The 71,054-nt window shown below is 47.2% G+C and overlaps 3 protein-coding genes and 2 long non-coding RNA genes across 8 annotated transcripts in view; 3 read left to right on the forward strand and 2 right to left on the reverse strand.

Annotated features, from left to right (window-relative positions):
* Positions 1-1,455: 1,455 nt before the first annotated feature.
* cdc42ep4b (CDC42 effector protein (Rho GTPase binding) 4b) lies at positions 1,456-16,315 on the forward strand. Of its 3 annotated transcripts, none has more exons than XM_067245533.1 (2): positions 1,456-1,627; positions 15,000-16,315. In XM_067245533.1, the coding sequence occupies exon 2, from the start codon at positions 15,231-15,233 to the stop codon at positions 16,221-16,223; it is 993 nt and encodes a 330-aa protein (XP_067101634.1). In that variant the 5' UTR covers positions 1,456-1,627; positions 15,000-15,230; the 3' UTR covers positions 16,224-16,315. The 3 variants fall into 3 exon arrangements, with proteins under 3 accessions (XP_067101634.1, XP_067101635.1, XP_067101636.1); XM_067245534.1 differs by lacking the exon at positions 1,456-1,627 and adding an exon at positions 1,875-2,060; XM_067245535.1 differs by lacking the exon at positions 1,456-1,627 and adding an exon at positions 2,593-2,626.
* A 6,215-nt stretch (positions 16,316-22,530) lies between these two features.
* Positions 22,531-25,610, reverse strand: LOC136950678 (uncharacterized). Its single transcript, XR_010877502.1, has 3 exons — positions 24,546-25,610; positions 24,240-24,293; positions 22,531-24,098 (listed from the first exon to the last, which is right to left on the reverse strand). It is a non-coding gene; the product is annotated as an uncharacterized lncRNA (long non-coding RNA).
* A 23-nt stretch (positions 25,611-25,633) lies between these two features.
* LOC136950679 (uncharacterized) lies at positions 25,634-26,923 on the reverse strand. Its single transcript, XR_010877503.1, has 3 exons — positions 26,597-26,923; positions 26,160-26,320; positions 25,634-25,716 (listed from the first exon to the last, which is right to left on the reverse strand). It is a non-coding gene; the product is annotated as an uncharacterized lncRNA (long non-coding RNA).
* A 24,566-nt stretch (positions 26,924-51,489) lies between these two features.
* On the forward strand, positions 51,490-55,567 carry tekt3 (tektin 3). The gene is made up of 7 exons (XM_067245519.1): positions 51,490-52,062; positions 52,932-53,015; positions 53,118-53,188; positions 53,284-53,427; positions 53,598-53,820; positions 55,012-55,166; positions 55,351-55,567. The coding sequence occupies exons 1-7, from the start codon at positions 51,490-51,492 to the stop codon at positions 55,565-55,567; spliced, it is 1,467 nt and encodes a 488-aa protein (XP_067101620.1).
* A 7,999-nt stretch (positions 55,568-63,566) lies between these two features.
* pmp22b (peripheral myelin protein 22b) overlaps positions 63,567-71,054 on the forward strand; it is a 7,771-nt gene continuing 283 nt past the window's right edge. The window contains exons 1-5 of one of the 2 annotated variants that reach the window (XM_067245099.1): positions 63,567-63,678; positions 64,458-64,548; positions 64,734-64,827; positions 68,424-68,564; positions 69,222-71,054. The exon at positions 69,222-71,054 is cut by the window's right edge and continues 283 nt beyond it. In XM_067245099.1, the coding sequence (XP_067101200.1) occupies positions 64,471-64,548; positions 64,734-64,827; positions 68,424-68,564; positions 69,222-69,382 (474 nt within the window). In that variant the 5' untranslated portion in view covers positions 63,567-63,678; positions 64,458-64,470 and the 3' untranslated portion in view covers positions 69,383-71,054. The remainder of the gene's footprint in view (positions 63,679-64,457; positions 64,549-64,733; positions 64,828-68,423; positions 68,565-69,221) is intronic. The other variant, XM_067245100.1, reaches the window with a different exon arrangement.

Here is a 71,054-nt window from a genome sequence, read left to right on the forward strand (position 1 = left end):
GGGGGGGGGTAATTGGGCCGTTAGAGCACGTACAGTCCCCTGGTGAGCCAGTCAGGTGGGCGGACTACAGACTGACGGGCGTCAACGAGGCCCCTGAGAGGAGGCAGGGTTCACACCTGAGCACCATGTGACTGGACGTGTGAGGAGACTGTCTGCCATGAACGAGGTCACATCTGAGGCTTCACATTGCAGTCATTACTAATATGCCACACAATGCTATTTGATGACCTTTTTATCACAACTTGGGCTTTTGGGTGTCAAATTCTTGCGTAAATACAATACTTCGGCCTAGAACAATATTAAGCATTCAGAAAATGAGGAACATTCCTTCGGATTTTACGGTGTTTCTGGTCCATAGGCAAACCACACACTCCTGGTTCGTCTCTACTAATCTGAGTTTGGGGAAAAAGGAGATGGGAGACCTAAAAGTGCATCATATAACTTACCATAATATATATATTATAGGATAATGCTAGAATAGATAAATCATGGCCATATGAAGACTCTGTGTGTGTCTCTTATGTATAGTCTATGGGCCACTATACATAAGATATACATTAAGTCATTTAGCAGACGCTCTTATCCAGAGCGACTTACAGTAAGTACAGGGACATTCCCCCGAGGCAAGTAGGGTGAAGTGCCTTGCCCAAGGACACAACGTCATTTTTCACGGCTGGGAATCGAACTGGCAACTTTCAGATTACTAGCCCGATTCCCTAACCGCTCATCCACCAGACTCCCTGATATACAACATATACAATACAAGTGCTGTCATGTCTGGGCCCATTCATAAAACTGTTATTGGATACAATCCTTAATGCAACTGTAAATCTAAAGAGGACCACTGAAGGATCTAAATCAAATATGATTGAATCCAGGTTGTTGAAAGAAGGAATATATTTATTTTAGGATATAAACTGACGACTGAACCTGCATAGTTGACTGACAGGAATTACATATTATCAAGTGGAAAAGAATAGAAGATTGATATACATAATGATTCTTGTGATGGACTATAATTCAGTCACAGTGGTAACTTTCCAGGCCTTGGGAAGCCCTACCTACTAGGACATGCTGTTATATATCGAGTGTATAATGTCATGGGTGTGTTCTGTGCGATCAAACGTATACTTTAGTAGACTGTGAAAATCGAAGGTGCTCTGATGCTTCAATTGCTCTGGGCATAAAATGGAGACGACCTGATTACACCAAGGCAGACATGAAAATCAAGGAAACCAATATGTATCTTTTTTTGTCTGCACTGCATTTGAGATAAATGTATAACAGGATTTGATTTGGCAAGGGATTTGTGCTTCCCACATGGAAAGGTGTCGCTCAACTGAGTCAACTCGCTCAACTTGTGTACTGGCCCTTTAAGACGCGCCAGGGGGTGGTGATCTAGGAGACAAGGGAGCGGAGAGGACGAGCTGCCTGGTCACAGTTGTGTGAGCCACCGCGCTTTCAACTTGACGTACGTATGTGACATCAACGGATCAAGAACCGACCCGCGTGGACATTCGTTACCTTTTCGGATAAATTAGAGTTGTTTTTTTGTATACTGTACATGTCGCTTGTTGGCTACAGTAATTAGAATTCACGGTCCGCACAGGATTACTACTTAACCAAGGTAACGCTCTCTTTATTTCTAAGCGAAGCTTGGGGAGAAGTGATGTCAGTTTATTTCCAACACAGGGTATTTCGTATTTATGTTCGTCTGCATATGTTTGCCTTGAATTTTGAATTGGCAAATTTCCAATTTCCTACTGAGCAAGAAAAGCTGGTCATGGTACAAGGTTGCGTATTCCAGTGAAAAGTAGCATCTGCATATCATTTGAATGTCAAATACTCTTGGGGACAATCACAGCGCCTTTCAGACCAGTTGGCTCACTTGGTTGTACCGTGTGTGAGCGCTCCAGTGCATTGTGCTGTTCAGGAGTTCCCCGTGACCTGGCCTCTGATTGGAGTTATCTGATGAAGACTTGGGACTTCTCAGAGTCCCCAAAAGAAAACTATTCACAAGACCAACATAATCAGAACTTGATCTTCGCCTCGGTAAATCCGTAAGTTGTTTGTCACTTTAAATGACTCGAGGGTTAATGTATGTAGTTCGTAGGCTATCATATTTGTTACTTCTATTGTTGCCACTACATTCAGTGAAGCTGAAAGTATGTGACTAGTAGGAGCAGCATTGCTTTTGTTGCAAATCTGCCTTCAGACCATATAGCTGTGGATTCCAGGCCGTTTTTAGTGTTTAAAATCTCGTGTGGCCAGTTCTCTCTCACAAGGACTTTACCTTCTCTGACCTCTCCCTGTGGTGTTTTGATGTTACGATTAATTACTCCATTAAATACCCCATTCTTATTCATCACAGCTCAACAGTAAAACGTTTGCTTTATTCTTAACAGCATAACTGTAGCCTAAGGTCCAGACCAGCTTTTTTTATTGTTGTTTGTGAAGGTTCTAAATGATTCAATTTTTTTTTTCCTTGACCTATCACATAGCCACAGAATGAGATCAGTGGGCCACATGGCCAGTTGAGTCCTACTGGGATAAATCTGAGTGAGCCAGATGGACTACAGCATCGGAGTGACAGTGTTACATAAGAATACTACCACAAGATGGGAAAGTAAGCAAAGATTAAAGGCATTCAGCATGATTGACTATTTACCGAAAGCTAAACACATAAGACACTTAGTTGCAATAACATTTAGTTTCTAATAGAAAGCAATGCTTTTACTTTCTGTCTCTCTCTCTCACACTCTCTCTCTCACTCACTCTCACATTTCATTTCCTATGAGCCTCAGTCTGTTTGCAAACCTGGCTCCCCCTCTCGCAACGGTGTCACTGTACCAGATCTGTTGAATGATGTTCATTGGTCCATAAAAAAAATAACAATAACCGGATGGAATAATATGGCTCTTGCTCTGAGATCTCCACAGAGCAGGAGTGCACCCAGCAGCTTTATTCCATATTAAAAAACATTGGCCACCATTCGCAGCATATTTCTCTTCCCATGGTGAATCAAACAATCAAGCCTGCCTTGTTGTTACACCATTATTCTGAACCTAAGTGTGTCGACATATTGAAAAAAACGAGCTGGGCTTTGTCTCAGCTTGCAGACAGCCCTGGACCTTTGCCCTCTGGCACTACAGGGCTCTGCCTTGGTAAGGAGCTGTGTGATTGGTTGCGTCTCGATGTCCAATAGTAAACCCTTAAGGTCAGCACATGGCATTTTCTAGACAAATAATTTACCCCGGGACCACCTGGTCTCCCTGGAGAACAGAGACACTGCTGCTAGTGCTTTTGGGCAGACGCAGGTAGGTAGACAGGTAGGTAGGTAGACATAAAAACAGACAGTCGGTCAGATTGTCTGACCGACCAGGTAGGCCCCTCCTGAACCACTCTGAGTAGACCAGATGGATCTCCTCAGAGAGGAGACACTGACATCTACAATCGTCCCGTCCTACTGTTCATATCTGCCTCCCCTTGCTCTCCTCTCCTCACATGCTCCTGGTCAGCAAGCTGTGGGGAGGATCCAGGACCCAGGCTCCTGTCTGCACAGTTGAGGAGCTGGCCAGATGCCCAGCGCTAGGTCATCTCCTTGGGTGCTGCTGGGGAGGAGGATGTGGGGGTTGGGAGGGGGGTTTGGGGGGGTTGTGAGGGAGGCTTCAGACAGATCCGCGGGGATGGTTCTCATCAAACCACCGACCCCAGGAGATTTTCTACTGTCTGATTGTTTAGAAGAGTTAACAACACAAAAAAAGATCTCCCCTGCTAATTCCAGAATGAGTTCAAGATTTACTTCACTGTTAGTCACTGTGTTGTTCTTCAGACGTAACTTTAGATACGTATTGCGTGTGTGTGTGTGGGTTTCGCGTTCATGGCAACAAGAGTCTGTCAGTTCCCACTTGCTCCAGGAAATACCAATATAAATGGCTTGAGTTAGCTTCATCTAGACTCTATGGGAGACTGCTGTTATGATTGGAGAGAGATTTGACATTCAGAGCCCTGAGAGGGCCAGCTACAACAGTTACATTACACTGGAGAAGCTAGCCATAACAGTGCCCTGACCTCTACATTTGACACGGTTAGCTATGTTGAGTACCTTGAGTAGTAACATTGAGCACACACCATTTTATTTATATCCCCATCAGCAATGTTATTACTTATTAGTCTAGCGATTCTCACACTAAAAGCAACCTCCAGAACAGAATGTGAGAACGGTGAATTGTTTATAGGGTTAGGGGCAGTGTGTCCACCCTCACCCTAAGCCTCAGGTCAAAGTTCACACAAGATACATTTATCCACATGGTGCTCTAAAACAACAATCCCAAACCGGCCTTGTTGTCAACGGGTGAAAAGGCCCAAATTCCAATGGAATGTAATTTAACTTGTAATAAACTTTTATGCAATTTGACGAATTGAATCTTTGTAAATTCAGGGTATACAGGCCATAACTTTGTGAGTTCTTGGGAGTGGTATTCAGGGTTTGTCTGGTCGGAAGATGTCTCACTTTCTCTCCTGTTGATGTTGAATCATATTGAATGTCATGGTAAGGTCTCAGAGGAGGGATATTGTGTCCGGGACAATTACAGGAACCTCCTTTCCTGAAAGGGAAACACAGATGCTTTTGTACTTTAGAAAACTTCATGCTTAGGATATGCTGTACCCATTTTACATGGGAAAGCAAAACTTAGTTACAATCATGTCCTTTGTCTTTGCCGCCCTATCAAACTTGACTTGAGAGCTGAATGTTTTGAAAGTGCTTAGGTTTCTGTTTGTGATTCTCACGTTAAGCTTTCTGAAACTTAACCCTGTCCCATGTCCTATCATTACGATGTGACTCGACTCCCCATCACATAACTCCTTGTAGACCAGGTTTGGGCTCTGACGACCAGAATATTCCCCAGGGCCTGCTTCCTATTCAGGGGTTAGCTCCTATCTGAACCTGATACTGTACACCACACATCAATACTATCAGTGTCAACATACTGTAACTGGTTTGACAAGTATTTTACCAGTATCGGGTTAAGAGACTGTTTCCAACAGTGATTGTCGTCTGTTGGCTGAATGTACAAATTGTTCACATTTTGGTGTCATTAACAATTAAAATGTAAAACTCCCTTAATTAAACCTGTAATTCATGTTCCAAAATTTTGGACTCACACCCTCCTTTGTTATGAGAAGACAAGGCATTGTTGTTGAAGTCTTTGAAACCAGTTCGGATAATACCTCATTATCCTGTCTGAGCTCAAAAGAACAACCGTAAATATGGCCAACAAGGAGTTCGAGTCAGGGTGAGTCTCACATTCCCTAGACGTTTCATCAGGTTGTGGCTGTCACAAATAGACACAATTTCATCTGTCTCTCAGCCATCTTCTTGACACACCTGTCCTGTTCATGGAATCTGGAACCTCTACACAGATGACACGGGACCTTCCGAACATGTTTTGGAGTGTGTGTCATCTTTGTGGCCTGGACTCTTCCCTGAAAGCAGATAGGGTAGAGTCAAGTGGCCCAAACTCAACCACACTCTTGAGAAATCTTAGCGACTGAGTTCTGTTTACGGATATACACCAACAGCTACGGTCTCGTGTTGCAACTCGCAGCTTGTATCCAGTCCGTAGAGGGACCCAGTCCACAGTCTGCTCCTTGATACCCAGATGGATTCAGAAGAGAGGGGGTTATATGACTGAATGGATGCTGGGAGGCACTGGTCTGGCAGAGTCTTTGTTGTAGAGCACTATTAGATTCCAAGTGTAATTGTCCCTCAGTGGGCTCTCTCATCTGTGACTGCTTCGATGCAGGCCTCCTGTTTTCAGTGTGGTTAAGCATTAACTAATGGCATTAAATCGCCTCCTGAGCCTCTGCTTTGACTGGGCCTAGCCGGCCGGTTGGTTGGTTGCGCAATCTGTGAAGGCTAGACACTGACCGAGCCATATGTATTGGAAACCCTCTTGACCGGTAGAGTACAGCTGGTCTATCAGAGCGTGGCACTGGCCTGTTCACAGCTCAGCGAGCGCCATTGTTCTCCCCCCCCCCCCCCTCCCCCCCCCCCGCACGGTCCAGAAACAGGTGGTCTCCCTCGAGCGTTCTACTGCTGGAGAGACAAAGGAGGAATGCACAGCCTCCTAGCAAGCCATCTCTCCAGCTCTGCTTCTGGTCGTAGGACCAGCCTGTGACTCAGCTCTTTTGATAGATTCCAATCTCGTGTCATTGTTTTGTCTTCGGTGGCCCGGCCTGGCTTGGTGTCGTGGGAGCTCATTGGCTCCTGTGTGAATCTGGGGGTGTCACCGAAGTTCTCAGGAGATGTTGAACCTCCTGTGTCTGTGTGCGGTGAGACAAAGAGGGTGTGTGTGTGTGTGATGCTAGGGCTTGGCCTCTAGCTTCTATTACACCTAAAGCATTGCTTTTGTTTTCATGTGGATTTTGGTCCATTATGGTTTAATGTCACTGTGACTTTGTTGGTTGTTCAGTTCCGGTGCCTCGGGGCACCGTCTGTGTGTGTCTGTGTGTGTGTGTGAGGTATGAGACACAGTCTCAGTGGTGGGAAGCGTGTCTCAGGAACAGGACTCGCATCCTCTTAGGACCCCTGACCCTCCACCTGCACGTCAGTAATATGGAAAGCTGGGCGTGATAAGCCGTTGATGGACTTTGCGCTTATTGCCCCACGTACACGCCCACATGAACAGTTAGCATACACACAGGTAGAGTCCATTTGTATTGACCTCCCAGAGGGAAGTTGAACTGTTACAGAAGCAAAAGTGATGTACGGCCAATAGCTTTAAGGCCAAAGAAATAACACACACACAGCACACATGCTCAACGGAAACGCAATAAAACAAAAGTTCTGATCCACACATGGAAACACAGCCAGGCTACTGAGGCCGCTGGAGAGAAAATATTGTCAAACATAACCCCTTGATGATTTCCAGGAAATCAGTGGCGCTACTAGTACAAACACAAGTAGCCAGACAAGAGCTAGAAGGAAACTTGAAGATGGATGGTTGGAGCCAAACAGCATTCTGAGGTTGGAGGCCTAGATAAATCGCACAGATTTGAGACCTGCCTTCTGATCCTGGTAAATCCTGCATCCATAGTTTAATAAAGGACGCTGTGTTATTGTGTTGTTCTGAATTCCTGTTGGGAGGAATTGGTGAGCAGTTACTTTTGCTTCAGGGACCCAGTGCTACAACTTTGATGGCACTGTTGAACGTGGTCATTAAACACACGGTTAACCTTGAGATTATTTGACCCAAGAGTTTGTGGCCTAGTGGTCTCACCAATTAAAGGGGTCACCCAAAGCCTCGCCATGTTGACTCTACAGGACAGCGGTCTGGCCCAGCTGGACCAACGCCACAAGTCACTCTGAGATGTCGCTTGTATCCGGTTAGCGCAGAACCCTCCCCTCACCGCCAAACGACCCCTCCCATTCGTGCCTGTCTCTGGGCTTGGTGATCCACCGGTCTCTGCTCCTGCTGGAGATGAGCTGCTGAAACTCATACCTACCTGATGGGGCTGGATAGGGAATTCCTGACGTCTCTCTCTCTTTCTCTCACACACACACACACACACACAGCCAGAAGTTACAAGACCCCATGCTGGTCAATTTAGCAGAGGTTTAAGTACGCAAACGATGCATGTTACAGGGCTGGCTATGTTGGACCTATTTTCCTCCAATGGGATTTCCAACGTGCCAACTGGTTGTCAACCAGATTGTCAACGGTGGCTAAAGTGGAGATGTTGTTGTGTTAGGGTGTGCGAGTGCGCCCTGTGAGGCCTTTTATTCATGGCCCAAGGCTTGTGTTGACTACTGTTGGTGTTGTTAAAAGCTAACACCATGGAGTTTTATGTTCTCATCTGGTGTGTTTGAGGGAAGCTCAGAAGCCCAGTCTCCCTGTGGTCCGTTTGAGCTGGTGTGTTTTGGTGCAGTGGGGGGCTACTGATAAAGGACGAGGAACTGTTGAAAAGTCAACACAAAGCAGAGAGCCCACTTATCTTTCACTCACACTGAAAGACCTCCTGCCTATATAACTGTACTGGTTTCTTTGTGGAGTGCCAGGTGGTGTGTGTTTAAGGGGGTCTGTTTATTTGTGGGGTTATCAGCAGTAGCTGCTGTGTTGGCTGAACTGACGCTGGCCCGTGCCCCTGCCTCTGCTTGTCTTTCTGGTGATTTGGCCCTTTTTTGGGGGGGTCCAGGGGCCACTCATTCTGTGGTGCCCCGGCAGAGCCAATGGCTAAGCATACTATGCATGGCCCTCCCTTCTTTGGTGAGAGGGGGCGTAGGGCATTTTGGAGCATTATTAGGGGTGCCCAGCACACCTGGGGGTGGAGTCAATGGGACATTGTCCTGGTGGCCCAGCCCTGACGATTTACATAAGAGGAAAGCGTCCGTGTTCACAGCATGGAGCATCTGTTCCGTAATGGGCCGTTTGGTCCTGGCTGTCTCTACTAGAGAGCAGCTGCTATGCTTGCAGCCTCCTGGCCTTAGTTCTGCCTGGCCCCAACACTGGCCATTGGGACACAGGAAAGGAGGGGTTCGTCGATGAATCAGCGACAAACACAGCCTCTATCTACAGTATCTCTGAATCGGTAATGAGATTTGGGGTTTGCTCCACGATGGCTGGGAGAGAAAGGCTGCCGCCTGGATTCAGTGTGTTGGCACGCTGTACTGGGGAGGGAGACCAGAGTGGTGCCCTCCCCACCCCCTCCATGAGGGCGTTTTTTCTCTTCAGTGGCTCCATCTGTCTACCCTTTGGAGAAAAGAAGTCCCTGTGTTGATGTTGCTCCACAAGAGTAGGGCTGTGGGCCTCCCATACTGGCAACCCTCCAGCTATGTCTGTGTGTGTGTGTGTCTGTGTGTGGGTGAGTCCTTGGAGAGAGGAATGAGAGGCCGTGACATTCTTACACAGGCCATTATTCAAATACGTGGAAGGGGGGGGAGGAGGAGGCAAGGGAGAATTTTGACAAGGTTGAAACATGTTAATCATCCTCTTGATTTGCTGCTTATCCGAAATCGGTCTCCTCCGTCCTGGAAGCGGCACAGCATGGACGCCCGCCCAGGACTCCACCACGCAGGGTAACACCTACGCATAGGCCAGCCCGGAGACTCCACCACGCAGGGTAACACCTAAGCATAGGCCAGCCCGGAGACTCCACCACGCAGGGTAACACCTACGCATAGGCCAGCCCGTAGACTCCACCACGCAGGGTAACACCTACGCGTAGGCCAGCCCGGAGACTCCACCACGCAGGGTAACACCTACGCATGGGCCAGCCCGGAGACTCCACCACGCAGGGTAACACCTACGCATGGGCCAGCCCGGAGACTCCACCACGCAGGGTAACACCTACGCATGGGCCAGCCCGGAGACTCCAACGATGGCACACACAGCACTGCTGTGCTGACTGATGGTGGGATGAAAAAGAGAGAAAAAATCCCAAAACATCCCTCAGGGAAGTCACGTGGTCGACATGTCGAAATGTTTCAAGTGAGGTCAACGGTGAACGGATAGCTTAACCTCAACATGATAACAGGGTGTTGAACAACAAGCCAGCGCTCTGTGGACCATGACACGGGAAATGGATGGCAGGTTGTGTTTGTGTGTGTGTGTGTGTGTGTGTGGTAATGGGTTGGAATGTTTGTGTTTTGGGGAGGGGTGTGTATGAGGGCTTTGCAGTGTGATACCGCACACAGTCTTGGCTGGTTGAGGCACGCTGGGTTTATTTATTCTCGTTGAGCATGATCTCCTTAATCCCCCTTGAGCTCTTTTTTTGCGGTGTTTCTATTGGGGTCCTATAGGTAGGGTTACATGTGTCTAGAAACACACACTCCCACACACAACCTGGCATGATATTTCCCGTAGTCAGCAGGCCAGGGTCACCACACTGCCAGCCTCTTGGATGGATCAGATAGCCCACACAGACTGGATTCTCACAAGGAGGAATGACAGAACCTCCCCCGCCCTGCCCCCCCCCCCCCCCCCCCCCCCCCCCCCCTCCCCAATGGCCTCCATTAGAACCCAGGGTGTAGGAGGTACTGCGTTTCAGCTGACCTCACACGGTGTTGACCTTTTGAGATTGCTGTCTGTTATTTCGGGTCAGAACAGACAACAGACATGTCCCAACATGGGCAACAACAGGTTTGTTGCTTTCACATCTTTTACATAACTTGGTTAGTGGATTTTCCCTTATCGTTCAAGTTGGATCCAGAGGACTCTGACAACAAGGAGTCCTTCTCCCTCCATTTCGGTTCGTTTTTTTCCCGCCTATCCTCTCTCTTTGCTTCCTCCGCCATAGAGACCATTGTGGATCAAAAGTCCTCTGAGACCTGTCAGACATGAGGACAAACAGGTAGAACAAGTCAAAGAGACAGGTATCAATTACAGCGGAACAGAGGTTTATGTATTTAATATGAGGTATATTTACTTTGTCACACCAACGCAAAGGTCGGGCCCACGACTGGTAGGAATAACATGTTTACATGACCATTGTTGCACCGCACAGGTGATGTCGTAGACGTGATTCCGACTACAACGTGTGGCCTAACTTGTAAAGCACACAGTGGAAATGTTTTCGCCAGAGGCCCGGAGAGATATGTTGTGTGCTAGGTGCTTAGCAGAGGTTGGGTAAACATGTTAGCTGCCCAAGCTAGTGAGCTGACACTGAGGTGTCACTTACAGGACAGCAGGCTTGGTTTCACAAACCGCTCAAGGGGCCCCTCAGCTACGCTAGCTCTCCTACTGTACACGGGGCTAGCCGGCTAGGGGACAGGCCTGATCGAATGTGCTCAGCGGAAAGACCCGAGCCCAAGATAGCAGTTTGACCTTATCTGCAGGAACTGTGCAGACTGGTCAGGTCCCAGGTAGTTTCGGAGTCTTTCTGAGAAACCTGTGTAGCTACTATGGCCCATCAATTACTGAGTCGTAAATCAATAGCACCATTAAGGGTTAGGGTCAGTAGCTCCATGGACGGAGCTGTTTCTTCCACATTGACATCGTTAGCACCTCTGTATGTCTTTTCCTGAGGTGTCTGTGGGAACAAAAGATGACGCTGGCTGTTGACAGCCAAGGAAATTAAACAAGTCAGGGCAAATGAAAATCAGATGAATGTAATCCTCATCTCAGATAGGAACACATACCGAATCTAAGTGGAATGCAGTGAATAATGTAAGTCAGAATTAAAAGCAAACCAGGAGGTTTATAAAGTAGCTAACTCTGCTGTTGTGTAACAGTGCCTATCCACATTAACGTCAGGTCCCTAGCTTCCGACCTAGTGAATAAGTAATGGTCGTTCTGTAAAAAATTTAAAATGTCCTTAAAATAAAACTGGAAAACGTTTGTGGTCGGTCCTTGTTGATCTCCGAGGTGGTCCAGATGTGAGGAGGATAGAGGCTGCAGGCAGCACGGATGACATCACTTAAGCCCCTTATGGTTGTGCATCCGCTAGAGTGGCGAGGGGCTGTCTGCATGGAACCATGGAGGATTGTGGGACTTCCAGGGGATTAGCTGCAAGAGCGAAAGTTAGCGGGGACGGTAGTGATGTCATCTTGTGTGTGTCGGAGCTGGATGGCGACATTGGAAATGCTGTTAATCATTCATGGCACTTGTTGTTCCTTTTTTCCATCTAATGTAGTGTGACGCTCTGAATGCGGTTTTGCATAAGGTGTCGTCGACGGATGCGTGTTGGCTGAAGCCTGAATTCAAACTAAGCTTTAACCCAAAGCTTATTGTTTACACGTGTTCTTATCCTGCGCAAAATGCCATTTTATTGAATCCGGACTGTTTCAAACACGTTTGTGTTTCTGTCTGGAGTTGGACTGTAGGTTACGGGACGTATGGCTAAATAACTAGCCCGCCTGCTAGCCTGTCCAGTTCTGAGCTTGTGAAAGCGAGCTGAGATGGAATTTGGCCCCTAGCTGTGTAATGAGCCCAGTGTGTCAACCATATTACGGACCCTACTGTTGGCTGAGTGGATTCCCTGGTGACCACCACTGCTACCCCAGCATGGCGTGAATGTCAGAGAAAATGACCCGGCTTTGATTTACTATTTTTCTAGCTGTCTAGACCTTGCACTAAAGTCAAATGGTGCTAAACATAAACCCTGCAGTTCAATGTCCCCTGGTCAGAACTAAAACAGTGACAGTTTGAAGCCGGATTGTTTGGAATGCTGCTCTGAACTGTGGAATGTCTACTGTGCTTCGTAAAGCCTATTCTTAATGTATGTAGAAGTGCAATGAATGGGTGGAATTGAATATGACAGCCTTGCCTGCAGGCCTCTCTTACCCCCTTTGTCATGTACACGGTAATGAGACCTTCAGTAGCATCAGGGGGTAAGGCACTATCCCCCAGCCATCACTGGGCCCCTCGAGTGACTGGCATGGGCCATTTCCCCAAAATGAGCCAAGGTGTGAGTTCGGGAGCCTTTTGAAATTCGAGCACACACTGAGAGCTTTTCGCCTCAGACTGAAAGTCTTCTAATGGTGTGTCACATCAAAAGTATTCCTCCTGTACCAATTGTAATGTGGCATTGTCCCCATCACACTGCATGTGGCCTGAGGCCATGGAGAGAAGGAGTCACCGTTCTGAGAGGCCGGGCCGGGAGAGTTAATCCGTTTGTGAAAAGGTGACCTCACTCTGCCTGGGAGGAAGGCAGCTTACACACAGGAAGTTGGCTGGGCAGTGTGGTTTAAAGTCACCATGGAGACATGGACAGCAAAGGGCAGGTCACAGGAGTAGCCTGGCTGGGCAGGGCGCTAGGTTTGGGGTCAAGGTTGCCAAGTTTCTTTGGCTGCTTCCCCTGACCCAGCTGGTCTGTACCAGGTAAGTAGGACCCCAGAGGGAGCCTACATTACTGGATTGGGCTATCAAAACACTCTGCCGTTTTGATATTTGAAACATTGGTGTTTGTCTATAATTGGCAAACAATTTGTGAAAGAAAATGCCTGCAGGGGCAGGCCTTTGTCACGTTAAACTGGAGGGGGAGGCTAGTCAAGGACACAGGCTGCACATTGTAACTGAAACTGAGCTTGCAGATAGAGAGTAGGCCAGACTGTGTCGAGTACCATGCATTATAATACCATGCTGGTTGAGTTGTGTAATAACCTGCCAGGTTAATAATAGCTAATGATAGATTAGCATGCGGTAATGCAACAATGTAAGACGTCCTTGCCTACAGTATAACACACAATGCACGTTGTTTGACCGATGCTTTAATCACATCATTCTCCAGCAGTTGCTTGGTCTTGGTCCAAACGTTTTCCACAGTGGTCGAGTTCCTTATGCCAAGAAGTGTAAACGAGGGTAGTCAATATAAAGTTGTTACGATCCTGAAGTGCTTCCAGTCCCTCCAAATTGCCCTGCCCGATGTGTTGTCTCTGTTTTGTATTGTTGAGGATTTTTTGTTGAGGGGGCAGACCATCCCCCACTCTCCCACAGCCTGTATGCACCGAGCAAGAGCTCGTAGGAGGTTATTCAATAAAGAGGTTAAACCACCACACTCAGCAAGACAAGAGAATTGAATTCTCCACAGGGACGTTCCGTCCTTTGAAAAGGAGACAAAAAAACTGGGTTAGCTTATCGTCTATCAAAACCCCCTCTGTTCTCCCCGAGTGCTACAGTTGCCTGGCAGTGTTGAATGGCCTCTTGTTGCTGGAGATGCAAATGTTTTTCTTTTGGATATTGTTGCCTGAAGCCCCATTCATGCGAGAGGGCACGCACATAACCTTGAGTGAGGGCTCTGGCCCACGCCAGAAAGCACGAGACAATTGATGGGATAGCGTCTGGCGGCTACAATTGATATCGCTGATGTCATCTTCTCATGGCCGTAGTACTGAAGGAGCAGCGATTTTCTTGCGGATTTCTCCAGAGCCTGCAGTTTTGAGATCGTATTTCAGAGCAAGGGGGTCAATGGTGACTTGTGGAGAGATTGGGTCCGTGTCATTGGACACTCCTCTTGAAATGATCCATGTCATCATTTCATTGAGTCAAATGTAGATCAAAGTGTAAAATAATCAAGAACACCTCTGCTGTAAAACATATTCCTGTAAAGTTATATGTGTCCCCCATGACTTTTAACACAACCCCAGGCTATGATTACAAATCATCCTGCTCTCTGGATTGTAAGGCAAGTCATTGTCAGCCATCTGTGCAAATGGAATGGATATAAGATGTTCTGCTAGGGGGGGGGGGGGGGGGGGGGGTGAGGAGATTCTTCTGACACTGAGCCACCCGGGGCCAGAACTAGAGAATGGATCTTCTGATAGCTGTGGGGTTCTATCAGAATGAAGAGGCTTGATACGTGTGTTAATAGCTGAAGAGATGAAGTTCCTTCTCATTCTTTAGAAGAAAAAAAATCATTCTTTTATTCCTGGCAGCTGGTGCTGCCTGTGCCCCGGGTATCCTGTGACCCTGCTTATGTAACAGGCTTGGGCCCAAAGGGAACTGACGTCTAGAGGCTGTACAGACAGCCTCCCCAAAATGGAAGCTTATTTTCAGATTACGTATCCTTTTGACAACTATTTCAAGACGTCAGGGGAGGTATTATTGTGAACAAAAGGGCTGAGTAAAAAGTGTAGAAGGCAGGTTAGGCGTTTCAGAGACAAATATGAACAGTGCTTTCTCCGCCCCCTCTCTTAGAAAACCTTCTTTCCCTGTTACATAACACACTTAAAGACCTCAGTAAGTTTGTGCTCCTAGTGCTTTCATTGGGAGCCACTCAAGTGTGTCTTTATTTCAAAGCCCCGGTGACAAATGTTTCCACACTCGATGCCTCATCTGGGCTGTAAGGGCGTGATTGGGAGCAGCAACTATTTTCAAACTGGTTGAAGTCCTTTGGCCTTTTAGAACAGTTTGGTCCTGCTCCAAAGGAATAAAATGCCACAAGAGAAAAGCCCTCTGTTTCGTGTTGTTAGTTTCCAGGTCGCCTGCCAAGCTTGAGTATCAGTTGGTTCACCTAATTCTTGTGAATTTAATTGGTTCGTTTTTTCTCCCTCTCTCTAGGTTAGTTGGGGAACCACCTGGACCCAGATATCAATACCGCTGTTTCAAAGGACCACAATGGCTGTGTGCTTCAGACACCTGGACATTAAGCTGCCTTGACCACATCCCTCAACGCTATCAGGTTGAACTTCTTAAAATCCGCTGTTGTCTTTTTTTTCTTACCGTCACCAACCCGGTGTTTGTCGACCCCAATTCTTTGCCCGTGGATTTTGAGAAGCGCCAGTCGCCATCATGCCCATCCTGAAGCAGCTGGTGTCCAGCACCTCCCAGTCCAAGCGGCGTTCACGCGTCGACCTGACGCCCGAGATGATCAGCGCTCCTTTGGGGGACTTCCGCCACACCATGCACGTGGGCCGCGGCGGAGATGCTTTCGGCGACACGTCGTTCCTCAGCACCCGGTCAGGGGAAGCACCCAAACCTGAACCGGAAGTCAAACAAAACTCCCCCGGACCCAAACCTGGCATCCTGTCGCGGACCTTCAGGAGCAGCAAGCGCTCTCAGTCGGTTAACAGAGGAGACAAATACGAGAGCAACATGCTTGCGGCCCCTGGTGGTTCGCCCAAATTTGTGAAGACCGCCATCTCTATGCCTTACCTCAATGAGGAGGACGCGGGCAGGGGACTTCGGCTTCCCAAGAGCGCGTCCTCCAGCCCCTTGAAGAAACTCCCGGAGAGCGACGGCAAGGCCGTCAACGGAGCCGCAGCTATGGCGACCATGGACATGGAATACGACGAGCGGAACTTCGGCGAGCTGACCGACCTGCCCCCGTCCATGCCGCGGAGCGGGGGCATGAAGCACGCCGAGTCCATCATGTCCTTCCACATCGACCTGGGCCCCTCGATGCTGGGAGACATCCTCGGCGTCATGGACAAGAAGGCCTGGGAGGAGGACGACCTGGGCTACGAAGAGGGCCGCAGCTCCCCGCCCTTCAGCCCCCCCGCGGAGGACCGGGACCAGCCTCCGGCGAGGGCCCCGCGCGCCACACACCCGCAGAAGCCCCCGGCAGACCCGTACACCCCCGAGCTGAGCGGCAGGAACCTCCATCACCACCAGCACCTCGACAGCTGCTCCGTGTCCAGCTCCGGCTCCGCGGCCCTGGACGAGAAACCCCTCAACCACCTCCAGGAGGGGGACACGGACAGCGCCAAGTACAGCTCGCCCCGGGGGGAGGAGGACAGGGACTTCTCCTTCATGGACGAGGATGACGATGAGATCCGGGTGTAACGGGGGTCCCGCTGGCCCTATGAACGTTGTTTGAGGACACTGGGAGACCCAAGTATTGTCTGTGAGCTGGGAAGCTATCATCACAACATGAGAGGGGTTGGGGGTGGGTGGGGGGGACTATGAGTAGGGTAGAAAGGCAGCCATATCGTCATATTCTACTTGAGATTCTAGAGATTGACATTAGCCAGAGAGTCTCTGCATGTTCCACGAGATACCACCCATATTATGAATACAAACGGTCTGTTATTGAGACTTATTTACTTAACTTTGCCAGAAGGATTAGAGTTGGCTAACCATGTGGAGACTTCCAGATTGAATAGAAATGGAAGTTCCTGTCCCATGAGACCTTTTACTTTGGACTGGTAACAAATTCTATCTTCGACCACTGAACGAAGCAATTGAAGGCCGAGAGCAAGAGACTGGAAACATCTTGTCACACACACCAAGGCCAGTAGTATGTTGGAGTTTTTCTTTTGTATTTAAAGCTATTTTCTGTCCTGAGAGCAGGCCTTTGTATGGTCACCTTATCATAAATATAGTCCCCAGATTCCTACTTCCTACTCATAGTTTTCGGATCCCACTGCGCCTTATCGCAAAACGTTATGTGCATTCACACAATGGTGAAACACACATTCAGGCTCCCTCCAGTGTTCGGTTAAGTGGATCTCCCTTCACAGGCAGTCACTTTACTGGCTGCCCTAAAGAGATGTTAATGAGGAAGGGAACTTCAACCAATAGTCGTGACCACCACATTCTTTTAAAAGAGGAAGTGTGAGGTAACTATGGTTAGAGCATGACCCATTCTCCTGCTGTTGAAGACACGGGACTCCTGGAGGCATGATGCATACTGGGGTCACGACCCGGAGGCCATGACGTCACAAGCGTTGAGTAAGGAAGAGGGAAGGGGAAAATAAGTGAAATTCAGAATTGGGATTGACACAAATCTAATAGTGCTTAAGCATATCCAGGAAACCTTAAAAGGTCAGTACATGTATTAGGGGAGAGGTGGCAGTAACACTAAATACAATTTATTTTGTTGATTTATTAAGTTTTTCAGATCAAAGGCCATGTTTACTACACGTGTACATATATTATTGATTAGTTGGCCAAGTAGTGGCACATGACATTTGAACTCAGTAGGTACACTTCCAACAATTCTGCCAGCTTCCTAGAGGCCTTCTAGAAGAGTTGATCAACCATTCCTTGTGTTCACAGACAGCGATCAGTTTTAAGACAATGAGTGAGCTACTTCGATGAGGGAACGATCACACCTGAGTGTAGATAACATTTACGTAAGTCAGTGCAGACCTTGAGTTTGGATGAGTTGATGACTTGGTTTGGCCATTGGGAACACCCACACACACATAATGCCAAGCTGAGTCACTCGGATCTTGCTAGGTGCTAGTATTAGATGACAAATATCTAAAACACTAACTTCAGTTCCGAGTCACACTATTTCGTTTCAATGGTCCTTTTAGATGACTTTATTTGTCTAAAAACAACTGATGACACATTTTGAATTTGAAAGTGAAACGGTGGCCTTCCTTAACTGAAGTTCAATGTCTAATGTAACATGTCTTTTTTTTTCTCTCAGCAAACTTCCCAAGAGTAGAGAGCGTGCTCGTGGCTTAGAGTAATGACCGTATGTGGTCATATCTCTCATCCCACATCACGGGTCGGTAGGTTCAGCAGGTCAGCAGAGGGACGATGGGTGTGAGGAGGATTCTCCTGAGTGATGTGCCCCTCCACTGTGCCATTCATTGTGTTCATCCCATTCAATCAGCCAATCATCTGGCTCTCCTCAACCCTCTAATTCATAAACAGAGGCCTGCGACCAATTACCGCCCCTTCTTTCCCTACACGCACATGCACACCCAGACACTTATCCATTCACGATTCTAGATCATTATCTGTTGTTGAAACAGGAAGCGCGCTGCCCACTGCTTCCTGTGTCCGTGTCTCATCTTTCGCCTTTTCCTTGAGAGGAAGGAAGTTATATCTGCCACATGTGCCACAGGGGAGCACTGGTTTAGTTTCCTGTTGTGGCATTGGTTGGTCGGGAGAGGGGGGGGGCACATTACTCAGTAGTGTTAATTGGGGGAGGGGGGTGGGAGGGGTGTCAGGATATGATGTCACTTAGTGGTATCTTTGTATTGTCAGAGAGAATACGTCTGCATGTGTACGTGAGGGATCAACACAGTTCAGAGATTAGAATGATTGGGTGGAAAATTGCCAAGTATGTAATAATGATCATATTGGGATGACATTAACATGACATTGGATACAATGTGTTGGACACATTGCAATATGACTCAATTTTTTGTTGTTGTCTCAGGCCTCTCATACTGGAAATGTATGTGGGCCAAAATTGGGATTTTCTTTTCTATGTTTCTACTTCTACATTGTTTTCCCCTCTCTAGTCTCTGATAGCGGACTGTGAGTTACAGGGGGAGGGGGGTTGCAGTCATTCTTAGCTGTTCTTTGAAGCAGGGAGACACTCCCACCACCACCATCTTCACAACTGCCATCAGACGGATGGAAATACTGATTGTGCCATACACCAATGCATTGAACAATGGCCGTTGTATTTTTTCACCGTATGACAATGTTCCAACGTGACAGCAGCGAGCGTCGAGTGAGTGGATTCACTGTACCTCTTGTCGGTCCTTTCGGATGTCTGTCACTGGTGAGTGGTGAAAGAGCTGTTTAGCTGTAGGTTGGTTCAGTTTTCTACTCTGTGGCTAGTTTATGCCAAGTTTGTGCTTTTTTTTTTCTCCTCTCTTTTGTCTCGGTTCAACTGTATATTAATATATATTTACCTCCCTCACTTTCCTATTTGAAATAACGGCTATATTTTTCAATAAAAGAGAGAGCTGATAATCTGAATCTGGAGGTGTCCTGTCTTCTATGATTAAGTCTTGTATATAGAACCTGTCAGCAAGTCAGACTGATTCACTGTGTTCATTATTTGCTTGAGTCTGTTCAGGTTTTGTTCCCTAATTATGAACACGAATGGAGCCTTAGGTGCAACCTAAATGAGCCGCGTGTGTTCCCACTCAAAGGGCTCCTCCCAGGAGAGTCCACCAATCACACAGGAATCTCCTAACCCATTCAAGGAGCACTACCTTCCTGTAGGTTTTTGCTCTTACCCCAGGGGTAAATCACCTGATTTGTTTTGTAATCCAGGTAATTGTAAGTAGCAGCTGTTGCTGGATTACGGTTGAAGTTACAAAGCCACCAGAAGAGTGCTCTCTAGCAACATGGTACAAAAAACCTGCTGTCCATGTTGTCTTTTACAGACATTAACTGTCTTTTTTAGTTGTTTTTTGTACTTTATCGACTAGTAGGAACAATAAATAAAGGTGTATGCCTAATAGCCTATGCCGTCTTGGGTGCAAGATGCAGTTTGAAAATGTGTAGACAAGCTACCTTAACCTGAACAGGTTTAATTACATGGATGAATCTTATCTTGCAGACTTGCAGTTCAGGAGGGTTCTGTGAATAGTTTATGAGCATCTAAATTTAACAGGATCCTTGTCACATACTTGGCTTTAAAAAGGCACTCAACATTGAGAGACAACAGTCATTCATTTCATTTACATTTAGCAGACGCTCTTATCCAGAGCGACTTACAGTAAGTACAGGGACATTCCCCCGAGGCAAGTAGGGTGAAGTGCCTTGCCGAAGGACACAACGTCATTTGGTTGGCATAGCCCGGGAATTGAACTAGAAACCTTCTGATTACTAGCCCGATTCCCTCACCGCTCAGCCACCTGACTCCCATTTCATTACTTCATAAGGTTCATGGATAATTGTGTTTTATCCAACTGCAAAATTAATACTGTAGATGATGTCTGAATAAAAAAGTGACTGACTCAACATTTCCATCAGGTTTCTCTGATCCCATGATTGGAGTTATAAGTTATTCCTGTAAGTCAATGCCAGCCCAGTCACACAATGCTTGCTTTGTAGCATTAAAGTGCCCAGGCTGAACAGTTACGGTAATGTTGTGTGTTCAATAGTAGAGGGATTTGCTATGAGATCAAACTAGTCTTCTGAGAGGACAGTTACTGCACAATGAGGTTAAGAGGTATTAAAAGCAAATGATGAGAATGCCAAGGAAATGGGTTAGTTGGGGGAATTTAATGTTGAAACTTCAAGCAAATGCACCTTTTGCCGGATTAAATACACACACACACACACACACACACACACACACACACACACACACACACACACTACTGGGTTTTGACATTGAAGAGGTTTTGTGTTGCACTTCTATTAATTGTTATCTACTGCCACCTACAGTTAGTAGCTTTACATTTACATTGTCATTTAGCAGACGCTCTTATCCAGAGCGACTTACAGTAAGTACAGGGACATTCCCCCCAAGGCAAGTAGGGTGAAGTGCCTTGCCCAAGGACACAACGTAATTTCTCACAGCCGAGAATTGACCCGGCAACCTTCTGATTACTAGCTCAATTCCCTAACCGCTCAGCCACCTGACTCCCCTTTAAATTGTAGAGTAATGAAATGTGCTCAAAATTACACAAATAGTATTGTGAATCTGTGTACCACGATCATAAGTCCCAAGCCACAAATTTAATTCACTGTACACATTTTGATTTGTATTTGTAAATTGATATATTGCAAGTCAACTGATCTATCACAGGGATTTGACAAGAAAAATACATATTCTAAGAAGTCTCTTTATTGTTTACAACAAGGTATACAAAAAGTATTAACATGCAAAAACTGAAAGGGTACAATTTCTGGGGAAATTGTGGAGGGTGCTTGTGGCTGCAGCAACTGTCGCAGTTTAATTAACTAAAAGCATATAATCTCCACACCTTAATATATATATACTATATTATATACCCAACCATAAAATCCCAATACAAAACTTGCACACAGACAGACAGATAATTATGGAGAGATTAGCCTTGTAAAAGCTAATGCATTTAGAAGCAGTAGCAACAAACAAGGTTGAGGGTATGATCCTCAACAGATGTAATGTTTACATTTGATAGCAGTTCAAAAGCCCCTCCCAAAATGCATTTTGTTGTGGTGTAGCACAAAGCGTGAGGCCTTGGTAACAGTTACCAAAGGTTAACTTACAATATTGAATAATGAGTTTTAAGACACTCAATGTTCATGTCCAGGGAAGTACTCAAGAGGGGTGATCATACCCCATCACATGAATTATTTTCTCACTCAGACACAACCACCACCAAACCTTTATATACCCCCAAAACTAACATAACACACAATTAAATGGACAGCCATTTGCTACATTTCTACTGTAATAGAAGTGTCTTCCAAAATCAAAAAAGTTAAATACTATCAAAACAATTAGACCAATTTGCACTTGCTTGGAAACAATGAAATCTGATCGCCTGGACATTAGCAGAAGATAGTCAGTGATGGACCGGGCATGACAAAATGATTTTCTCTAAGTGTATTGCCCAAGAAGACATAAGATAGAATGTGGATGAGAGCCTGTGGTGGAGTGTAGGAGACAGGTTTGCCTAGCATTGCTGCTGTATCAGTAGATGGTGTACAACTCACTGTATTGTATTTTGGACTCAATGTCAAAAAAGGGAAACACTTGTCAACATAAGTCATATTGATGCACATTGATGGCTCTCAAGTCTCATGCATTCACCGCGAGACTCACGCATTTCAACCAGTCCACGCGTTCTCACGCGACACCTTGTACGCTGAGATCTAGGCTAAGGGATAACTTGTCCCGCTATGTACAGTTACATGCACTTGAAACAAACATTTTGAAACAGAAACAGCAGTATGAAAGACAGTGTATAATAATGAATATGTATATGTAAGAAATATATATACACACACAGAATGAGTGGTTGTTTTTTGCTCTCCACAGGGTGGCACTCTTGGATTACTTTAGAATAAAACATTTACGCAGCCTTACCAAGGCAAGGAAATTATTTGTATAGCACATTTCACAACAAAGCAATTCAAACTGCTTCACATAAAACCAAGCATCAAAACATAATGCAAAAACAAAAAACAAACAAAAACGATTAAAAACTGTTAAGAACATTCAATAAAACATAAAAAAACAGTCAAAAATTAAGAAATATAATAAAAGTTGCAGTGCAGTTTAAGAAATAAAATGCTGGAGTGAGATGCAGAAATCGATTGATATCCTTGAATCTGGTTCAATTAAAGGCAACAGCAAACAGTAAACTCTTCAATCTGGACCAAACAAAGTCTGACTTCAAAATTCACCTTCTGCATTCCTTCTTGTTAATTAAGAAATATAATAAAAGTTGCAGTGCAGTTTAAGAAATAAAATGCTGGAGTGAGATGCAGAAATCGATTGATATCCTTGAATCTGGTTCAATTAAAGGCAACAGCAAACAGTAAACTCTTCAATCTGGACCAAACAAAGTCTGACTTCAAAATTCACCTTCTATGGTGGAATCGGATATTTCCGGTTTCTTTTCACACGCAGTTGTATCAACAGCTGAAGATTTGTCTAAACCTCAAGCCAGTTACTGTTCAAAAACAGTATCATGTCAAGGTTTCCCCGCGCCAGACATTTCCTTCTGTTGCGGAACATCTTATCTTTCTCAAATGCACGCTCCAAGGGGATGGCTGTGGAAACGACACCTAGTTTTTTGACAGCAATCTTGCTCAGATCTTTGAATTTCTTGGAGCCTGTGATCCTCCACCATGCTAGCGGGTCCCCCCCCTCTGGAATTGAATCATGGTTGAGGTACATCTTCAATTCTTTGCTGAGGACTGACGATGCCGTCGGTTGTGATCTAGCATTTGCTTGTTGCTCTTTTATTAGCATTTCACTTGTACTTTTAACATCAATGCCCTTATTAAATCTTGGGTCCAGGGCAGCTGTGTGGTACAATTTGTTTTTGTTTGGATCGCCAAAATGTGTTTTGCATTGTGCAAGTAGCTGGGAAGAAAGCATTCCTTCTTGTTTTCTAAGTTTATCCATCAGGTTTTTGAGGAGTGGAATAACGATGGAAATGGTCTCAAATCCCTTGCTTTTCATCATGGACGTGGCCTCTCGGAACGTCTGAAGAGCCAACACCACGTTCTTGAGTTCTTTTAACTCCTGTTCATTCAGACACATGTCATTCTTAGATCTCTGAGTTAGCACTATGGGCATAGCCTGATACTGGTCGTCAAGTCGTTCTAACATGATCAATGAAGAGAGCCATCCATCATCAGCGGGCTGAACCAGTTCTTTTTGAAGGAACCTCAGCTGGGACTGCAGCTCTCTAAGCTTCTTCTCAGCTTCAGTGCCACTTTTGAAGAACCTCACAACTTTCTGACACTTTTTTAGCAGGACCTGAGGAGACTCACCTTTCATTGCTTCTTTGATTGCCAGGTTCAAGGTGTGGGCAAAACATGGCATGTGTGTCCATTTTGTGTTGGCAAGGGCCTCCTTCATGTTTGGCATTTGAGCTGTTATCAATGTATGGATCTTCTCTTTTATACCCCAGATGTCTGCAATACTTAGAAGCTGCTGTACTATGTTGACTGCTGTGGGGTCATCAACACATCTGGTGGTTTCAAGTGTATGAGACTTGTGATACCCAAGTCTGTCGACGAAATGACAAGCTACTGTTAGGTAGGACTCTTCTGTTCTGTAGGACCACAAGTCAACTGTCAGGACCATTTCATGTGCAGAGTCCAGGGCTTGCTTCACCCTAGTTTTTGTCTCATTGTAGATGCTGTGAAGTTGCTCACAGAATTCATTTGGACGGAGATTTGGCTTCAGAGCCTTCACAACAGCTTCTGCTGTGTCCAAGGGCTCCAGGTGGGCAACAAACAGGTGCAACAGGTGTCTCATGGTTGTGCAAATGTCTGGACTGCCATCTATGACAAGCAAGCCATAACATACTTATATTATTATATAAGATGATATAAAATAAAATATCATTGCAGTGTTGTGTTTATGTGTTTATCTATTTGGGGCATTTATGTCTTTTTATCGTGACAGCCATAGTGGATGGTTACCTCGGTGGGTCCTTTCCTGATGGTATGTCGTACTTTGGTATCTCATATTCCTCACTGCAATCAGAACAATACACTCTAAGTACGGTATGTAGGTTAAATATGGTATGGACTCAGGTATGAGGAAAATTGATAATACATATCGTAACATACATCTATGAAATGTATGAAATGTAATTAAATAAAGTAATACTTATTATTACTTTATTAATAATACTAATATCTAAATGACTAAATATAAATGTAAAGTATCAGCTGGTCACTTGCACTGAGGCCACAAACATTCTGCACAATAAGGGTAATAGTTACCTCTTTGTCTTCTTCTTTCTCCTAACGCTGGTGTTTCACTACGCGGGAACTGGAAAGGACCACTCCTCCCTCCTCTCCGTCCTGCATAAGGCATCTTCGAACACTATGCACACTTCCAAAATGTAGGTGTTCAACCTAGCAAAAAGACAAAGGCATACATTGGGCTAAAAGTAATGCATTCAAATTTGAATGAAAATAATATTGTACATTAGATAATTGTCATTGTAATGGCATATCATAGTGGAAGGTAATCTACCGATAAGAATCTACTTGATCTGTGTGGGACAAGGCTGGTGTCGGTTTATTTAAATGTGGATTGTCACAGCCACGCCCATGCCCACAGGTCCATGACATTTTGTGTTGGCACACCTTATGGAAATGTCCTTTTACCAAGTTAACTTTAATTAAAACAAAATTAATCGTGAGGAATTGTTGCAAATAAAATCATAGAAGTAAAATGTCAAGGATTTCATCTTGACTTTTGTTTGGGGCGCATCCGTTTTCACAAGAATCTTGTTATTCTAGTATATGTTAGTTCCACAGTTTCCCATGAAATGAAAGTAAAACTTTTAGTGCTGCTCATAATCATATACATTTACATCTCCTTTACATGCCCCCTTGTCCAGTACAGTACCTGTCATGTGAAGCTTGACATGCAAAATAAATAAACAGCATCTTATAGGCACTCATAAGAGTGCATCACTGTAACACTGTCGTCATTTTTTTTACAAGCTTGAAGATTTATGCGTTCATTCCCATCTTGAAAAAATGTAAATCTGTTAGTCCCCACTCTCCTGCATTGACAGCTAAGCTTTACAGCCCTACAGAGGATGACCTGACACAGCAGAAACCCTCTATGTGGTGGGCATGTTCCTCTGTCACAGTATCAGTTTAGTTCTATGTCTCCCATCTTAACCCTTCCACCATCCTGCTACATCAACAGTTCCACACATACATATAATGCTCACATACAGTATTTGTATTCTGTAACAATAATAAATAATAAATCAAGAGGGTACTTCATCCAAGCGCAGCCTAAAATTTGCGTGAAACCCACACACACATAAATAATAAATACCGCACCTGTGTTTAGACTGTAGTCTGTGTTGTGTTATTTTTCGTGAATAACAGCAATGATTTTCATCTGGATTTACTCTTCTCCAATCCGCAGCTTTCTCATACAGGACACATAACAAAAGGGGCAGAGGCAAAACAACATCAGCAATATTAACAATACGTTAAAATACCTGATTACAACCCAGTATTCTGCAAAACATGCAATGTAGCACGTGTTGCCCAATGACAAATAAAACTGTAAATAGCATAAGACATGCAAAAACATAAAAATAATCAACCACACAATTCAAATGATCTGATGTACTTAAACTATTACGAAAACATATGTATACAAATGGTTATTAATACTAAGATTAATACGATTGAAAGAAGGAGCTCAAATGACACACCTTTCCCATGCAGGACACAAATCAAAATGGAAGAGGTAGAGTGAAAAGCCCAAGGACACAACGTCATTTTGCACGGCCAGGAATCGAACCAACAACCTTCTGATTAACAGCCCGACTCCCTAACCGCTCAGCCTCTGACTCCCCATACCTCCAACTACATTCGTCACTTTTCAGGAGTTCTGTCTTCCAGGGACCCACAGATTTAACAGTGACCTTGTCCAGAGTACCGTCTGCGTGTTGTGGAGGGATTAGGTAGATCATATAGCCCAGGGAGTTATGGTGATGAGGGTGTTGTTATTTCAACATGGGCTGAGAAAAGAAAATACTGGTATAGTCAAGTACTACCAAGGAATCTTAACTCTTACACACTACACCTAGACTTTGTTTATTTGATTCGGTTCAGTAAAGCTAAGCTGAATTGCCTGACGATTCATCATCACACAAATGGAGTGCATGAGAGTGCCTAAGAAGTGTTGGGTTTCTGTTTGTGTGTCATTGTCAGTGTGTTTGTGAGGACACAATTCAGTTAACGTAATCCATGCCAACAGACAATCCATTGTCTAACATATCTAGAAAACACCTTACCTGACACTCATTGTGGTGACACAACATTTGTGATTTCCTTCCTGAAACAGAGAGAAAAACTGAGACAAGTACGAGGAAGAAAAAACTAGTTTCATACATGCACAGATATTTTGTCTTGAGAAATATCAACATCTTGTCTACTGTCATGGACCTCTGACCCCACCAGTCAGTCAGCAGAAGTCTGTCTGACAGACAGTCAATATTAATCTGTATTGATTCAATATTGCTTTCTCCCAGGGCTCCCTGTGTTCCGGAAAGAGCACTGTAGAAGCACTTTACTGTACTGCTTTCTAGTCGGAATGCGTTCAGTCAGCATTGAAGTCTGCATGCAAAGCAAACCTATCACCCAGCCCTAAAGTCCACCCAGCGCTGCCTTCATTTGTTGTCTGCTCTTGTTGTCCTTAAAACAGACACTTTTCCTGAAATCTCACATCTTCGAGAGCTTCCAAAGAAAATGCCTTGAAAATGGGATAGCATGAAGTAGTTAGGGATGGTGGCAGAGTTCAGAAACATTTGGAGCGTTGGGAAATGTTTTTTTTTCTTCAAATTATACCACCCCTCAGGCACTAGTGTTTGTGATGTAATTATGCCATTTAGAAATGTGGCAACCAATGGCCAGGGGCCATACGTTTAAAATCAGAATCTTGCTTTTTCTCAATAGAGCTCAACCTCTGAACAGAAACGCCCATAGCATTTTGAATTAATGACATTAAAGTCCATCAAATGTAAGGATCCGAGCATGTCCTTTTTAAAAGGCTTGTGTGGAAATGACTTCACATCTGCAGAATATACATCCTTCCAGGTACAATTAGGAACTCTGGTCCACCAAGCAGGCTGTATGACGAGATGTGTGATTAGGCTGTTTATAGGGAAGCAGAGTGACACGCCATGACACGACAGCATTTCCGCACGCCATTCTTTGACACAAGGCATCCTGCCCATTGCCATGGAGAGGCAGACCCACGATTCCTTTCATTTGTCCTCTCAGGGTTTCCTGCTGTCAGTGGCAGATATCCGGGGCAGGGACAGCACGCCCCCTCCCTTCCCCAGCAGCAGTTTGACCCCTGTAGGGTTGAGGGGGCCAGCTTCCTTCCCTAGGGAGGGTGGGGGGCCACAGGGAGGTAGTGGCCTCGCTAGGAGGGTGAAGTGAGGGCCAGCCATGTTTACAGAAAACACAGGCGTGTCCTTCTATCCCTCTCCCCTTCAGGAGTCAAGGAGGGGGCTGGGATGGAGATTCCGAAACACAACACACGGAGGGAACGGACGGATACCTCGCCACTCCATCATCTGCTCCTCCCTTCCGTCTCCTGCCTTTATTTTTGTCAGTTTTAGTGTGTGTTTGTGTGTGTGTGAGAGAGAGAGAGAGAGAGAGACTGGGGTTTCCTGAGACCTTCTCTAGGATTCTCTGACTCAAGCCCTTCTTAGAGCTGACCCATTTGAATACAATTAGCTTTATTTAAAGTGTGTACGTATGTATATTTAATGGGTGTAACATAACATGTATTCATGGCTTCAACTGTGACATGTATTTAACCCAGATAAGTGCAAAATAAATGTGTTTAATTGAGAGACTGTCCCATGCGCATGTGTAAGACAACACACCCTCACACTCCCCGCCTTTTTGGAGCGCATTTCTCCTTCTCGCTGCAACGGCAAGAGACATTCTTGTAGTAGTTTAGAATGTACAACGCCATGTGAATAATGTGCATTCAGAAAACAACCATTGGGCCAGACCATGTGAATTTAGCACCATTTTCATTGTCAGTAAAGTCTGAGTTGGCAGGCCAGCTGGCTCGTCTAGCTTGGTAATGTACAACAGGCTTTGTAATAGCGTAGATTTTTTTATGATACTTAGCTAACCTTTCTTAGAATCGTCTAAAACCACTATTTACATCACAATCACTGTCTTGGGGGATTTACATGATCCGAAGAGATGTGGGAAACGTGATCAAAGGCTTGAAAGTCCTCAGCACTGTGGGCAGTGTCATTGTGGGGTTCATCACGTTGTTTGGCCTCATTTATTTCCTGCATTTGGGGGGTGGGGACCATGCTGGATTCCACCCGTGTGTGTTGGTGCCCCTGGTGGATTCCAGGGGTGGGGACCATGCATGTTGGTGCCCATGCCAGGTTCCAAGAGTGATGGCAGCAAGATTTCAGCCTGTGCTGGGATTTCATACCAGGCTGTTGAGTTTGCCTTCCATGTGCAGGGCAGGTGCTTATCCAGTTGGCCACCGGGGACCCACTCCCCCTACACGGAAAAGTGACATGTATCTTTAAAGACATACTATCATATTTCACATATGACAGAATGGAACTGTCCCCCAGCTGGATTTGTTCCCAGGTGAGCCAGGACCTGAGAGCAGCCTGCAGCATGCACATGCTTATCCGCTAGGCTACCAGAGCCCTGCTTCAACTACCTTCAGAATTCAAATATACCTTTGAGAGAAGCCCACTTTCAGCTTTCATCCAAAAGCACCTTGGGGGATATGAACCTCCAACCTCTTGATTTGCAGTCAGCCACTTTAACCACTGAGTTAACCCTTCCACCCCAAATAATGGATGTGGACAGTCACACTTGCTCATAATCACCCAAGCATTAGCAAAACACACCTGGCAAGAGTTTGTATTGATTAGCAATCAGATCACATGACCAACAATCACCAGGATAGAAACAATTAGCAGCCATTTTGAGGACTTGGTTCCCCATTGACCCAATGTTAAAGCTAGATCTGCTAACTGTTTCTATCCTGGTGATTATTGCATTAGATCAAATTTATCAGGATATGTCATTTCATCCAAAACACACATACTAACCCCTTTGGTCATTTACCACAAAACACACATACTAACCCCTTTGGTCATTTAATCCAAAACACACATGCCAACCCCTTTGGTCATTTCATCCAAAACACACATGCTAACCCCTTTGGTCATGTACCCCAAAACACACATACTAACCCCTTTGGTCATTTCATCCAAAACACACATGCTAACCCCTTTGGTCATTTACCCCAAAACATACATACTAACCCCTTTGGTCATGTACCCCAAAACATACATACTAACCCCTTTGGTCATGTACCCCAAAACACACATACTAACCCCTTTGCTCATTTCATCCAAAACACACATACTAACCCCTTTGGTAATTTCCCCCAAAACACACATAGTAATGCCTTTGGTAATTTCCCCCATAACACACATACTCAACTTATTTTCCAGGGCATAAAGTAATATTTACGATTACAGGTAAGAATAATATATAAATGTATCGACCCCCCCGACCTATTGTTTTTACCTCTTTTGGGGGGGTCCAAGTCTTAATTAGGGGGGTCAAACCACCCCCAATCCCCCCCATAATTCGAACCCTGGTTAGTGTGTCCTGAGAAGCCTAGTCATGTACCTTAATGACGTTTTCTTTAAGGAATATCTGGTAAGTTTATCTGTAAGGTAAGTAAGAAGGGAAACGCATGTGCACATTGTTAGGACACAGTCCTTATTTAGTTAGACCTACCTTTTTAGTTTGACCTTTGACTGAGATAGTATGTGTACTTAATTGCTTTTTGTTGATCTTTTTGACCTCATGGATCCTTATTCTGATATTTAGAAACAATGTAAGGATCACTTCTTTAAAAAAAAAGTTTCCATCAGAAGGGATCGCCTTGAACATTGTAAGGGCATTATTAGGTAAGTTAGGATCACCTTATTTAGATGACCTTTATTTAGTTTCCTTATGAACTTTTGGGAGTTCTTTTCGACCTTATGGATCCTTATTCTGGCATTTAAAAACGGTGTAATCTGCACTTTGTTGCATTTCGATCATTTTCATTTCCTGCTCAGTCTGTGTTGTGTGTTTATACACTGTCAATAAAACCAAAGCCAGGTTTTGTCTCTTGTGTGTCTAAATGTGGGATCAACTGGAAAATAATGTTACCGTATCACATTTTCAATTAATTAATAGTTTGAGTTGGACAAACGTGAATCAATTTATTATTTGTTCGTTATTCGTTAGTTAATTAATGCAATCATTTAAGTGTTGCTGTATTTGATGAAAATGAGGACAAACGTAAATCAATTTCATTGAGTTAAGGTCATTATTTCATTATAGCTGTATTTTAATGAAAATTAGTTGGGCTATATTTATTGGATAGAAATCCAGCCCACAATTACATTGAGTTCATCCAATCCGTTTTTTTTTCTTTCAGTGTAGAGCCTGTATGCCTCTGCTGTACTCAGTCTGACTCAGACAATATTCTTGACATCTTAGCAATGTAGAGGGAAAGCCAGAGACTGAGCAGTCTTCCTAGCCCAGAGCACGCAGCCCATGTGAAGGACAAACGATCTCAACGTCATGACGAGTATCTTAAATTTCACTCGAGTACAGAATAATCGAATGAAATGCATAATTGTATCAAATACATTTTCCCCCTGGCACAAATAAGACAGGGAATGAATGTCTCTGAGCTGGGGAACTGTTCTTACACGGATTATCCGAGAAAACTAATTTACACATCTTGCAATAGTCCTTCGACTGCTTCTAACAACCCTCTGACATGCACTGGCTAATCTTATTTATACAATCATATTTGTGACTCGCCAACATTCCAGAATGCAACCTCAGATGTTTTTCTTGTGAAGAGCTAGCTAATGGAGTGTACACAATCCTCTTAACAAGTCTCTATGAAGACAAAGAGACCGTCACACCCGGGTCTTCTGGTTAACCTACCAGGCGGAATGCTCCACCTACCCGGAGAATTCAAGTCATGACTTGCCCTAGTAGGTCTAGTTAGTCAAGTTGGTGATTGGTCGTGGACATGTATACTGCATATACCTCTGTGTTCCTTGTACCCTTTCTTCATTCATAGTGAGGTCTAAGAAATGACTGTCGATTGCCTGTACTAGCTTTATCCTTGTTTTGACCTTTTGACCTTTTTGCCTGTTTTACCTCGACAACGTTTTGGGATTTCTTCTATTGACCTGTCTGCCTTTGAAACAAGATGTTGCCACTGCGTTGACTATTCTGCTGTAAATCTTAGCACTTGGATCCTTCTCAGTGCCCTGCGTTGTCTCAGAGAGAGACTGGGTTTTGTGGTTTATCCACTCAATCTCGTTTACCTAGCTGGTTTTGATCTTTGGTATAGATAGGAAATAGACTTCACCCAGAACCTCAAGCTTAGGAACACCAAACTATCAAATTCATATTCACTGATGTTTAACCAAGGCTTATTCCAGCCTGTGGAATTGTACTAGTCCATGTTAAACCACAGGAAACTGAGAGGAGTGTGATTATCAATGTCAGTTGTGGATCATTCAAGGAACCTTTCTCTCGCGTGAGGGTGAGGACCACACACAGGGCAACCCCACTTCTCAACTGCTGAATATGGGTTTATGTATATAACTACGCTGTATCATTCCATTCAAAAGGCAAATGTGTCTGAAAGCCAAATCTATGTTCCAGTTCACAGGAAAGTTTCAAGGGCTGAAAAGCTCTCCTATTTCCGTGTAATTGGAAGTTCTTTTGAAGCATGTGACCAAGTGAGGAATGTTGGAACGGGCAATTGTTGGAGGATACTTTATTCTACACTATCCAGCGTGAGTGATAAAGTGACTCCATGCAGGAGAACACATCTGTGCTTTGTACCTGAGAAGACTGGCAAACTTGTTAGGGCTGGCTGGTGGACCCAAACTCATGACACAAGGCATAGAGGGGCAGACGGGGGTTTATTGAAACGAGACAGACCGGAGGAACAATGAAGGGCAGACGGGGCAGGCAGGGCAGGGTAGATGGAGCTGGCGGATCTGCAAACAAAAGCTGAATTAATTAATCTGATTATAGCCAACAGGACTGACTGAGTAAACAGAGCAGACAATCTGGCGGTGAGTGGCGGGAACACCACGATTGAAATAGTGTTGGGTTGATGAAGTGATGGATGGCAGGTGTGTAGGTTCGACGGGTAGGATGGAAAAGATGGTGTGGAATGGCGGAGCCTGGAATCAGACAGACAGGGAGGAAGTGGAGGGCGTGACAACACTGGGATCACACTGATCCCCTGCTCCTTCCTCACAAGGCTCAACTTGATCCTGGAGCTTCCTCACTGAACCACAGACTTTTTTCAGTCTTCTGTACCTCAGAGGAGTTAACCAGGTTAATTCAACTGCACTATCCCAGACTGCACTGCTGTGGGTCAGAAGGCCACCTGTTCCCTTGTTAAGAAACAGAGATGCTATTTTGGAGCTGTTTAAGGCACCATATTAGGGATGTGAATCTACAGGCCTCCAGTATTTCTCTCTCTCTCTCTCTCTCTCTCTCTCTCTCTCTCTCTCTCTCTCTCTCTCTCTCTCTCTCTCTCTCTCTCTCTCTCTCTCTCTCTCTCTCTCTCTCTCTCTCCCTCTATACATAGCTGCAGAGCCCTGCACTGTATCCACAAGACTGCCTATGCCTGCTAACGTCATGAAACTCGCATCTCTGTTTCTGTAAAAACATGCAGCGGTCCAACAGTATACTGTATGTTTAAGTTTGAAAATGAAAGGCAGAGAGACCACAGTACAAACCATTGATAATGGAGCAACAGGGTGACATTCTGTGGATTTCACCTACAGAACATAAAATAATACACAGACACTCTGCCTATGCTGTCTGGGTTTGGCTCGGGTGCAAAGCAGACCCTTGCTTCGTGAGAATGACCATTACATGAACCACTCTCTATCTCTCACACACACAAACACAGGCTCACACATATATCAGTTATACGTTGGGGCTAAACCATCAAAGCATCAGTTCAGGCTAGCAGCTGTCTCAACACAGGTTGTATCTCCAGTGAAACCAGCTCATTGTTTCTCCTGGCCTGTTGTTGTTCCAGCTCAGACAGACAAGCCACTTAGGGGAGAGCACTACCACGCTTAATGCGCCTTATTGGATGATGTCATGTTTGATAACCTTTATCAAATACTAGATGGGTCAGGTGGGCTTTGGTGAAGTCGACAGGTGTGGAAATGCATGTGTGTGTGCGCGTGTGCTCAAATGTGCGTGTGCATGCATATGTACGTGTGTGTTTGTATGTATGCGTGTGCGCACTTATGCAAATCAACCGCCTAGCCAAATGAACTGAAGGCCCGTTGAGATGGACTCTTTGATGCGGTCTTATCTCATGTAAAAAACGCCTACGGGTGTTAATATATTCCCCTGACTTCCTGCTTCCTTAATATGATGTGCAACTTGGATACCGCAGCGTTGCTGTGCATGTGTGTGAGTGTGTTTGTGTGAGTAAGACACCTGGACCAACAACCCAGGTCACCTCCCATCTGGCAAAGTGTGTGTGTGTGTGTACTTAGCCACTTTCTGTTGGTGGTGGGTGAGGGTGGAGGGCAGGTGGTGGTGGTGAGGCTGGGAGGGGGGGGGGGGGGTAGTGGCTGGGGGGGTTAGGAGGAATATGAAGCTAAGCTGGCCTGCAAACAGGAAGTGCTGTTTTAGCGAATAGGCAGATATATGCTGCCGCATCAGATTAGCCTCATACACACACACACACATGCACACATATCTACATAGAAACACACACAATCACTTTATCAGTCATAGCTTTGCACTCTGCACTAGAATCTAAAGGAGATCTCAAACAACAACAACAACAGGAGAGTAAGTGTTTCCTATGCACACAGTATCCAGGCATACAAATACCCCAGCACAAGTGAGGTGTGCGGTGGCGTGTGGCCACCAGGGGGCGTCTTACCACACACATAGGATGACACGGAATAACGAGGCTGGTCGAGCCAGTATGTTTCATCGCCCAGGGCAACACAGCAGCAGACAGTGTGTGTCGGTACATTTGTCTTTTGGTGATCGAACGCACACAGGCAGACGCACACACACACACACACACCTAGGTGTTCTTTATGTGCTGGAGCCCAGCACAGTTCATGTAGGACGTGTCTGGAGTGGGTATTTCTAAGTGGCTATCCCAGCTAGTCTAGCATGTCCCGGATGCCTCGGACGTTATCAGACCTGCCACCAAAGACCAGCAGCATTCCTCAAGCCCTCAGCCTTGGCCAGAGGTCTCTATCTACGGTTGTCTGTGGAGTCTCCCTCCATCCTCACACGTCTACCATCATATCTGAAAACAGCTTCGAAAGTATTACTTTGTGTCATTGGAGGCTGTACAGTGATGTGGGTTAGCTGAGGTGTAAAGTGACTGGGTGGGACTGTGTTGCTGGTTGATGTGGCTGCGGCCCAGGTCACAAGGGCAGGGTCTTCCTTTTTAGGGGTCAAAATGAACTGGGCTCTGCCCTCTCTCTCTCTGTCTGTCTTTCTGTCTCTCTCTCTCTGTTGTGACCTTTTGTTTGACAGAGAGAACTTGTTTCTTACTGACCACCCTTGGCATGCACAGAGGAATATTAAACACATTTGGCTGCTGACTCACGCTCTGTTACTATCCAGAGATTTAAATCGAATCAAAGCAGCCTCTGAATCTTGACTAGAACAGAGACAAATACTTTGAATCAGGTTGTTGTCAACAAAAAATGTGTTCCTCTATTTCATCACAAACATCTTGCCAAATCTGTTGACCCTTTACTGTTTGAGATATCAGCACTTTCTGGATTTCGTACCTTTGGACTGGGGCCAGTGTCCTTGGTACAGGCACGTGGATGGGAGTGAGAATGTATAATAAAAAAAAAATGACTTGGAAAGTGAACCGAATAAATAGCCCGTTTAACATAGTAACGGATCTGACAGGCAAGACTGTAGACATTGTTCCCAGTTTAACAAGCTAGTGATGATTGAGAGGTGCGTTTGTTCATCACACTCCCTGCCTGTAGAGGCTGGGTGTGATAAGCTGGCTCTGTCATCTGGAAGCTTCCACGGTCATCGACTAGGTGTTGCTGTCTCACGGCCCCGTCAAGTGAAAAACTCTGGTGGGGCGTCAACAGGATTCAACCACTCCAGATGGGTCGATGGTCTATGAAGTGATAGAGAAGGCTGTTTGAGAATCAAAACATTTCCTCACCTAATGCCTGCAAAACATGCACAGATATTTAAAAGGTTGAAGCATAAATACACATGTGTGTGTGTGGGCGTGTGTACATACAACCTACAGCTCCGAATGCCCCTCTGACAGAACGTTTTATTTGCCCAGTGGAGGAATTCGTTTCAGGAAATGAGATGTTAATAAACCAAATGAGCCGATTTCTCTTTTCAATGCTTTTTTGTGTGCTTTGAACCCTACTGGTTGGGGCAGGAAGAGAGAGGTACAAAGGGTGCTCCTGTGCAAGCCAACATACAAGGCACTTCAGAGTGTCTTAAAGGCCTCATAACTGGGGAACGAACGGTGAATGCAAGCCCCCAGCTCTCCGATACACTTTATGAGATATGATACATCTCTGGCTGGTACACTGCCTGCCCCCATTCCACATTCACTAACCTCTATGAAATATGATAGAGCTGGACTGAAGGCATCGCCTCCCTCTATAAACATAGGCAGGGAGATCTCGCTCTCCATTCCTGGGGAACAGCGTGATGGATTGGAAACGGGTCCAGATAGGGTGAGCCCTGATAGGTCACCTCAAGTCACCCCTGGTTGGTTGGTACTTGTGAACGTTCTTTGGAGGTGTCTTACATATATACACACTTTACATACTGTACAGTACAGTCTCTTTTCTAGAATTTGAGTCATCATTTCAGGCCGTGCCTTGCAGAGTCTAGAGTTGCATAGACCAAGGTTAGGTGAGGGTTTCCTGTCCAGAATGTTCGTTATGAACGTTCCATCGATGAGCCACTCCTACACCATCACTCCCAATGGAGAGCAAATACAAGACGCGTCGATATGGTTCCTCCTCCCACCTCAGTGGCTTTCGCGCAGGATGGCTTATGAACATCTTCGTGTACGTTCCCTAACTGTGCTCCTTAACCGTGTTCCCTAACTGTGCTCCTTAACCGTGTTCCCTAACTGTGCTCCTTAACCGTGTTCCCTAACTGTGCTCCTTAACCGTGTTCCCTAACTGTGCTCCTTAACCGTGTTCCCTAACTGTGCTCCTTAACCGTGTTCCCTAACTGTGCTCCTTAACCGTGTTCCCTAACTGTGCTCCTTAACCGTGTTCCCTAACTGTGCTCCTTAACCGTGTTCCCTAACTGTGCTCCTTAACCGTGTTCCCTAACTGTGCTCCTTAACCGTGTTCCCTAACTGTGCTCTTTAACCCTGTTCCCTAACTGTGCTCCTTAACCGTGTTCCCTAACTGTGCTCCTTAACCGTGTTCCCTAACTGTGCTCTTTAACCGTGTTCCCTAACTGTGCCTTGTACTACATTTTGACATGTAGTCATTTAGCAGACGCTTTTATCCAGAGCGACTTACAGTAAGTACAGGGACATTCTCCCCCAGAAAAGTGGGGTGAAGTGCCTTGCCCAAGGACACAACGTCATCTGGCATGGCCGGGAATCAAACTGGCAACCGTCTGATTAATAGCCAGATTCCCTAACCGCTCAGCCATCTGACCCACTGAAACAGCATCTCTCTACTCCTCCAGGCTCCTGCATCACAGGCCTGGGCCTGCGCCCTGGCTGTGTGCCCGTGCCTCAAGCACGGACACACGTGGCCTGCCGACGTCACCTTTGTGTGTGACACAGTCAGAGAGCAGCACAACGGCAGACGGAGGGGACACAAGTCTCACCGGCTGTTCCTCGTGTGACCTGCAGGGGGTAGTAGAGGGACCATGCTGGTCCGGTGTGTCTGACCCTGTATGGACAACAGCCAATCACACCCTTATCTCAGCAGTTTGAGGGTTGGTTTGGAGCCTGTTGCCCTTGAAAACTGGTTCCAACGTGGCATCAACTCCTAGTTGGTCTAGAGGTTCCACTTACGTCTACGGGTTGGGGGCGGGGTTGTCGTGATCAAACAAGAACAATTGAATCTGTTGAAAAAAATACAAAAATAAACTGAGGTTCAGTGAAGAACTTGCATTGATTGTGCTTATTCCCTGGTTTCAGCAACAGCATGGACGTACAATCTAAACAGTGGTCCGTGGAGGAGACAAACTGTCTCCTTGCACTGCGGTCCTCAGCGGAAACACACGAGAAACTTGAGAACAATGCCAACAAATCCAGCATGAGATGAGGTTAAACAGAAACGTCAAACAAATAAACAGCAAACTAATGAAGTTACTCTTGCTAGCGTTGCCGAGTAGGCGGAGACAGACATACACACTGACGTAATGACAGGGCTCTCTGGCCAGTGGAAAGGCAAACATGTTCTTAGAAGGTTTACAAGTTGAAGCAACTGCGACCCAGCACTTGAAACAACCCAGAACTAGGTTTGCATTGTTGGAGATAGGATATCAGAGACTGATGTTTAGGAACTTGTTCAGCTGTACCCAGCTAGCTTGCCTCATAACATTTCACAGTAACTGTCAAAGCGTTCACAAACTTTGCCAACTGTGTAGTACCTGTAGCATTTGCATCCATAAACAAACCTCTCTCCCTCTCCCTCTCCCTCTCTCTCACACACACACACACACACACACACAAGGCAGGCAAAAAAGAAGTGGGTTCTGGTATGATGTCCATGCTTATAGAGGGAGGGTGGTGGGCCACAGAAAAGGACAACAGAGACATTTCCCTGCTTTGTCTCGCCAGACGGCTTCCTGGGAGGGGGGGGGGGGGGGGGGGGGGGGCACTGTTTATCTCTCAGTATCAGAGGGCCTTTATTAGACCTTGCAGGTAGGGGGCACTGGGCTCCTATCTCTCCTCTTTGGACTGTAAACACACACACACACATTGTCAAGGAGCGGAGAGGACAAAGGAGTGTGTGGCTCTCTGGTAACTCACCCAGATGATGCGTCAGACCTCCGACTCCCTCAGGGACTTGAGGCTGCGTATGCAGCTGGAGTTGGTCTGAGGATAGGAGCAGACAATCGGAGGGATTCGCTGCGCTGCGGCAGCCATATTGGATTGTTGCGTTTATACACACGCTCGGTTCACCTCAGGACTGCCGAGGGCCGTCACCAATCTGCCACATTTCCGCTCGTCTGGACCAAGACGCCCCTGCCAAAAGAGAGACTGTGCTATGCGCAACTAATTGATGTTTTATGGATGTGTGTAAGACAATGTGTGTGTGCGTGTGTGTGTGGGGGGGAGAGAGAATGTGTGCGAGTGCCCGTGCGTAGTATGCGAATAGTATTCACAACAACAACGTTCCACGCAAGCTAACAGGCTTGCCCATGACATACAGCGACATCTGCTCCTTGGCCGTCCAATCAGAGCTACCCAGACAGATAAAGGTTGACCTCCAGACTACGCTAAGACCTTAGTCACGTGACAAGTAGAGCCCACCCCTTTCTTTTCTTCCCACCACAAACCACACAGACATCCATGGCTCACTAACACTTGTCTCTCTATTCTCAGTCCAGAGCAGAATAGCATACCTGATTGCCAAGCTGAAATCCCCCATGATATGGAACAATGGTGTACTGATTGGGTGCCAACGCAAGCATGGAGGCTCTTGCTGTGATAAACCCAGCTGGTTGATGGATGGTGCGTCAAGCCTGTGTTGTTTACATCTGTCCTGGTGATAAAATAGCAGAGCACATTTCCACGAAGCCTTGTTCAAGCGCTGGCCACTTATGACAGAGTGGGGGATTGTACCTTCTACAGAGAACTGAATCTTAACGAAGATGAAATGTCAAGATTGCCTCCTGAAAGCCACCATACTATAGACTGCTATGCATGTATGGAACTGGAGCAATGGCAGTAAACGAGCAGCTTGCGCAAAGTGGGCCTTTATGGGTCCACGCTGCTTTTCTGTCATGTTTACCGGAACCAGACACAGAGGGTGACCCCCACAACAGCCGAGCCTCCTACATGGGGCTACAGCGAGGGGCTGCGGTGCCTGGCCCCTGGACAGGGTTGGCTGGAGGGAGGGCTCACACGTCAGTACAGTGAAACCTGCTCCGGCGAGGCAGCTGTTCCCTGCTATGTCAGCCAGCCCGGGAACGCCGAGGGAGCACGTGGTGCTCGTACTCGGGGAGAGAGAGGGCGAGAAGGGAGAGAGACAGAAGAGGAGAGCGAAGGACAAGAGAGAGAGAGCGAGAGAAACAGAGATCGAAAGGAGAGGCGGATTGAGGTGCAAAGGCAGAGGGGGGGGGGGGGGGGGGGGAAGAAACAGGAAGCGAAGGAGAGAGAGAGACAAAAGCATAGGGCAACAGAAAGAGCGGGAAATGGAGGGAGATCAAAACAAAGCGAGATAGAGAGACGTGGGGAGTGGTATGAGCCCCTGGATGGTCGTCTCGTGACTGCCGCTCTGGAAAAAAGCTGTGTTTAACAACTGGAGGATCAACACAAAGGCTAGTGTTACGCTCTGACGGATAGGCCTGAAAGCTGTGGAGATAAGGGATACAAAAATAGGGGAGGCTCTTCAGTGAAAGTATCTATAAACTAACTGTGTATACATAGGAAAAGAAAGCTGTGAATTCCACTCTAATTTTAATCTGAAATCATTTAAAAGCTGCAGTAACACCAACAATTTAATTCCTGCAGAGTCGTGTAACGTGACCTTCCAAAAGTACCTTGACTAGATTCGGCAAACCCTTACCTGAGACGTAGCCTGGGTGTCAGGTGTGTGTACCTCAGGTTCCAGTCACCTTCTGTTGAACCTTGACCCCGGCCCCTCCCATGGTATCTGCAGTGCATTCCCAGCTGCTGTGGCCCGTTCTGTCCTCACCCACCCTGAGGCCCTGGGGCTAGCCTGGGGCCAGTCCTGGGAGCCTGCAGGGCCACTACACACCCAGCCTGGGGGCCAGTCCTGGGAGCCTGCAGGGCCACTACACACCCAGCCTGGGGGCCAGTCCTGGGAGCCTGCAGGGCCACTACACACCCAGCCTGGGGGCCAGTCCTGGGAGCCTGCAGGGCCACTACACACCCAGCCTGGGGGCCAGTCCTGGGAGCCTGCAGGGCCACTACACACCCAGCCTGGGGGCCAGTCCTGGGAGCCTGCAGGGCCACTACACACCCAGCCTGGGGGCCAGTCCTGGGAGCCTGCAGGGCCACTACACACCCAGCCTGGGGGCCAGTCCTGGGAGCCTGCAGGGCCACTACACACCCAGCCTGGGGGCCAGTCCTGGGAGCCTGCAGGGCCACTACACACCCAGCCTGGGGGCCAGTCCTGGGAGCCTGCAGGGCCACTACACACCCAGCCTGGGACTAACTCAGACATGTCTTACCTCACATGGCTCAGGCACCTGACACCTCTAATACACATCATTATCCTGAGGCCCAGACTATAATAAGACCTCTCGCTGGTGAGATATGGGGAATTGATGGGAGTCGAAAGGGTTCATTTCAGAATGTGTGGGTGTTGAGAATTGAGCTCAGTCACTGATACTATGGGTCCTCTCTCTGGGTTCTCTATTCAATGCCCAAATTAGGATGGAAGTGCTGACCTTTGCCACATACCTCTGCCCTGTACCCTGCCACCTCAGTTGGCTGAGTGGCATTCCGGCAGGCCACCCACTAATCCCGTCAGCTCATCCTACAGTGTCCGTCAGGGACCAAAAAGGAGGGGAAATGCGATTGAACTCAATTTGCAGCTAGACAGATGATGCGTTCTCAGAGCCTCTTTGGCCTTCTGTCTTCAAAGAAAGAATAGTTCCATTCTCCTTTTGTCCCAATTTTTGGGAAATACAGAACAAAAGCATTGAGCTGCTCCCCCATCCAGAACCCATTGGCATTTTGGACGGAGAGATGGAGGGGGCAGGGGTCGAAAAATGCTGCAGAACAATAGTCAGGCTTTGGAATTTCATTTTCCGCCATAAACATTATTTTTTGTTTGGGCACAGAGAGAGTTAAGGATGAATTGATCGAGTTAGGAGGAATGTTGGTGGAGTTTGGAGTTTTAAAACAAAGCAGACTTTTCACAGACTTTTGTAATTCTGAATTCTCAAACAGAAAAACTGCAACCACAGTGGAAAGTACTATAGTGTAGAACTTTCTGGAAAACAAGAACATCTCTTGCTTTGTCCACTCAACAAGATGCCCTCTTTGAGTGAGTTTGATGGGACTTAAAAATAAAGCCATTTCTAACTCTAACAACATGTTAATGTTGCATTTACTTAATTAAAATGATTAGCCGTCAAGTTCTCCTAGAACTATTTAGTAGTTACGGTATGTATAACAGCACGGTTGAGTTGCAGGGTGTGTCTACGGGCCTAACTGAAGAACATGCCTGTAAACGAACCTAATACCATGCATGTGACCTTTGACAGCCAAGGGGTGCGCAAACTAAACTCTCCAGCTATGTGTATGTGCGGGCGAGAAAGAGACTGTGTATGTGTGTGAGAGAGAGAGAGAGAGAGAGAGAGAGAGAGAGAGAGTCTGCATGTACTGTATGTATGATTGGATCATCTTACCTCTCCCCCCCCCCCCCCCCCCCCCCCTTCCGCATCCACTCCAAATCTGACAGGAGATGACTATCGGCGTGTTCTGCACGCGTTTGCTCTGGGCTGCCATCCAGGCCTGTGTGTAGATGGATGACTGGACACACATGAAGGGGAACCGACTCCCCACGTTAGGGCTTCACCTGTCCTCAGCGCCTGACAGCAGGCCTGGCAGGGCTGGCCACAGCCACTGAGCCACAGCCACGGAGCAGCCGCACACAGGGGAGGGACTCCTGACTGCACCACAACACAAAGCTGTTGAGATCATTGTTATCTCAGATACTGTAATACGTGTACTGTCCTACTGTGCAGTGGTAAGATGCACATGGAATACGCTTCTTCACAGAATCCACTCAACCCATTTGCCGTCCTAATGTAAATAGTATAGGGACAGATCAAGGAGGAGGGGCAGTGATGCTCCTTGAGAGAGACTGCCACGGTGGGCCATGACAGAAAGCCTATCCTTAAGGGTGTTGACGGGAGACAGTGTGGCTCTAATGACATTGTAAAGGCATAGCTTAGAGCCAACAGCCCCAGGCCCAGCCCAGGGCCATGTTCAGTCTAGGCACAGCTCCAGATCCTAGCCTGGACATAGACCCAGAGCCAGACCCAGATCTAGTCCCAAATCTAGACCCAGATCTAGACCCATTTCTAGACCCATATCTAGACCCATATCTAGACCCAGGTCTAGACCCAGATCTAGACCCATATCTAGACCCAGACCCAGATCTAGACTCGGATCCACACCCAGATCTAAACCCAGGCCCAGACCTAGACCGAGTCTTAGACCCAGATCCAGATCCAGACCCAGTCCAGGGTTCAGCCATTCGCACCCTCCCATAAACAGACAGACACAGCTGAGGCTGTGAAGTGGGTGTTGAGGCAACACTTAACAAGCCCCTAAAATGAGGGCGGAGCAGGGCAAAGGAAAGACAGTGGCAGAAAAAGAGAGAGGGAGAGAGAGAGAGAGAGAGAGGGAGGAAGAGAGAGAGAGTGAGAGGGAGAGAGAGAGGGAGAGAGAGAGAGGGAGGAAGAGAGAGAGAGTGAGAGGGAGAGAGAGAGGGAGAGAGAGAGAGCAAATAGGGGAGAGAGTGACAAAAGACAAAGGTTAAAAAAGTCACTGACACAGACTGCCCCATTTCCTTCCTTTCTTTATTTGTCTAGGATGGAATGACACGTGGGCACACCTTAACTCACCACACACACACACACACACACACACACACACACACACACACACACACACACACACACACACACACACACACACACACACACAGAACTTCAAAACTCCAGTGACACAAAGAGGAAAAATGCAGGGTCATTTTCCGGGTGACACAGGCCGAAGATGTTTCACTGATATTATACCGAGATACCCAACTATGACTTCCAAGGCCGTGAGTCACAATACAACAGCAAGGGTTTCCATGATTACTACACATTTCCCACTCATCACTTCCTACACAGTATGTTCACATTGACCAGATGTGGGCCAGGATCTGTGAGAAGCCACCCCGCTCCCTGCAGTCAGTCCTACTGAGTCAGCACGAGGAATTCAATGGTTTCCAAATGAACAAACATAGTTTGGCTCCAAAATGGATGCAGCCCAGCAGACATGTCAGAGTGCATGAAAGGAAATGTAGCAGGATTAAGCTGTGGATCAGTTTTGCTGTGTGCAGAATCCAATTGAGTGCTGAAGCTGAAACGTCGTCTCAGATTCATGCTTGTGTTGCCCTCCTAACAGCATGAAATGGGGCATTATGGCTGAACTTTTGTAACAAGATCCAGATGGTTGTGGTAGAAAGATGTACGCTACATTTTTCTGTTCTGGAAAATGTTGAGGGGCTCGGGGCCTCTGTACTTATTAGGTTCTCGTTTTTAAGAGCTGCTGTTCTTTCCCTCAGTCTAGAAAAGAACTGACATTAACTGACCGTGCAGTTCAGACAAAATGCTTTCCGCACAAATGAACGGCATGCATTGAATAGGAAAGCCAACAAAATAAAATAATGTTAGTTAGAGAAAAGTTGAATCTGTCTACGACTCATGGTAAGCAAATGGAAGTCAAATGCTGGGCCTGAGTGGGTTAGATTCAACTGGGTTGTGAAGGGTCTATTGACAGACCTGCACCTCATTCAGAGTCTTTGTGCAGCGTTCTATCTAGGCCTAGCCAGGCCCATGACTCATTCCTTCCATAGCTGGCTGAGACCCAGCCAGAGATTAAAACATGGAGCACTTCATTACAGCGATGAGAGGGCGCCACTCCTCTCTGTCCCTCACTACAGCTGTGCAGTACCACAGAGTGGCCTATGGGGGTGCTGTCTTGTGCCAAAACACATGAGCTGAGCTCAGCTGGGCTCTAAAGAGGCACTTTAGGTTCAGGTTTCCATTGTGGCTGTCACTAATATCAACGTGTAAGTAGGGGGGTAGTGTTTCAAAAGAGTTGATACAGAGCTTGGACATTTCAGCACAGTGTTAAGTTCCCTGTCTCTCTCAGTCAGGACCGTCGCATTAAAAATAATCAGTGTGAGATTTTGTAATTTGAAATTCTCCCCTCCCCTCCCATCCCCTCCCCTCATCTCCTCCCCTCGGCTCCCCTCGGCTCCCCTCCTCTCCTCTCTTCCACACAGTGCCTCCAGTGGAATGTGATGATCGTGTACTGGACAAAGCCCTGCATTCACTCCTCACACTCCCACTCCTTGGAGAACCTGCATTGGAGTTCTGAACACTGACGAGAGAGAGAGAGAGAGAGAGAGAGAGAGAGAGAGAGAGAGAGAGAGAGAGAGAGAAGATCAGGCCACCAAACTACCCTCACCTCTCCCCATCTCTCATACCCTCCCTCCTGGTCCCCCTCTCCCCTGTCTGACCAGTGTTCCAAGCCACTGTCCGGCCAGCTGATGAGGTGGGGTGGTAATTGGGGTTAGGGTATTGTTCAGGAAGCTGAAAGCTGGACCTCATTTAGACACGTTAGGGTCAAGAAGGGCCAAGCAGCTGCCACTCTGTGGAATGTGTGCAGAGTTGGTCTACTGAGCTGAACGTATTCTAGTAAACGATGTTAGAGGGAAAATGAGAGGTGGGGAAAGGGAGGGGGGAGAGAGAGAGGGGAGAGTGAGTGCCTGGAGGCTTTTTTTCCTGTTCCTTTCTCATCTCTGACCTCGTCAACGGATCTCAATACCGTCTCAACTTCGGCATTGGGATTTATTTGGTGTGATGTCATCCATCCTGAGTAGGAGGAAGCATGGAAGATAATCACTTGCATACACAGGAGGCCGCCAGGAGCCAAGACCTGCAGTTTATCATCATCACCTCCAGGACGCCACCCACCACGTCTCCTCAGCACGCCTATGAAACACTCAACACTCACCTCTGATGTCTAACCAGGGGCACTTCTGTGGTGGGGGGGCCGGGGGGGCCAGTGATCATGTGACAAAAATCTTGGACCCCCTAGTGGCCCCCCTTAATGTAGAGTCTGAATAAGTACAATCATAGTATTTTGCTTTTTAATGCCTGCAGTGCAGTGAAGAAAACAATATGACAACAAAAATGTTGATGTAACTGGCCCCTCTAACGGTAAAACTGGCCCCAGCTTGGCCTATGGTCTAACATGGCTTGAATCAAACACAGAATAAACTGGAGGCATCTCGATTCACCTATTTGATTCATTGAAACGTCTTGATTGCAAATGCACCACCTGATACTGTATATTATAGCTTGAAACACAAACCAAGATGTTGAATGTGAAGTTGCTGATAGCAAGTTGAAAAGACACACTGTCAGCTTGACTTGGTGGCCAGACAAACAATTTCAAAGCATCAGCCTTCTCTGCTGTCTGTTCTGTTGTCTGCTTCCTGAGTCGGTTATGGAGAGCCCTCTTGGGGTCCACTGTGTAATATAATAGAACCGCATACTCGGTACCCTGGAGCCATTTTACACCAGACCTAGAGTACAACCATTCTCACAGGAAGGCAATGAAGCTAGCTAGCATGCAATCACACTGAAACATGCATCAAGTCATGGCAACACATTCTGCACTGCACTGGGGACGGGGCTTGGGGGGGGGGGGTCGTCTACATTGAGGAGCTGTCCTGTGGGGGGGGTCATCAGCTTGGCGGGGGGATCTCCTACAGTGTCACAAGAGTTACCACCTGGTCCACTCTCTGTCCAGGTGTGGCTGACCACCTGCCTCGCAGGCAGAACCATGCAGTATTCACGAAGGCAGGCTGAGCCAGCCTGCGGGTGGCAGGGCAGGGTGTGTGTGTGTGCGGGGTGTGTGTGCGGGGTGTGTGTGTGCGGGGCTACAGCTTCACACCAGGAGCGTCCATTTTCCTCGTTGAGTGTTTACAGGTCCACGCTGAAATGTGGTGAATCGGAATTCGCTGGGTGAAGATGCGGTAGAAGGAGAAGTTCCGACCGGTGAGCGGAGCAGGGAGAGCAAGTGAATGGTGTGTGACTGGAGGGGTGGTCAGAGAGGCGAGGGTAAACATGCAGGCCGGGGGAGCAACAGACCAGCTCTGTTTCCACTGGATCTGAATGGTGTTTAGAGAACCAATCACACATCCTTCCCCGTCTATCCTAAGCTGATAGGCCCCTGTGACATGGTGAAGGGTGAAAGATATGTCAAGGCTGTGCATCTGCGTGTGTGTGTGTGTGTGTGAAAACACTGTAACCGCAGTAACCATCTAAGGCCCTTGTAGAGAGTGTTCCAATCCCTCCAGGTTACTGTTACACACGGTAGCCTGTCCCTGAAATCCAAGCTTGGGTGTGCCGTCACCTGAGTGGCCAGGTTTTAGGTTCTGTCCTGTCATTTCTCCCTCCTCATCCAAATGACCTGTATCAGATCTCATCCAGGCCTAAACCTTGAAATGCCCCCCAAAAACTACTGTTGCAGAAATGCTGTATAAGACCACCTGACCAATATTGGCATGTCTAGAAACCTTCCCTGCCCAGGTCACTCGTCACCAACGGGAAGTTTGCCAAGGCCACCGGCATTCCAAAATACCCACAGAACATCCAGCCCGAGAATGCACTCGGATTCAATTTCACAGATAGCAGCCTGCTTGTTTCTGCTTGTGGCACCATGGCAGGGATTCTTGTCCATTTGCGATGTTATACTTCAAGCTGAACCACGGCGCTGACATAGAGGGTTACGAGATAGAGAGGTTTCTCAGTCATGCATCGGAGCATCGGCCTAAACCCTGTTCGTCAAAGCTACAAGCAATTCAGCTTGACATCAAAAACTCCCAATGAATACATTATGCAGTACAGTATACAGCACGGCAGTCTGTCCACTCCCTTAGATATCCCTACTACTACACAGCGTGCAGTGGTCCACAACAAGGCTAGAGTGTTTCTATATAGGGCCCCTATAACGTTTCACTCCCACTGGCGCGTGAGGCGGCCTTCTGGGTCGAGTGGCGAGGGAGCACTTCTAGAGGACGTTCAGAACTCTATCTGGCGGGGGGGGGGGGGGGGGGGGGGAGTCGAAGGGAGGGGGGGGTGTAGGTTTAGGAGGGAGGGAGGGGTGTAGGTTTGCGTTTGCAGTGTTTCGGAGCCATATTTTTAGAGCCTGAAGTCAGGCCGACGCAGGCATGCGGGTGGCCTTTTTCAACCTAGCCATGTTAAGGGATGCTGAAGCCGGCAGGGGGGGGGGGGGGGGGGGCTAGGACATGTCATTCCATTCTAAATCCAAAACCTCTATGTCTGTGACAATGCGTGCCTGGCTGCCTCCACGCTCTGAAAGACAGAGGGTGGACGAGTGGCATCTCGAAGGCCACTACTGACTGCCTCCCTCTTCACTACTGTCAGCTAACGTTCACACTTTGGACACATGATCCTGGATCTTGTCTTTGGTGCCACCCCCAATGGGCCATGGTGTGTAATCTGCACGGTGCCAGTTAGTCAGCTGGCCAGCAGTAGTGTAGACCAGTGCAGAATGCCAGTTAGTCAGCTGGCCAGCAGTAGTGTAGACCAGTGCAGAATGCCAGTTAGTCAGCTGGCCAGCAGTAGTGTAGACCAGTGCAGAATGCCAGTTAGTCAGCTGGCCAGCAGTAGTGTAGACCAGTGCAGAATGCCACTTAGTCAGCTGGCCAGCAGTAGTGTAGACCAGTGCAGAATGCCACTTAGTCAGCTGGCCAGCAGTAGTGTAGACCAGTGCAGAATGCCAGTTAGTCAGCTGGCCAGCAGTAGTGTAGACCAGTGCAGAATGCCAGTTAGTCAGCTGGCCAGCAGTAGTGTAGACCAGTGCAGAATGCCAGTTAGTCAGCTGGCCAGCAGTAGTGTAGACCAGTGCAGAATGCCAGTTAGTCAGCTGGCCAGCAGTAGTGTAGACCAGTGCAGAATGCCAGTTAGTCAGCTGGCCAGCAGTAGTGTAGACCAGTGCAGAATGCCAGTTAGTCAGCTGGCCAGCAGTAGTGTAGACCAGTGCAGAATGCCAGTTAGTCAGCTGGCCAGCAGTAATGTAGACCAGTGCAGAATGCCAGTTAGTCAGCCTGTAGTGTACCATAGACCAGTGCAAAGGAAGAGGTGAGTTAGTTTGTGTCGTGTCCTGGTGGCAAATAGGACATTCCAATGCTTATTCAAGAAGTGAATGCACGCAACTGCATGCACTTCCTTGAAATGCTCCTCAAAGGAAATACGCATGGGAACCTCATTAAAGTGGAGGATATACACTCCCATAGCCAGTAGCATCGCCAAGCTCGTTAGCGTTAGCGCTGCCGGGAGTGGGTCTCAGTGGGAATACCTTGAAGCTTGGAGAGCGTCAGTCATCCTGCTGGCAGGGCCGAGGCTAATGCAGCAATGTTGTGTTATTCTAGTGAGTGCAGCGGACCCCATGGAGCTAATCACAGCAGAATAGCAGCCAGAAGCTCACGCCATTGGAAGACAAAACAACAAGGAGTCCAATTGGCTGAGACAACAGTCGAGCATGAGGCACCGTCTGTCCTGGGCAGAGTATCTGGGCTGGCTGGATGGAGAGGGGCCGACTGCACTGTTCAGCAGTCCTGGTAAGGCTACCCGTCGTGGACAAGGAACCAAACCTACAGGCTTGTCACGGTAATGAGGCCAATTACCTGACAACGTGGTTGTGACAGGTCACACAGCTACCAAGGGTCTATGATTTAGAAGCACAAGGTGTTTATGAACTGTCTATGAGAGAAGAGGGAACAAGGAGGGAGTGTATTTCTGATCCCATGCCACAGGCTCAGGCATCTGTGCGTCTTCGACATCGAACCTATGTTAAACTGCGAGGGGAAGACGACCATTCATTTCGAGCTGAAATGATTTGACTCTGCATGTCATCACCTGCTTCTCACAATGTAACCAGAGGCCAGGACCAGGGCCCGGGGTTTGGGCACCTTCATTGTCTATCCAAAACCGTCTGCCCAGATTAGTGTAAATGATCCTCATTTCCAATGCCGGTAACACGACACAGATTATTATTCTATGCTACACTGGCTACTGTGGACTCTTCCTGTGGCATGAATCATTGAGCAGGTGACTGTAACCTATACGATGCCGGGTAGTTACCTCAGAGCGGGGACATCCGATGCCAGGAGACAGAGCCGCTTTAAACAAGCTTGGATTTTTGCTTCACTACAGGAAGGCTCAGCCACAAATGTCATTTATGGTTTTCAAGGACTGTAACTTACGAAACAAGAGGAAATGTCGTTTGTGAAACGGAAGCGAGGTTCGTTAGACTTCAATCAAAGCTTTCTAGCCAGGACAGGGACAGTGACAACATGACGGTGTTCAGATGGCATAGCTGACACCACGACCAGAATACTCTGTCCTTTGTTGAATTCAAACAAATGACGCACCCCGAAGCAAGCTAGCCTGAGTGTTAGTGGACTGGCTCAGAGGGGGGTCAGAGGTGCCATGGCATTGTGGCACATAGACAAGGCTGAACCAAGCAACAGCTCTGTGTGGTCCTAGGCAGGCCTGTAAAGAAGAGAGCTGCAACAGGGGGGAAAGCCCAGTGCAGAATGCACTTTCAAAATGCAGCCCATTAAGGAATGGCTATGACTCACAGATGGACATTTGAAGCTATATTCCCCCTTAGCATCCGCTGATGCCTCACTGTACTTAAGGGAGTTGAGCTCGGCTGGTGTTTGATTTCCTCCTATTATTGGCAGACATTTTGATTGGTTGAGGTCCCCTGAGGGGGGATGGTGCAGAGGGCTAGGTCTGGTCTGTCCTACTGTATCAGTCCACACAGCTGGAGACATTGGAAGCAGAGTTAGGACCTCGATTAAGAGCAGATCGCTCCAGATGCTGCTACCAGATGTGCCACACCTCATCATATGTCCAAAATTCCCCAAGTATAATATCATCTCACACACATTAATGTACACACACACACACACGCAATGTCCATTTCCTCTGCACATGGGTCTAGACACATTTGATTATACGAGGGCTTATCACCCAGACTGCTTATATTAAGTTCCAGATGTTAGGCAGTCTGATTTCATGGAGTCATCCAGACAGGACATCTGATTCTGAAATGTGGTGGTGATATATATATATATATAGCCAGAAACGGGGTTGTGTGGGTTCAATATCTCCTTATCTCCAAAAAGTGAAAGACGTCTAAACTTTGAATTTAATCTCACTCATGTTCGACTGATGTGACGAAATTATATTAGTTATGTTAGATGGTTGGTTATGGCTACATCAACGCAGAACATGTCACATAGACCCCTCTTAAAGTACCGTATGTAAAACAATAGTAACCCTAACCCTTAATGTTATCCACCTCTTATTCGTCCTGTACAATATGCAGTATATAACCAAAAACTTTGCACCCACTAAAACGACCCTTTCAAAGTTAACTATGGCAACTGCATCTTATGTCAACAGAAATTCTGGCCAGCTTTGCAACGCCTCTCGGAAGGTAGACTATTGGCTCGCTAGAGCACCAAACGAGTTCAGTGGATATAGCAAAGACATTCATCAATAATGTAGCGCAGCGTACCTTTGAAAGCTCCTTTGAAACTGGCAGGTGAGCGTTGCTGTCCGGTTTGACGGTGGAGGTAGGAGTGTGCGCTGCGTGTCGAGGGAGAGCTATTTTCTGCTTTTTTATCCTTGTGATATGAGCGGTTGACAGGGATGCTGGGCATTTTTTGTTGTTTTCGGTGATCATCACACCTGGACACCCGCTACTCCGCAGGGTATTTGTTGATAATCATTTGAGTGAAAACTGTTAAAAACGAAACCGTTTTTGGATCCATTCATCTTCGATTTTATAAACGTGTGTAAGATTTAACTTGAAGCCATTTACAATATTTGTTATAATTCCCATGTATATTATTATGCAGGAATTTTTAACAGTATAAAAGTTTGACTATACTGCAAACTGTATGACAATTGACAGTGTGTAGGACTGGTGCCAGACTTAAGGTCATGCATGCCTTAATGCTCACTGGAAACATATGTGCTCATACATCCTGCTAATCGGTCACACATTTTCAGGAGACCCTCAGGATAAATGGAGCTGATGGGATCCACGCTAACGGCTACATATGCCCGTCCCAAAACCAGTCACTTCCTCCCTGCCATCTCCACCATGGCGTCCAGCTACCGCGGCCACCAACCGGCCCTGGCCATCAGCCACAGTGCCAACCAGCCCTGGAGGACCAACACCTACTACAGGACAGGGAGTGCCATCCCCAATTTCTCCTCCCTCCAGAGGGATAACCTCGACCTGGTCCGGGCCAACACCACCTTATACCCATCCAACAGGTCTGCCTTGACCACTCGCTACACCCCAAACGACTGGTACATGTCCAACCTGAGCAACTACAGGGAGTCGGAGTCTTCCAGAAACAGCGCGGAGAGACTGAGGAAGGACACCATCAGGCTTATGCAGGATAAGGAGCAGCTGACCCGACGCACGCAGGAGACCACCAGCAGGAACATCGGGGAGCGCCTCAACGACATCGTCTTCTGGAGGTCGGAGTTGCACCACGAGATCGACAACATGGTGAGCGAGATAGCGGCCCTCACCGAGGTGAAGAGGAGGCTGGAGAGAGCGCTGGCCGAGACGGAGGGACCGCTCCAGGTAACGGAGAGAGTGTGTGCGTGTTGTGTGTGTTTGTCGGTGCGAATTTGAGTGTGACGAAAACGACAGCGTCAAAAACAGAAGTATTTGACACGTCTTTGAATCTCCACAAGCTCGCACGTCGCAAACCCACAGCTGTTCGAGTGCTCTGCGGATCATTGAGCGTTTTCACCCCACTCGGAACGGTGTGCCTGTGGTGACATGGTTTCTCTGAGGGGGCCTGAATGCAGAGACAAGTCTGTCACCGAGGGCAGCCTCACACAGCCTTAGAACTCCCGTTTCGAATGAGGTCGCTTGGTTACCAAGAAACCCTCCACATTAAGCACTGCAAGTGCTTTGGGGCGTAGTGTCAACTTGATCTGGATGGAGTTCTAGTGACATGAATGGGCCGATAGGTGAGATCAGGTAGCAGCACAATGCTCTCTAAAGGTAATGTAAACCTAGGAGTGGAATTAATACAGGGATCAATCACACCTGTGCTATTGAAACGTTATTGAAAGGTTTTGAAAGGTTTTCCATTAATTAAAGCATCGGTGATGATTCAAGGAAAGGTGTATGTGGGGATAGAAATGCTGAATGTAGAGCCATCCAGACAGGAAATCTGATTCTGAAATGTGGTGGTGATATATGCCAAAAAATAAAATAAAAAAATGAAAAGGGGTTGTGTGGTTTCAATATCTCCACATCTTCAAAAAGTGAAAGACGTCTAAACTTTGAATTAAATCTCACTCATGTTCGACTGATGTGACCGAAATGAGATTAATCTTGTTAGATGTTGGTTATGGCTACATCAACGCAGAGTGTAGAATGTAGAATTCATCACGGCAAATCTATTTGACAGTTTCAACAACGTCTGCCCTCTCTTCCAGGTGTCTCAGGAGTGCTTATACCACAGGGAGAAGAGGATGTCCATCGACCTGGTGCATGACGGCGTGGAGAAAGATCTCATCAGGGTACAGCCGTCAAAGCCACCACAAGACAATGGCAGTTGCTAAACGTAAAAAATCTGTTGTCGTTTTTTTCTCAATCCACTTTTTTTTCTCCCACTCAACCAGGAAGTAGAGGTCATCAAGTCATGCCAGGAGAGGATGAGACGGCATCTGGACAGAGCCGTCGCCCAGCTGGCGTGAGTTGGCTCGTTTGTACACGAAGGCCATAACTATCCCGGCATAACTAACAACGTCTACAGACTCTTCCTATGTGCTGGTCGACTCTTCCCAGGTCGAACCGAGCGTCCCAACACGAGCTGGAGAGAGACCTGAACGACAAGGTGACTGCCCAGAGGATAGACGACAGGTGCCACCACCTTAGGAACACGTCGGATGGGATCGGCTACTACAGGGGGATCGACAGACTGGACCCCTCGTGAGTTTGGTGTCCTACACCAAGCGTGTGCTGCCCAAGCCCTACACGTGTGACACTGTTCCGCGCCTTGAAATATTCGAAAATCATTCGTGTGACCTTTAGCTCAGTCTATGAAGCTACTTAAAGGAGAAGCATCATTCGATGTGCGGCCCGCTCTTTTGACTTCTCAGGCTGTCCTTGCCCGACTCGTGGTCCAAGTTCACGGACGACAACCTTCTCCACTCCCAAAGCCAGCGTGTGGCCTCACACAAGCTCCGGGATGAGATTGAGGTTTTGATGAACGCCACGTCCAGTGAGATGTGGAACCAGTTCAACAAGGTCAACATAGCCTTCACCGGCCGCATGTCGGAGACATCTGACGCCAAGAACAGTCTTCAGACCCATCTGGCCAAGGTGACCGGGGCTCCTGTTCTGCATAGACCCTTCTCTGGGCAGTCCTGTTCAATTCACACTGAGATGCAGACATTGCTACTTGCTGGAGACTTCCGTTACTATACTGCGTGTGTGTAAATCGTGTAATCGTCTCCCAGCTTAGGCTAGTTCTAACAGTCCTAAAATCAACCCAAGAGAAGTGCCTTGTTAACTCTATGGTATGTTTGTTCAAGTTAAAGAGGCCTATAAAATCCTCTGATTTATCAATAGTTTTATTGGTTAGTATGACATTCTTTGAGTTACACAATATGTTAAGCAGGTACCGTAGCTTTGCTCTTGAACTAAGAGATAAACGTGTGGCAAACTTTATGTTTGTCTTTTAAGTACAGACATAAACTGAAGGAGCATGTGAGTGTTTGGAATGGCCTCACTCTTCATCTTCACACCCACCCGCCCTAGCAGGCTAAATTCAGCCCCTTCCACCATAATTGTGTTTGGGAAGAAGGCATGCTAGCTCACAGAACACTGCCTGGGCTCCATTCAAAAGTAAGCTATCTTTCTTGATAAGGATTGTTCAACAGTTCCTATTGGTTTGCTGAGGATGGTGAACAAGAGCACAGTAGAGAGAAGAACTTTCTGGAACGAAAAGCACCTCTGTGTTGACGAAACAGTGTTTTCAAAAGAAAAGGCCCAAAATAGATGTCTCTCTCACTGCCCGTCCCATTATGTACTGTATACTGATACATACCCCGGGACTGAACAGTGAGTCCCATTGTTCCAAGGGTTAATTGGAGATGGCGGGGTGAATCTACCTCAGCTGTTGTGTGCGCTTATCCACCGACAGCAGCTGTTATGCGAAGCACACGGTCTTTAATAAAGGTCCGTCACCCACGGTTGGGTGGCCTGGTGATTCTGGGGAATTACGTTAGGTTCAATGTGTTGGGCTGGGGCGTGCTCTGTGTGTTGCTGAACAGTGTTGAACCCGCTTGACCTCGTCAGCTCTGCGAACGCCTCGGAATGCACGGCGACTGAAGTTTTTCACTTTTCCACAAGCGCCGTGCGAGTCAACAGAGACTGTTTTGCTTTCTCTTTCGGGCCCCCGACGCCAAACTCTTTCGACGTTTCAGAATGCTGTCCAGGTCAGTCGTTTTCCTCATCACATTTTCCCAGGACCTTCACACCGCGCCGTGCTTCTCATGTGTCCCTGTGCAGACCCTCCAGGAGATCTTCCAGACGGAGATGCTGATTGAGTCCCTGAAGAAGGCGCTGAGAGACAAGGAGAACCCCCTGAGGGTGGCCCAGACCAGGCTGGAGGAGAGGACACGGAGGCCTAACGTGGAGCTCTGCAGAGACAACCCCCATCACAGGTGCACACAACATGTGGAACCCCTGTCCCAAACACACACACAGCCTACCAGACACTAGGGAGTTTCACCTGCTTCCCATATTGTTGGAAAATCAGCCACAACAATCACAGACTTCGGCACGTTACTTCCACACTTCCTTTCAAGGTGTCGGTCCAGCTTTTCAAAACTCTCCTTTTCTCTTCAGACTGATCAGTGAGGTGAGGGAGATCGAGGACACCATCCACAAGCTGCGCGAGAGGCTGCAGGAGGCAGAGAACACCCTGCAGACGTTGGTCAAGACCAAGGCCACCCTGGAACATGACCTGTCCGTCAAGGCCAACTCCCTCTTCCTGGACCAGGAGAAGTGCATGAGCATGCGCAAAACCTTCCCCAGCATGCCACGCCTGGTGGGCTACACCTAGATACAGCTCACCTAGATAGGACCACATAAGCACCTTGATACAGCTCACCTAGACAGGACCACATAACCACCTAGATATAACTCACCTAGACAGGACCACATAACCACCTAGATATAACTCACCTAGACAGGACCACATAACCACCTAGATATAACTCACCTAGACAGGACCACATAACCACCTAGATACAGCTCACCTAGACAGGACCACATAACCACCTAGATATAACTCACCTAGACAGGACCACATAACCACCTAGATATAACTCACCTAGACAGGACCACATAACCACCTAGATACAGCTCACCTAGACAGGACCACATAACCACCTATATATAACTCACCTAGACAGGACCACATATCCACCTATATATAACTCACCTAGACAGGACCACATTACCACCTAGATATAACCCTCATCTAGACAGGCCCACCAACTTTCCAGTGGCTTGAGGGACAAAACAATGATATCACAACACTTGAAATCATGAAGAAGTTTGAAAGCTGTGACTGTTTGTCTGAGGAAGTGTTGCACTGGCAGCCTGGTTGGCAAAATCAGGAATAACATTTATTCATACAACAGCCTGAGGTTTGGAAATCATGGCAGCTGATAAGGATTAGATTACAAGCACAACATATCATTACAATGGGAGCCACCATTACATCATTGCTAAATCAAATAAATAAAGTACTTGTTTGACGTGTAATATTTACAAGTGCCGTTGATGAAGGATTAATGAAACATGTACAGTACACTGTAGACCTACAACACAAAAACACTTTAACTGAGAGGATAGTCTATGGCAGCTTTTCTGACCATGTATGGGTATCTGGCCTGATAAGTGCTCTGCATAGCTATCACTGAATTATGTTCTAGAAATCCAGATATTTATCCCTAAAGCAATAAATTCGAGGCTATTACGGAGATACGGTTTCAAAGACAAACACAGTAAGTCACCAACGCCTGAAAAGACAAACACACGTCCAAGGCCTTCGATGGATTCCCTCAGTTCTCCTGCGGGCCACAAACAGGGCGGGGCGCGTCAGTCTGGTAGGATCTCCCACTTCAGAGGGATTCATAAAAGGCCCACTTTTCCACTCCTCCTCAGCTGAGCCCCCGGACACCAACACGGGGCGCCGGGTGAAGCAGATGTGACACGTTGGGGCCAGGAGTCATCGGCAAACAAACAGATGGTGTTAACTCCCTGGGTCGGAGCCGGAGGGAGGGCGCATACAAGTAGGTGTTTGAGGAGCTACTCTCGACCGTCGGTGTAAACTGACTCCCCCCCCACCCCCCGTCACCTCTTGGAAAGGGGAGGGGGGATGTTGACGTTGGATTTGGGGGATTGGACGTGAGTCTGCTCTCCTGGACTTCCCTCTCTGGCACAGCATCACACGGGAGTCGCTACTGTCTTGACATTTGTGTATGTTGTTGTACATGCTGAATGGCATTCATCTGTGGAAAAATCGGATTTCATGGTATGCTAACTTTCACCTCACTGAAGCCTGTGTAGAATAATGTTTTATGCTTCACCTATCCATTTTCCATCTCCCTTGTTCTCTCCCCCCCCCTTCCCTACATCCCTTCCCTGCCCTTCTTCCTAAAGTCATCCTTATAATTTGGGGCAGGGAAGGCTTGAAAAGTGTGGCTAATGCACATGTCAGAGTGCACCACACACAGATAAGCACAGAGAATATTGACTTCCTTTTCACACTTTGTGCAAAACATCAAGTCACACACTCACAACCCCTCCCTGCCACTTCCCCTTTCTGGCCTCCGATACGACCTTTGGTTCCGTAAAGGAATGTTCATTTTGCTCAAGTTAGAATGACGTTTTTATTAACCAGTCTTGTAGACTCTTCCCAACTGTAAAGTTGGAATGTGAGTTTGAGATGACTAGCAGTGTTTACCTTCTGATAAGGTAAGGAAGGTGAGGAATGATGTGGAAACTGCGAGTGTCAGGATTGAAATAAAACAACATTGAAATCTTAGTTTGATTCACAATGTCTAATCACTCTTTAACGGGGTATCCCGGATACCGTCGAGTAGGAGGAGGTTTCAGTCACCCTGTGACAAATCCAAATGAGGGATCTGGGAAGCGAGCCTGGGGCTAAGCTGTGAGGCTTATCCACAGACCCATTCATTTTCACTGCTCATAACTCTGCCCAAATTTCACAGTTTTAAACTGGGTTAAAGTATGAAAAAGTCTCCAGAATCTCTGATGTGATTCTTATCAAATGGGTGGAGGGGTCTATAAAAGATAAAATAGGTTTATCACTCGAGGACGACCTCTGTGTGTGTGTCTGTCGGTGTGTTTGTTCAGGAGAGACGTACTTTGATTTAGGTGTACTATTTTACGAGTGTATGCCAACCCGCGATTCCCCTTAGCTGCTTACCCTCACCTCTCTCTCTCTCTCTCTCTCTCTCCCTCTGTCTCTCTCTCTCTCTCTCTCCCTCTCTCTCTCTCTCTCTCTCTCTCTCTCTCCCTCTGTCTCTCACACGCACACCCAGTCACTCGCTTCCACACGCAACGCTGGTGTGCTTCCGTCTGTTGTTCAAACAGTGTGGCGCTTGACTGCGACCTTCAGGGGCAAATACATTGTGGGAGGGTCCACTGTTCCCACCCTCCAGTCTGTGTATCTGTGTGCCCCCCCCCCCCCCCCCCCCCCCCCAACACACACAGCCTGCATCTCTCCCTGTCCCCAAACACATTCCTGGGACCCACCGCTGCACTCACAGGCCCCCCATTGTCTGCCTCTGCATCACAAGACTCCTGTCTCTCATCGCTCGGTGATTAGACGTAGTGACAGATGGCACGGAGATGAGACTTTCCCTCTCTCTCGCTCTCTCTCTCTCTCTCTCTCTCTCTCTCTGGGTCTCTCTCTCTCTTCACCGCAACCTTCTTGCTCTTTTGTCTCTCTGTGTCTTTCTCTCACCCTCGTTCTCTCTCTCTTCTTCTCTCCCTCACCAGTGGGGTAGCTTCAAGGCTTAGTTACTGACGCAAGGTGTCTTTTTTGGACCGCACACAACTACCTAACCCCCCCGCCCTCTGAGCTTCTCACCCCCCCCCCCCCCCCCCCCCCCCCACATACAGGGGAATGCTACTCTGGAATGCTCCCCACAGTCCATGCATATTGGCGGTTTATTTTTACCGCCGGCTCTTGTTATAGATGCCCCGTAGTTCATCTACTGCATGTTTGAGACATACCACTCTGCAGATCTGATGGACAGTTCGTAATGGGAGCAACACAAGTATCTAGCCCCCACCATGTCAGGGCATGGATTGGAGGTTGGACACCAACACAAAGGCTATATGAGGGCCATCTACCGTTTTGAAAATTGTCAAATGTATGGAAAGAGGTTCAAGGGTTCATAAGATACTGAAAGTGTTGGGCTGCTTGCACACACATGAAACAGTGAACGAGAATATTTTTTCAGGCGTGACTAGTCTCCTGTTGCAGCATCCATGGGAACTGTACTACCTCTCTGGGGACTTGGCTAGTCGCCAAACAGACTTTTCTCTGGTGTTGTGTTCCCAAGTGTTCTGTGACTTTCGCTGGGCCTTCAGGGTACACCGGTGGGCACCAAGGTACATCTAGAAGTTCTTGACTTGATGCAAGCCTAGGACAGGACTTGCATTCTGATAAGTCCTGCAGTAGGAGGGGAAATCAAATAGGTCAGCATCCTGAAATGAAGTTAATAGCCTGTTAATGACGAATATCATATGACATCAGAATAGTGTACAGACACTGCAGATATGGAGTTGGCAGTTCCACGTTGCTGTCCAAACCGTTAGCCAAGCCAGAGAGAGGAAGCGTGAATCCAACAGATAAGATGCTCATTACAGTTTCCCGACATAACGGCTCGCTCGGAGCGACCTCATTACTGGTGGTTGCCGTCCCATCGTTTCGCACAATCGCTTCAGCTCCAACCTAAACTGTCATTCAGCCTCCTAATCGTAATCAGCCAGCATGGCCACAGGACGTGGCATCACCGCCCCAAGGTGACAGGCTGAGGTCCAGAGTGGGATTGTGAACCGGAGAACAGAGATCATTAGCAGCACACCGAGTTGTGTGGCGGAGAGATGGCTAACCTGGGGCGACAGGAGTTACGCTGTGAGATAGCGTGGCGTTCCGGAGGGATCTATATGATTGATCTGTTGCTCTCGCTTTTCGGGGGGGGGGGGGGGGGGGGGGGGGGGGTTGGGGGGGAGAAGGTCTGTGGTGTTTGCTGTGTTTGATTTTTGCTGAATCACAGTGTGGGCTGAAGGAGAGTGAGGCTCTGCGTTCTGTCTCTTCTTCTGTTGTCGATTTATATAAACCCGTCGCCGAGGGAAACAACAGGAAGTGGGAGACAATGGGAAAATGCAAGAGGCTTCGTCTGTAAACCGTCTCTCTCATTGTCAGTGTCATATACATGCACAAAAACACACACACACGCACACGCAAGGCTGTGAGGCATTGCCTTACATATTATTTGCATGTCCCATTGCTCACACTCGCTTCTACTGTGTCAGAAAGAGTCTTTTCTAGAATCAACCGAGCCCCTGCAGCCTCTCTTCAGCAGCATTACACCCTGTTGTGGCTTCAAGTTGATTTAGAAGGACAGCTTTTGACGACATTGTGTCGAATGTCATCAATGTGTGTTCAGGCTGAGAACACTGATTAAACCCTGATGACAGGGGTGGAGCATTGGGAGTGGGTTTGAACTCACAGAAATACAAACAGTTCAAAGTAGCTCCCTTGCACTCTCTCAGTACCACACAATCCATACAAGTTGGTATCTCTGTAGAAGTCTCTCTCTCTCTCTCTCTCTCTCTCTCTCTGTCTGTGAGTCTCTTTAGCTTTTTCCGTCTGTTTGTTTTACTGCCTACTCTAATGCTATCTACTTTTTGTCCGCTTGCAACCTTGTCCCATACTTTCCTCCCAGACACCGATGCTATCTCCTGCAGACTCATCCAAAGCCAGGGTGACTGTGCTCTAACAAGCATCATGCACTTCCCGTCTCTCTATGTCTGCCCATCTCCATTAGGTGTGTGTGTGTGTGTGTGAGTGGGATGGGCAGAGACGCTTGAGCATCGTTTCACATCTGGGCTGCTTGGAGAGGCAGGGGAGGAGGTGTGTGTGTGTGTGTGGGGGGGGGGGGCGTGGTGGCTGCGGCTCAGAAGATGGTGGGCGGGATGCCGTTGGAAGGATCTCCGAGACCCCATAGAGGCTCCGTGCTCCGATGCCAGCTCGTCTGACCAGCAGTCCCCAGACTCCCAGTGACCGGCTGCACGCTGACCTTCCTCCCCGACCGACGTGTGATCCTGCCTGGACTCCTCCGCCGCCCGTCACGGTACACACACCACCGTAAGTGAACTCTTCCTCTTCTTCGCATCCTGTTGTTTGTTTTGGGATGATGTCCGAAGGCCATGTTGTGGGGACTGTGCTCTGCTCGGTCTGTAAAAGTATGTTACAGTTCAGAGTGAGATTAAGCACGACACAGTAGTCATAAAAAAAAAAATTGGGGGGGGGGAGTTGTGTTTGAAATGCTGTTCTTGTTCTTAAGTTGGGAGCAAAAAATGGGAACAGCCGACCGAGTTTCCACTGGGCCGAGTGACACGGTGTCACCGAGAGGAGTCAGAGATCCGTCCCCGGAGTATCTCCGGTCTTCCCGGGAAGAATGTAAAGAGAAAGGGACACTTACTGCGACTCGCACGCACGCACCTTGCGGTGCACGTCTCCTGGCCATGAGACTTGCCATGCCTCTACTGTAACATGCAAATAAATCACGCTGTGCAAATGACGAAGGTGCAATGGTACACCCCTGCTTAACGGCCATGCGGAGTGCTTCTCCCAGCTGGCTCTGAGCCACTGTTTAACAGATGGTGTAAATCTAGCACTTCTGTGAGGTTGGCACCTCCGCCCACCCTCCGCCCCTGTCCGCCTCTCACAAACATTGGCATATATGGGGCGGGGGGCCAGAGGCAGCACTCAAGCGCTCATCTACAGAGAGCTGAGGCTCTGAAACTCTTAAACATCCAGATGGGGTTTTATTAGAGATCCTTTATTTATTTTCCAGGCATAAAAAGGAGGCTGTCCACATGTTAATGGGTTCAAAAGTCCATTTAAATGCTCTTCTTAGCCCCAGTGCTAGCCAGGAGAGTTCAAAGTTGTTCAGACCTTCGGTGATCTCTTAACAGAGAACGCCATGGTAAGACAGACATGATACAAAAGCTAAAATGCCATCTGGGTTTTTATAGTCACGCGATACAGCGCCTTAATGGATAGTCAGACAAAGGAACTAAAGAAGTATCTAGTGTCAAACCTTGCTTCTTTGAGGTAGAACAAAACCGGTTTTATTCAAACGACACTATAAAAGAACCGTCAATATTGCACACCGTATTAAAGAAATGACTTGTTAAACCCTGCAACATACCCTGCTTGTACCTAGCATCGCTGGCGCCGCGACAACGGAGGCCGTCGCTCCCTGACATGAAAGCTAAGCGACAGCTTAAAGGCTACCACGTTCACGTTGGTGTGGAAACCTTGGTCTGGTCTTGTGGTAACCCACTAGGAAGCGGGGGGTGACAGGGGGGGGGGGGTGACAGGGAGGACATGTTGACAGGGTTATCTGAGGCCTGCCGACCTAGTGATGCTTCTGCAGTACCCTACTGAGAGCCTACTAAGTGCCTCCTGGGTCATGGTCATACAGCACCCATACAAAGCACCATGTATTCCTTGAAAGAGCTGACAGATTATAGCACTGGTGTGCTCCTGTCAGTACTTACCCTGAAGAATCCGAGCTGGGACTGTCTTATGAGTCTAACACAGACCACAAGGCCCTAACAGCTTAATGTGCAAAATATGTATTCCACACAGTATGTTCTTCTTCTTGAGCAATGCCGCTACAGGCTGTTCACTCAGGAAATGGAAACGTTGGAATGGAACGGACTCCTTTCGTAAAAGGTGGTTCATAGTGAGCAATGACTTCCTGCATGATAAACTTTCCATCTGCTGCTAGAACAAACAGAAAGAACTTCCTAAATTGGTTTCAAATTCGAAATTTGGATTTTCCTGCTTGCAGACACCACTCCTTTTCACAATGTTGTAAACAACCTGCTACATATATGGTGCCTTTTTGGGTGGGCCACAATTCCTCCTGCGACGTAAAACGTTTTTGAAAAAGCTTATCTCCATCTGCACCTGTACATTTGGTATACTGAGGGTTGAATCATTTCTGAAGAACAAGGCTAGTCCACCCTGACACTCCCTAACCAGAGTGAGTCAGACCAAACAGAGGACAGCCCCAAATACCCTCTCCCTCAGGCGCTGCTCTGGGCATACCCGTCCGCACTCTCACACATGCTGTGAGTCACGAGGCTGACCGCACTGCTGGCTGGTGGGAAATGACCCCTGGCCCCTCCCACAACAGCATTTGTTTACACCATTGCCCAGACAACGGCAGGAATGATGAGTGACGGAGAGAAAGACAGACCCTGGGTTGGAGCAGGTCCAACATTTCTTCTACTCTACAGAAGGTTGTTTAGATTTACTGATTATACAATGACTTGTGGTTTTGGCACAGTACAACACCACAAGTCAGTATTTTAAGCAATACGTGTATACCCTCTTAGATATCAGTAGAAAGTAATATATCCATCTATTAGTTGTTATCTTAGGGCAGGGATACTTGTACATGACTACGTTTTTACTTTCTTATCAGTGCCCTAGCTTACGATGAATCTTCAGAAGAGAAACATTATTACATACCTGGAATTCCAGGTCCGTTTTGTTTCCATGAGAACCAAACAAAGTGTGGGGAAATTTCATACGTATGAGTAACTTACAGCCGGCTTTCCTGCGTAATTACGCAAGCTGTCTCGTGGAGATATATTGGGAACCCTCTGTCTGTCACCGAGGGGGCACTCCCTGACGTAGCGACGCGCGCTGGGCGTTGTCTTTCCATAATGAGAAACTTTATAACAGCAGCGCAAGCCCTGGCATCAATTTAGTGAGCAGGACTTCAGACAGAGAGAGGGACTACACTAGGACTGCGTTGGGGAACTTAGTTTTGACCGTTCTGCTTGAACCTTTTTGGCTGTGTGTGGAATAACAATCACTCGTAAGTAAGTAAGCATAAGTCCTTGTTGTGTACGAAATGTTTATGCAAGATAATATAATTGCCATGCATACAATCTGTGGTTTAGTAGCCTATACATATGCATACAATATGTGGTGCTGACTGATAAAATGAACCGGGCTGTAGTCAATTGACTACAGCAACTCGTTCGGTTGAGCGACTGCGAGCCGCTCACGCTACAGGCTACTATAAATCCGAAAGAATAGCATTGCATTATTGCTGTTAAGTTATTACTATACCATCATTGCATTGACGACCTACAAAATTAACATGACACTGGATTATTTTAAAGAAGTGCATTAACTTTTAACCTGCAGAACCACGATTCGATATGCTTGTTTGTTTTAACCTCTGATTATACAGGGATGGGCGTTGAGCTAAAAAACAGTGCCTTGTTATTTCTGTGATTTCCAAAGTCATGGTTTTGGGGGGGTAAATTGGCCCATTATTTGTCAAATGTAGGCTGTGTTTAATTTATGCTTATTTTAGCGCTTAGATTATATAGCCAAAATATAATCAAATTTTCCGTTATGGAAAGAAATTGCATATTTTCAGAACAATTTTAGACATTACAAGACCACTACAAGTTAATACAGGCTGGACATAAACACTTTTACTTTTAGAACGGTCGTATCTGAGTGGCATTCCACGGTCCAGATAAGATTTCGCAAACGGCGCTGCAGCGTGTTTGGGAGTGGGTACTACAACGACACACCCATGTCCCACTAATCTGACACATTGACTCTGCTCTTCATTTATGTCCAGCTACTCTTGAAAGATGCTGCTGTTACTATTCGGAATCATCATTCTGCACGTTGCAGCCCTGGTTCTGCTGTTCGTGTCAACAATTGTCAGCGTGAGTAAATCATGTAATCAATGTAGACATTGAGGCTTATCTCTTATCTCGCTATGTACACATTTACACAATATGTCAAACATCACACATACCTGGATTTCAAATGAAACAACAACATGCATTTCAATCTCATTTTAAAGTTGACTTTTCTCGTATTCCTAAACTGTGCGTACTCTTTGTTAAAGGTTTGGACAACTGAGAACACGTACACCTCAGACTTGTGGACTAACTGCACTACTTTCAATGGCAGATACCACTGTGACCCTGCATCTAGCGGAGGTAAGATGGTGACCCTGGTTCCTGCTCCCAATGTTCCCCTGGCATTCTCTCCAGTATCTGTGAATGGTGGTGGTCTTGTCTGAAAGCATAAACACTCAGGAAAAGCCCATTCTGGCCCATATTGTATTCTCACATTCGACTTACGGTACGGTAACCGCCGTCTATGTTGAGCAAGCCGTCGAACATCGAGCACAGACGTAGAGGAGGGCCTGCACTTTGGAACACGGCTGCCCCAATGCTACTCTCCTGTTTACCACGCTCTGGTGGGCGTGTCTTGAGTGCTGCGTCGCTAGGCTGCCATCTAGGGTTGAGAATGTGAACCTGCAAGTGAGAGCTCTCATTTCATAGGCTCGCCCCTGTATAAATAGTCATGGTGTGATGTCCATATTCAGGCCCTGTGTTGTGGAGTCCGTAGTGGAGGGAAAGAGGTTTAGGGAGGTACCGGGTGGGGCGCCGCTGGGTATTTAAAGTGATGTATGTGCGCGTGTGTGTGTATGCTTATATGCATGCATGCATGCGTGCTTGTGTGTGTCTGTGCACATGCAGGGAGGCCTTGGACCACCTTACGCAGGACATGGTGTGCTGACAGCCCCAGCCACACCCATGTATCAGATTGTACGCACCGACAGTTCGTTAGCAGAACGAGAGAGAGGGGGAGAGAGAGAGAGAGAGAGAGAGAGAGGGAGAGGGAGGGAGAGAGAGAGGGAGAGAGGGAGAGAGGGAGAGGGAGAGGGAGAGGGAGAGGGAGAGGGAGAGGGAGAGGGAGAGAGAGAGAGCAGCTGTGGACACTGAGACAGATTTAGATCCCGGCCTAACTGCTTGGATGGTGAGAGAAACCAGGCAGCAGCTCACTGTGTCGTTATGTCACCATCCAGGCCCTGTTCCTGAGCTATGTGTGTCTAGAACATAACGAAGAATGAACTTTGAAAAAAAAGGTTTCATATTCACTCAGATGAAAATCTATAATACACTCCTGGTGCTAAATGAACACTGACATTTGCTTTTACATTTACATTTAGTCATTTAGCAGACGCTCTTATCCAGAGCGACTTACAGTAAGTACAGGGACATTCCCCCGAGGCAAGTAGGGTGAAGTGCCTTGCCCAAGGACACAACATCATTTTGCACAGCCAGGAATCGAACCTTACTAGCCCGACTCCCTAACCCCTCAGCCACCTGTCTTAATCGGTCTTTCAGAACAATAATCGTAAGAGCGTGTACGATTGTCAAACGCTAATCTTGTTCAGAAGTTAGCCCGGTCCAAGCAGTGCAGGAGGTTTTTCAGCCCCGGCTGCAGACTTATCAGGCTGTAACCGGTGCACGCTTGGCGATGATGTCATGTGTCTAGAATGAGTGGTCCAGGCCAGGCCAGATCCGTGTGTTGTGTCACTGAGACAGGGTCGGTTTGTTTGCCTCGCTCTCATTACACCTCTGACGCACCCTGTGTTCAAGAACGTGCGCTGGCATCAGCGCCGGGGAAGAGAGGGGAGGAGGGGGAGGTCGGGGCGTTTGGTGGCCACGCAGAGCCACGCCTCATGTTCTCGGGTTGGCAGCCCCTACCATGAGGGGCGCAGAACTGGGCCCATGTACGTCTGGACTCTATGTACAGGCTGGTTGGACTCAGTATTGACTCTATGTACATGCTGTTTAGACTCACAGGGTGTGTCAGAGCCCTGGAGGTCTAAACCTTGTTGTTTTGAGGTTGGTTGCTTTGCAGAGTTTGCTTACTGCAGCAGCTCTCCTGGGAATTTACTCCCGAAACATATTTCATGACAATCTTCCATCCAATGGTTTCGTTGATGCTTCGGTTCAAAGGTCGCAGCCTGCTCTGACCCATGTGCGTGGATGAAGGCGTTCACTCGAGCCACGCGAATAGGACTCATTGCACCGCCCAAACAAACAGCTGCGTTTTGCTGTAAGAACCCACTCTACTGGAAACCACAGTGTTGACACTGTGACTCACCAGAGAAGATGCTACGCAGACAGAACCAGCAGGAAACAATCCTTCATCTTCCTGTTCCACATACTGTATCTGCAGAATGGTGGCTTTGCAGTATATAAATATGAAATGCGGGTCATTGTACCATTGTGTGTGTATAGACTCTGCAGCAAGGATTAACTGCAAAGAGTTGGATGCTCCAGTCCGTTAACTGAGATATTTCGGGCACAGAACTTTCTACGTCAAACCAGGAAATGGCCCGTGTGACATATGCGCTGCCAGTTTGCCGACAGGAAGGAAGAGAGCGTGTCTGTTTATCTCCCGACACAGATGTGAGAAGGTATTTATAGGTGAGCATATAACAAATGCCAAATCAAGAGAAGGCATTTTAGAGTATTGTATAACAATGGATTCCTGTATGACATCCACTTGATGTTACATCCTTTTGACAAGGACATTGGTGACTGTTTCTGGTTCTGGACCAAGGCTACTGCCTGTAGATTTGGGCTTGGTTGTCGAGTCAGATTTCCCTGGATGGGCGTGAGACACATCATTTTTGTCTGGGGAATGACTGAACCCATTAAATCAAGCAGTTGTTTTTCAGGATACGATTTATCTCTGTCTCCAGGAAAAACGATGATTGTTTCATAACTGGATGTTGACCGAACATGTAATAAATAATAATAGGGGTGTTTATAGTACACAGTGCTTCTGGTCTTCTTATCTAACCTGTGAACAACCCTGCTAATCTCCGGAAGCCTCAGTAATAACAATAACAACTCCTATGATGATTTACATCACTGGAGCTTGACCAAAGTCACAGACACCTGTTAGGGGGATGTGAGAATCTATTCGACTCAAAAGCAGAGACCACGCCTGTCTGGTAAGTGTTGGTTGGCTGACCTTATAGGCCGCCATGGTGGCAGGTGTGTTTTCAACCTAAGCAGATGAGCTCTAGAGAATCCCCAGAATCCCCCCCCCCCTCCCCCCTGCCACACACACACACATACACGACTCCCATTCCGTGCAGACAAGAAATAGACCCACTTCTAAATCCTGGGATTCCAAGGCTGCCAAGCCCCCCACAACCCCTCCCCCACAACCCCTTCGTAGAGATACGAGAGCAGGGACACTCTGCCCATCAGCCCAGGTGACTGAAGGGTTAACCTGGCCTTGAGGGGAGGCGGGGGCCAGAGCAGAGGAGAGGGAGGAGGGAGGGAGGAATAGAAGAGGAGAGGATCAATATTTTAGACAGTGTCTGAGGGTTCTGTAGACTCGCAATTCTGCTTTCAGGAACAGGATACCTTGGCACCATTACGGCGGATCCATTAAGGCTTCCAGGAAGAACAGGCCCCAGTGTTGCCATTTTCCGAGCTGCAGGTCCTTCCAGGTCATTTTAGTCAAACTCGCCCGGACAGAGAACTGGAGGACTGGCTGCTTGGAAAGTGACCTTGTCACAACCAAACAGATTTTGTTACCGGGTAAAATGTCATTACCAAGGCTGAATTGTTGTTGCATTTGTAAAACAATTGTTTCCCCTCTCTCCCCCTCTCTCTATGTCACTTTCTCTCTCTCCTTCCTTCTCTCTCTCTCTCTCTCTCTCTCTCACTCTCTCTCTCTCTCTCTCTCTCTCTCTCTCTCTCATTCTATCTCTCAGAGTGGATCCAGGCAGTTCAGGCCCTGATGATCCTGTCCATCATCTTCAGCCTCCTGTCTCTCTTCATGTTCTTCTGCCAGCTCTTCACCCTGCAGAAGGGCGGACGCTTCTTCCTTACCGGAATCTTCCAGATCCTGGCCAGTGAGTAAATGGCTATCTGCTGCCACGGCAACCACCCAAACACACAGAGACATCTTTGTTGTCGTCCAAGGGTATCAGATCAAACTATTTCCCAGCCCAGAGTACAAACACGCACGCACACACACGTACAAGACAATTAGACAGCGTGGCATCAATTGAGGAATTGTGAGGCTGTGAGTTTAGTGTGTGCGTGAGAGCTTATTCTGGCTTGTCCTGGTGAAGGCGTGAAGGGACTGTCAGGCTGCTGTGCCCTCCACACCCCAGACAGACGCTGCCGACAGGGGAAACCTGAGGGAGGGCAGAGCACAAAGGCCGGCGCTCAGGTGCCCACTCACCCCACGGGGGTGGGTACGGCGCCAGCCGCTCCAGCTCAAATGTCAGGACGGCAGGGCCGCGTTGGCGCCATGCCAGTGTTCAAATGCCCCCCCCCCCCCCCCCCCCTCCCCCCGGCCTCCCGACCTCCTCCCCCATAGAGACAATGGTTCATCCTAGGACAAACAATACAGAACAGACAACTCATAATGACACGGGGGGAATTTGATCTCAGGTCACAAACAGCGGAAGATTTGATGTTCTATTTTCTCTCCTCTCCTCACCTCTCTTCCTACTCCTCCTCTCCTCCTCTCTTCTCCTCTCCTCTGTTCTCCTCTCCCCCAGGCTTGTTTGTGATGAGCGGGGCCATCATCTACACGGTGATGAATCCAGAGTGGGTGCCCGAGACCTCCTCCTTCGGCTTCTCCTACATCCTGGCCTGGGTGGCGTTCCCCCTGGCCTTCATCAGCGGACTCATCTACGTCATCTTGAGAAAGCGAGAATGAGACCCTTCGCCCCCCCCCCCCCCCCCCTCTCCCCGCCCCCCCCCCCAGAAGAATAGCCCCCCCGTCCCCCTCCCTCCCCACTGGTGTCCCTCCACACGGGCAAGACCCACCCTGATCCCAACGAGGGTGACTGACACAACACAGCCACGCAAAACCCACACGGAAACAATCCACAGTGTCTGAATTTGAAGATGTATATAGTATCTATGGTTTAAAACCTATTTATAACACTTTTTACATACGTGTACATAGTATTGTTGTGTTGCTCTGTCAATGGAGATACTCAAGCTTGTTTTGTTTCAGCTGATAAAGTGCCTAAGTATTTGTTTGTAATGACAGAATATTAGACGTTCGATTTTAATCTGTTTTGGTAAGCTAACAATGGATTGGTAGAAACAAATATATGTTTTTGAAGTATTTTAATCAAAGTGCATGTATAAAATAGAAAGCTAGGACGTGTTTGTATTACCGAGCTTGCTTTACAAATGGAAGACAGACGACAACCAAAGAGGTTTCAATCTAACCACTCAACCCGGGCTCTGTTTGTGAAATGACAAGTTTTAGCTTTTTTATTTTCATTATTTTTGTATTTCTTAATTTCAAAAGATGGTGCTATGTATTTACCATTCCTATTACTGATAGCAATCATTTAGCGTCATTATGCGGTCGTTAAAAAACCTAAGTTCTGTCATGAAGTAACATAACTTGAGTCAGTGACACGGTAGAAGAGGTAGACTTGACTGTAATGTGCCGATCCACATCTTCATTGAAAGAGACGCCAAACTTTACTTGGGCTTGTTGGTCTCCAGACATTGCAAATATACAATCTGAAACCAAATTATCTTAAGGAATCATCAGAATGGTCAGGATCGAACCCAAACGTGTCGAACTATGACTTATAGGGGGGATGATAACCACACACCATCCGGGATCGTCTGCCCACTCGGAACTACTGTCACTCATCACCATGGTGACGGTGACAGGGTCCTGTTTGGGCTGGATGCACAGTCACAGTAAACACTGCGTGCTGTCTCCAAGAACACTAAAGACAGCTGGGGTATCGCTGCCCTAGCTACACTGATGTTGGCTTCCATACTGCTTAACATAACTACCAGAGACCTCACATACAGTCTAACCGCCCTGACTGACGGGAAAACGGAAGGAAAAGACAAGCAGGGTGCAGTTTTGTTACAAAATTGTCTGTTTCACATACTTGAAGTTTGACTTGCTGCGGCCACTGCCCACTGAAATGCAGAATTTTAATTTCTTTTTTTTTGTTGGTAAATACTTCTATTGATGTCATGTTAGTAATATCACGTCTATGACAGTCCAGTATGAATTCAATAAAACCACAAAAGCTCCTAAATTTGGCGTGTGTCTACTCACAGTGTGTGATCGTGTATTCCTAGGCATTTAGCGAGAGTTCACATTAACACTGTGCTGTGCTACAATAAACGTTCTTGTACATGAAAGGACACTGCGGTTGTCATGCCTTCTCGGAGTCCTTGCCCGTTGGCTAATAGTCTTCCACCCAGGTGTCTGAAGGTCGGTACTTACCCAGTGTGTCCGTGGTCTGTGACGGATACAGCAGCTATGTGACCAGAGTCACAGGCCATGGCCTCAGTCGTGACAGGGCCATCAGTTCACAGTCCTTGCGATCCTCCTGCTAGTG

Source organism: Osmerus mordax, chromosome 10 (genome assembly GCF_038355195.1).
Source record: "Osmerus mordax isolate fOsmMor3 chromosome 10, fOsmMor3.pri, whole genome shotgun sequence".
Lineage (NCBI taxonomy): Eukaryota > Metazoa > Chordata > Actinopteri > Osmeriformes > Osmeridae > Osmerus > Osmerus mordax.

What these genes read in the sequence shown, in the direction of transcription:
- cdc42ep4b (XM_067245533.1), top strand. Translation starts at nt 15,231, where the DNA reads ATGCCCATCCTGAAGCAGCTGGTGTCCAGCACCTCCCAGTCCAAGCGG.
- tekt3 (XM_067245519.1), top strand. Translation starts at nt 51,490, where the DNA reads ATGGAGCTGATGGGATCCACGCTAACGGCTACATATGCCCGTCCCAAA. An exon ending in AGACGGAGGGACCGCTCCAG is followed by an intron (nt 52,063 to 52,931) that starts GTAACGGAGAGA and finishes CCTCTCTTCCAG; the next exon opens with GTGTCTCAGGAGTGCTTATA. An exon ending in AGAGCCGTCGCCCAGCTGGC is followed by an intron (nt 53,189 to 53,283) that starts GTGAGTTGGCTC and finishes GACTCTTCCCAG; the next exon opens with GTCGAACCGAGCGTCCCAAC.